Consider the following 72,089-nt stretch of genomic DNA (forward strand, 5'->3'; position numbering starts at 1 on the left):
TTTCAAAAGCATAATTGTTCTGGGCAAACCAGTATGAGTTGGTAACCATAGCCATGGGTTGGTGGAGGATCAAGAACCATGAGGGCTTGGAGCACCTGGGTAGAAGTAAGGAACTCTAAAGATGGATCAGAAAGCAGAATGAAGGACCCATTTCATTTACTTTACCATTTTGCCTGAAGACGATATAACAGTAGTGGGGCAAGATCATTTATTGGATCATTAAATATTGTAGATTATTTATTTTTCTGAATTACTAGGAGAAACACAAATAATAAGTTATACTTGTGTTCTTCTCTCCTGTTTCTGGAAGGTAGTTAGGCCATTTTATGCCTGGGGTAGGGTATAGTTTATGTTACCAAAGTTACTACAAACAAAAGACTTCTGACTTTTGAAAAGCCTCAACTTATTAATGAGACTGAGAGGTCTTGAGGTAAGATCTTTGAAAATGAATAGGAGGAAGCAGCAAGATAACAAGAGAATAAGCCTTTAAACTAGGTAGTGGATGGTGGATTAGGATACCAAGAAAACAGGGGTGCTTGGACTGTGTGTATATTGTGCATGTGTATGTGTGTGTGTGTGTGTGTGTGTGTGTGTGTGTTTGTGTGTGCATGCATGTGTGTAGAAGGCTGGGTGGTGTACCTAGGGATGCCAAATATGAGGCCCATTATTTGCTAAGATTTTTATGGCCAGTATTGTATAGAAGCTATGAGCTTCTCAACTTCAAAGGACAAATGCAAACTTATCAATGGTGACTGGTATAAATCTACAATCAAAGTCCTTCTCCAATTTTCTGTACTATGTAAGACTGTTGGGATGCCCAATTATGGAGGAGATTTAATTTACTGTTGGCCCAGTAGGATGGGAGCTCAGAAAACTTAATTAAATTTAAATGAAAAGTGACATTTCTAATACACACAAAAGTGTAGAGAAAAATTCATACCCACTACAATATTTGCTATTGAAAACCTATATAGTAGATACTTTATTATGCATGTTATTAAAGTTTACAATATGTAAGGTATGTGTGTATATAATATACAATATGTACAATATACAATATGGGATATATATATATATACACACATGCTTCATAGGTTGTACATAACATACTTAAATATAAGTATATACAAACATATACTTTATAATATATATTTGTATGTAATATACACATTTTAAAAATGAGGATCATAGTGGGGTGCTGGAGTGGCTCAGCTGGTTAAGCATCTAACTCTTGGTTTCGGCTCAGGTCATGATCTCAGGGTCCTCAGCGTGGAGTCTGCTTAAGAGTCTTTCCACTCTTCCCTCTTCTTCTCCCTCTGGTCCTTCCCCTGCTTGTGCTCTCTCTCTCTAAAATAAATAAAATAAATAAAATCTTAAAAAAATGAGGATCATAGAGGTAAAGTTGACTTATCATACAACTTGCAAAAACTGGCAGAGCTAGGAATTTTAATCTATGCCTTTCCAATTCCAAATCCTGTCCTTTCACCACTCATCATGTTTCTTTTGTTTTGGTTAGACAGAATAAAAGGAGAACAAAATATTGAAATACTTCTGTGGCTATTCATTTCCTTCATCTAAAGGAAAATGTGTAGGTACAGATTGAAGAAGCAAATGTGTTGCATGTTCTGTGGGGTTGGCCTCACTTCCATGGATGACATTTTGATGGCTTTCAAACCTAAGGATTGAATTTAATCTCTGGAATAGGCAGTTCTGTGATGAAGTCTTTTGGCACATCTGTTTTGAGGTGTGTCTGTGTATCTACCTGGAATAAGTTCGACTTTATTTCTAGACACTTTTAAATGTATTTCTTATTGCCTTTGACCACAATTCATCACCAAGTGATTTTTCTCTTGGCCAGTTTTCATTTATCATGCATCTGCTGCAAGAGAAAGGAGAGCAAATCTAGAAAGTGGCATATAGCCTGGTAATTATTTTGCTTTCTTAGTAACTGGGAGCAATTTTTAGATAAGTGGTGCCTTTTTTGGTTTCCTAAGGTTATTGCATATAATTCTGACATGGTCTGAGCAGAGAAAAAATCATGGAGACAATCCAGCTTTAGGCAAAGGTGAAACCATTAAAGATTTGAACATCAAAACAAGGATGAAAGTGGATCTGGTCATTAGTCATGTTCTTAAGGATTCTTGCCATGGTATCATGTTTATTTTACAGGAAAATATGTTGATGATAATGTCTTCAAAGTTATCATTAACACACGTTAAGGGTCAGCTAGACCTAGGTTTGATTCCAGCTCCAATACTTGCTCTAAGAATTTAGATAAGTTACATAAGCTCTTTAAGCTGTATTTTCTTCATTTTAAATGAAGATGATAATATGTAACTAATGAGGCATAAATGAATTAATGTAGGTAAAAAAAATTAGCACAGTATCTGGCATGTAGCAAGTGGTCAATAAATGTGAGCTATCATCATCATCATCATATTTATTCTGTGCTGAGCTCATCAAATTTGCTTTTTAAAGGAATTGTACTATTTCCTCTTAGGTTTTAGAAAAAATTCTTAAAAGCTGTGTCTACCCAACTCTACAATTCAGTGAAATAATTTAGTCCAACTGGTTTTTAGGCACTGTGTAAACATAGAGAAAGTGAAAATCATGTGAAAGCCTGATATTATTAGAATTAAAATATTTCCCTTAATTTATGGATAGGTTGGAGGTAACAGGACAACCTCTCCTTCTAGGTCCTTGGTTTAGCTAATCTTGCATTCTTCTCAAAACACGTCTTTGACCTTCAATTCCACATTTTTTTGGTTCAACCAGAAATATTTGTTCCTCATTTGATATGTGCCAGGGACATAATGAACTAGACAGCCTTTGCCTGAAGGGAGTTTTAAGTTTAATAACTATGCTTCTACAGTAGCAGAAGGTAGCTTTCATGTGGACTTGACTGTTTATCATCTGAACAATGTGTGAATTGTCAAGGCAAGCTTTGATCTCTCTCTCTCTCCCTCCTATTTTACTTTTTTTCTCTATGTGAACCCAATGTATGAGAGCTTTGAGTCTTTACCAGCTGGAAAGGCAATGCCAGTGGCCTTTCCTAAATTTTTAAATCATCAATGACCATTAAATGGTGGAAGAATTGAATTTCTCTTTAGTGGCTCCAAAGAGCCAAACTAGGATACATAAATGCGTATCAGGGAGGCAGATTTTGGCTGGAATACAAAAAATTGCATGTGCTTCTCAACTTCGGAAATATTTGGATAAACACTGAATTACCAGAGAGCTAGGTGATTATAGAGTTAATTCCTCTATTTAGCAAGATATTGACCTAGGTCTTTCTGGTTCCTCTTAGTTCTGAAGTTCTATGCAACATGGAGAATTCTCCAATGGGTTAGATTTCCATGCTACTTTTTAAAAATTTTTATTTAATTTTATTATGTTGCATTAGTCACCATACAATCCATTATTCGTTTTTGATGTAGTGTTCCATGCTACCAACAAGAATTGTTTTTTCAAAATTTCTCTGTCCACATTGTTGGGCAGTTTAATCCCTTAAACTTATTTTAATCTTGCTAGATATAACTTGGATAGTTTCTTATATAAAATGTATGCATGAGTCTTTGAGAATCTACTATTTTCTTATTGTCGAAAGGAAATGTATACAATGAGGCTCAGCTCACAGTAAAAAGCAGGATAGAAATCATCTGCTATGTGCAAAGCAGTTTCTCTTACCAGGGAACATATCCTCATCTTAGTTTTTGCCAAGGAAAGATATTAGCGCCCACCTCATTTCTCCTGCTTCTGCTTTCTTGAATTCTCCATTTGGCCTCATGAATTACCCACCTGCAGGCTCAACTTTGTTCCAGTTCTTAGATCCATTTAAGTTTATAATCCTGTGGCTCTTCCTGCTGGTCTGACTCAGGACACAACATCCTAGAATCTCTGGGGTCCTACATCGTTCTTAAGTACTCTGTATTAATCTGTACTGTGTAGATTAGAGGCCTATATGACCTATGATTTGCCATTGTAGTGCTGACAACTGGTTTTCTATATTGACTCTTGAGTTCCAGCTCTTCCTTTCTGGGTACCCTAATTTGTAGATTTAAGCTTTTGCTTTGGATTATGCTCTGACATTATGTTCCAATAACTGGTGTAGTATATCTTCTTTTTTCCTATGATATAATAATAGTAATACTAATAGCTACATATCTTGGTGCTGACTATGGGACAGCCTTACCATATTTTTAAAAAAAATTGAGATGGAAAACTGGAATTTTCAGAGAAGAGTAGTAAAAAAGTTTTTTTCTTTCATATGAGAACAAACCACTGTAGTGGAGATTTTTTTTAAGACAAGAAGTAAGTGGAATCCCATCTTCAATGAGTCTTATAAGGAGAAATATTTAATATTTTTTTATCATTCAGAGATTAGAAAAATAGAAAAGTGGTTAAAACAGAAGCAGTAGAAATTTCGATTGAACATAATGAAAACCTTTACGGTTATCAAAGTGTAGCAAACCCACTAAGGGCAACCAGATGCTTCTAATTAGTCTGTCCTTGATATAAAAATTGCTTTAAAGCTGTATATAGAAGTCTGTTCAATTAAAAAAATAATCTTATACAACTGGTTTTTAGGTACTGTATAGACATAGAGAAAATGAAAATTCTGTGAAAGATTAATATTTTTAGAACTAAAATGTTTTGCTGACTGACTCCAAGAAGAAACTAAATAATTGTTCCTGAAATGTTTTGCTATCCAGCTGTCTGATGGCTGGCAAATAGAACCTCTAAAGTACATTCTAATTTTTAGATTCTCATCATTCTCTGAAATTGCAATTGGAGAATGAAACTGTTTTGGATCAGGTAGGAAACATTTAGTTGTTTCTCTAGCCACCAGAATTTTAAAATGAACATTTTTCATGATTTTTGTGATGAACAGGTAATTGTTTATTTTGATTTATCTTTTTAGTGATCATAATTAAATATGATTCATCACTGTAATTTCATCAATAAATCAAAGTAGAACATTAGGCAAAGTTATCTGTCCTAAACAACGATTCATACATTGTTTTTATAGGAATAAATTATTTTAGGAAGAGGGAAAAAACTCCATTTAGATTCCAGTGTCACAGCATCTTACTCTTTAACACTATTGTAGCCATTTTCTCAATATCTACCCTGTATTAAACAGACATGAATTCAAACAGGCCTACCACCTCAGAATAAATACTTTCTGAGATACTTTCTGTTAACACTCTAACCTTAGCCAATGCAATGTTGTTTGTTCATAGTAAAGACTGGTGGATCCAATCTCATGAAGGTTGCACAAGTATCTGAAGGAGCAGACTGAGTTGGAGGAGCTCAGAGTTCAGCCAGGAAGGCAAAGCATGCTGACCAAGGGGTGGGGCAATCTGCAGGCATAGTAAAATAAACCGTGAATGTGATAGGAGAATGGCCAGTACTCCATAATAAAGCTGCATGATATCTCAATGGGTAGATAGAGTGAAAAACCAGGAAATATGGGAGAATATAGTTTAGGAAAGAGTTGACAGAAGTCTGAGACCTCCATTTTCTCACCCAGAAAATGGAGCTAAATATTACCTATGGGATAGATATTGGGAAGATTGAATGAGATGTGTATAAAACATTTTTACATTGCCTAGCACTTAAAAAGACTCAAATGGATGTTAATTCTTTAAGACTATGACTAGTAAAGACCGTGAATCCCTTGCTTAGTGTATAATTTTTCTGTATATTTCTGGGTCATCTTTGTAATATTATTGCAATACTGGCTCTTACTTAGCTTGTAGTCAGTTATGAATTCCAAGCCTCTTAAGCCATACTTACTTTTAGTGAAGTCTCCTTTGTATTTGTGGCTGTCTTTTTTTTCTTTTTCTTTTTAAGCTTGTTCCTAATATTTTTTGCTTTCCCTTGTTGACAATATTCCTGCTTCATAGAACCATTTATGAGTATATCAGTGTTCATTCTGCATGTTATTTCTGTGCCATAACCCTGCCAATTTTAATATCATGTGAATATTTGATTAACACATTTTAAGTTTTTTAATCCAAAAGCCCTGTCCCCTTGCCTTTGTCCAACAAAGGTGCTGGCTCTGCTCAAAGGTCCACAGACACCAAATAAAGGACTGTCAAAGAAGGTGGAACATATTAAATTGTTTTGTAACTTAAATTTTTATTTGAACTACTTTTGGGCTCTAGGGCACCCAATTCCAGTCTTAACTCTATGGCTGAATTAGATTGTTTATAGATGGCATCTGTTTCCCAGCCACCCAAGATTTATTAAGGGAAATTCTACTCCCAAACCATGGGGACAACAGCATTCCTTAGAATGTGACTGTTATCACAACTCAATGAAACCCTCTCATTAATGTATAATAAAATACAAATTCAAATGTGATGAAATTTAGCAATTCAGTTTCAATATTCTCATTGAAGAATTCAAGGAAATCACTTTGGGATGTTTTCTAGTTTCTGTGAAAGGTAAATATTTTTAAATAAATATTTTTTATTGTAGATTGCTTGTGTTTAACATATCTTCTGAAATACAAATTGTATTTATAGAGAAAATGGAAAGAAATTAAGAATAAATCATTGAATTTAGCTATAGCATGAGGCAGTCCAAAAGTTTATCAATTCATATTACATGAAGAAATTGGGAAACTAAATGGGTATCATTGGTTTAGCCTTTAGAGTAATTATTCTTCAGTTGATTTAGCATACTAGATAAAAATGAAAGTTAATGTCTATGCTAATTAGGAAAGTTTTTTGTTAGCTTTTTTTGAGTTTTGAAATGCACATAGATTAATTCTAAGCTTTATTATATTGCATTCAGATCACTATCACATATAAAATACATAGATCAGAATATGCTAAAATTGAGCTATAATACGAATTAATGCAAGACATATTTGATTTCTGTTAGAGAAAAGAATTTCACTGGAGAATAATAAATAATGAGGGAGATTGTTTCTGAAATATTATTTAGGATTATTAGGGGCCACAGGCAAAGAAGAGGTGGTGGCAATCTCACTTCTCCCTTGTGTTAATGAGAAAATAATTGTTTGAGGATGTCTTTGGTTCCAAGCAAAATCCCAGCTCAAAGGCTTTGAAGATTTGTTCTTCATACCCTTTGAGAGAAGAGAGTGCTAAAAAGACCTTAGAAAGATGTTAATCAAAATTGTTAAATTTCCAGTATTCTAAATCTCCTTCACCAGAGTAAAAAAAGAAAAATCAAATAAACTTCCTTCTCCATATAGATCCCTATGTTGCTTATTGAATTTTTCACTGTGGGTGGTTTGTAATATATTTAATGTAGGTCCATCTTGAATTTCCCAAGAACCTTGATTTTACTTCATCAGACAGCCAATTGACTTCTGCCTCAGAATACCAGGGTGCTCTAGTGTTGTCCTCACAACAGTATCCCTTCTACCCCAGTCCTCTCCATAGTAGAGTTGATACCTATGTAGATGTTTCAAGTTAGACATTTCTGTAATTTTCTTCTCCAGAATAAATGAAAACTTTATCTTCTTCCTCCAGGATCCTCATAGAAGATTCCAACAAATGGGAGTAATTTTCATTTGACCCATGATTTTCAAATCATTTACATTTTGTTTAGTTTGGTAACTCTTGGCTTTCTGTCTAAATGTGTTGAAAGCGAGACCAATTTAGACTGAAAGATATTTATATATTGCAGTAAAGATTCAATTCAATATCTCTAACAGGTTTGTTTGTTTTCTTGAACTTGACTTCAGGGAAAAAAATAAGACAATAAGCTCTCAGTGATTTATTCTAATAACTTCTTTGGTGTGTCTTGAAGTCAGTATAAATTTAGTTTAGAACCATATATTTTACTTATATTCCTGAACAACTAATTATAACCAGAATGCTGGCTTTGAGACTCTGCAGGTTGTCAATCAACAAACATTTGTTTCACTTACTATAAAACCACAAAGATTCAAATATTTTCCATATTCTTTATTTACTATGCTATAAAAATGGTTGAATATACATTATAATGATGTTCAACAAAAAAATGTTGAAACACAAAAGGATTTCAATAACCAGAAGACTCCATTTTCTGAGCATTTCAGTCAGGCATCCTTGAATCCAGAACCCTCACAGGTCCAATTATCCAGCTTGCTGATCCATAACTAGTTTAGATGAAGACTAACTTTTCCTGAACAAAATTTTATAATCAACATGATAACTGAGGTATAGGAACTAGACCTGGAGCCATAAGAGTTAAGTTCAAATACAAATTTTTCTATTAATCAGCTGTGTGACCTGGTTAATGAATGTCCTCAAGCCTCAGTTTTTTCACCTGTAAAATGGAGTTGACAGTACTCAAGGTACAAGACCACTTTGTAAACTATAAAATATCAGATATCATTTTATTATTCATACAACTTGTAGTTTAAAGGCTGGGGAATTGTCATATTGATTTTATACTCTCTATCAAATCACTCTGGTACTTAATCATTATTTTTTAAGCATATGAGTGCTCTCCTTTTATTTCAATCTACCCTTGACTATTAGTACCAATTTTCATGTGATTGATAAATATAAGGGGTAAAGAAAGATACAAACATACTTTGGCACTTGGTACCAATTAACAAAAAGCCCAAAAGATAATGTATTTTTATGTGGCAAAGCCTCACACTTCATAAAACTGCCCTTTTGGCCATATATCCAGATGCCACATATGATGGTTTAGTTTAGTTCCCAAATTCAGATTTCCTACATAATTTCTTTTCTTGCTTACTCCAGAATGTCAGGCTAGTCAGACTTCCTTTAATTCATATTTCTTAAATATACTATATGGACAAATGACATATAGACATTCTGTTTTTATTTGGGCTTTTTATTTGTTCATTTAGGCTTTCCTAGGGGAAACTTTTTAGGCTTCTGAGGAGCACAGAAACTCCCATTGCTCCTACCTACTCCCTCTGCACAAGAGTAAGCATTTCCATCTGAGCACCACTAAACCATTGTACTGCATTCCAAAAGAAATAGTTAAGACATTCATTGTCCAAATAATTTTAAGCTGGAGAATGTCTTGGAGGGAACAATGCTTTAACCTTGTTTTCACACCACGAAGTAAAATTGATCTTTATTATGTTTTTGAAGCATTTTTAAAAAGATTTTACTTATTTATTTGACAGAGAGAGAGCGAGAGAGCACAAGCAGGGGGAGTGGGAGAGGGAGAAGCAGGCTCCTGCAGAGCAGGGAACCTGAGGTGAGGCTGAATCCTAGGACTCCGAGATCATGACCTGAGATGGAAGTCAGTGGCTTAACCGACTGAGCCACCCAGGTGCCCCTTTATTATGTTTTTTAAAGATTTATTTAAGGGGGGGGGTGCCTGAGTGGCTCAGTCAGTTAACCATCTGCCTTTGGCTCAGGTCATGATCCCAGGGTTCTGGGATAGAGCCCAAGTCGGGTTCCCTGCTCTGCGGGGAGTCTGCTTTTCCCTATCCCTCTGCTCCTCCCCTGCCCCCACTTGTGCTCTCTCTCTCTTCCCCCTCTCTCTCTCTTCTCAAATAAATAAATAAAATCCTCAGAGAGAGAGAAAGAGAGAGAGAACATGCTGGAAGGGGGGAGAATCTGAAGTAGACTCCCTGCTGAGTGGGGAGGCCACATGGGGCTCAATTCCATGACTCATGAGATCATGACCTGAGCAGAAACCAAGAGTTGGAAGCTTAACCGACTGAGCCACACAGGCACCCCAGTAAAATGGATCTTTAAATGAGCTTTTACTTTGCTTTCTGTCTGCTGTGATTTTAAAGTTCACTTTCACACTGTTTTCATTTCTTGCAAGTAACTTAAGATATTAAATTGTCAGTTATCTGCTGGAATAGGGCTAACCTGTATAACTGAAATCCACTGATAATCACAAAGTCTTGTTTTCAGTTTATATCTCCAATCTTCTTCCTTTTAAATCCACTTGAAGTAAAAAAAGACAAAATTGGTAATAATAACAAAATTGGTAATAAAATGCAGTGCTTGTGCTTTCCTTTTTCCCTTCTCACTCTATATTGGAGACGCCTAAAAGCCAGGCAGTCAAGAAAAGTGGAAGTCACGAATAATCTGGAAAATGAATAATCAGTGCCTTAATAATGAGAAGTAACTACACTCATGTTTATGTATGATTCTTCTTTTTTTAAGATTTTATTTATTTATTTGAGATAGATAGAGAAAGAGAGAGAGAGAGTGAGCATAGAAGCCAGGGGGAGGGGCAGAGGGAGAAAAAGAAGCAGGCTCTTCGCTGAGCAGGGAGCCTGACACTGGGCTCAATTCTAGGACCCTGAGATCATGACCTGAGCTGAAGGCAGATGTTTAACTGACTGAGCAACCCAAGCGCTCCTCTATGATTCTTCTCCAGTGACACAAATATCTTCCATTTCACCTGCTACTCCAGGGATTTGATTTCTTCTTCTCCTTAGGTAAGGGAATTACTGAAGGAACTAGGGAGTTATCTAAGTTAGAGAATGCCTCTCTTCCTGTCTCAAAATCATTCATAGAACCAGAGAATGACAGAGATAGAGGGGATGTCACAGGTCATCAAGCAACTCCTTACATTTTGCAGATGAACAATTAGGATCCAGAGAGAGAGAAAAGATTCCTTTGAGGCAACATAATTGGTTAATAGCAGAGCTGGGACTAAAGGCCAGGTTTTCTGACTCTTAATTGTAGAGTTAATTCCATCACATTACACCTGTCAATCTCAATATTGAATTGCTCTGAAGTAGTCACTGGGAAGTTAGTTAAACAGATAAAATCTGTTGATTTTACCTCTTCATTTTCTCCCTGGGATGGATGGTGCTGGACATTCTCTCCTTTGACTTTCTTCAGTGTTCAGTTACCTTTTCTCCATCCTCAATGGCACTACTTCAGTTCAGGCTGTCATCATCCCTTGTACAAACTCTTGGGTTTGTCTCACAATGTGTCTTCCTGACTTCAATCTTATTCTACTCCATTAACCACATTTCTATTAGAGTGGGTGCAGGTTTATAAATAAGATCTAATTATGGTCTTATTAAAATCATTCAAAGACTCACTATTACTTATTTCACTTATTACAGCATGAAGTCTAAACAGGCCTCATCATGCTCTAATCCTTAAATACTTCTCTAGCTACACCTTTATTGCTTTTCTCAACCCTCATCAACTCTTTCTGTTGTATGACACAGCTTTAAAACAGTACTCACTATGTTCCTAAAAACCTATGTTGGTTCTTGTTTCTCAGATTTTGCACACTATTCCCTGGAGTAATCCCTTCTCCTTTACCTGGTAAAATGTTCATATTTCAAGATCCCGCCAAAGTGTTTCCTTTTGATGAAGTCTCTGTCACTCCAGCAGAGTGAATTGCACTCTTTTTGTGACAGCACTGTAACATTTACATACTTTTATTATAGCACTGTGTGACAAACATTTGTATGTATCTCCTGTATTGTAAACTTCTTGAAGGAAAGAACCTTGTCTAATTCCCACCCCCCTTCTTTCTGTGCACTGATGTGGCCATGCCAAATATACTTTATAGGTCACAGAGATAGCCAGACATTTAATTTAATAAATATTGAGGATCCATTTTTTTTTAGTTGGGCTCTGTTATTCTGGTCAATATAACCTTTATGTTCATTTTACAAAATGCCAATCAATTATACTTTTGAAAATCTTGCATAAGAGGCAGAAGATAATGAATTTATCTGGAAAGCACATTTAAAGGTAAACGCACAACAGAAAATTGTCTAACATATTACTTTTTAACAAAGTAAATATATAAGCATTAGAAAGCTGCCTTTTCAATCTTTAGTATGTAAACCTTATAATTAGATATCCAAAATGTGAAAAATTCTAGTATATTAACACTGAAAGCCTCCATACATTGTTTTTCTTGGCACATAATTGACAAACATTAAGGCAATACAGTGTTGTTTATTCATACCATGAACCAGAAAGAAACCTAATGCAACAGGATGATTTTCTATGCTAATAGCTAAACAAGATATTTAAGAACTTACCCTTGAGTATTTTTGTTTGTTTGAATTTTTGTCTGAAAGTTTACATGCCTAAAAAGTTGGTAAGTATTGAAAATGCGAGGCCATTGCATCTGGGCAGAATTTTTTGTCTGTACCATTGCTGCCTCTGCTTTTCTACATCCTTCTTCACCTACTCCATTTTCTTTTAACATCATTTGCTTTGTGAGTTCTGATAATTGCAGAGAGAACTGTGTGGTTCATGACCCTTTTAACGCTAATCTTGTATATGTAGCTGAGGTTCTGGTTTGGGCATCATTCATCATGAACCTAGGATCTTACCTCCATATGTCACAGAAGTTGCTACATCTCCGGAGGGCTTTTAGGGTTCTATATAGGAAAATCAGAAAGGAAATGATGTATTCATTTTGTCAGAGTCATAGCCAAAAGCTTATCAGTGAGGGATCAGAACCACCAAAGAAGCAAGTTTGTCTTCTATAGTTTAAAAGTAATGTGTGATCCAAGAATAACTGTTGGCCACTTAATCAACTCCTTGATGTAGTTTTTATTTTTGGTGTGGATTCCAGCTACCAACGTTTGATACCGTCCCTGGGAATTCATGTATATTCTCAAGATGTTAAAAATGAAAGATAAATGTATCTTAAATCATATATCTTAATTTTCCTCATAAATTTGTGAGGTTTTTTTTGTTTGTTTGTTTTTTGGTTTTTTTTTTTTTTTTGCCCAAGGGTAAATACAACCATTCAGCCTTGTGTTTTGGTATTTTATCAGTCAAACCATAGCTTGGAGCAATTTGAGAACAGATTAGGGAATAGCTCTAAGCTCTTGTGCAAATAAGAAGGTCTTATTCCTCTAATTCCACAAGCCTAGTTCTGGTTATTTGAGTGGCTTGAGACAGTTTACCTGGCCTTTTTTTTTTTCTAGAAATAAGTGACTTTAGAGGTGAAATAATGAATGGATGAACAAATGAACTGATAAATGATGGTAATGATAAACCTTTTATCTAGTGCCCAGGAGATAGGATAACACAGAATGTGGGGCTATTTAGCATTAAAGAGGATGAGGAATAAAGGTAATTAGATCCTTTTTGGGGAAAGAAAAGTAGCACCTAGCTGTATTTGAGGCAAGCCCTGAGCATGACAAGGAAGGTGGTACAGTTTGACTTGAATCCCTTTGACCATTTTTATGCACTATTTCCATATTTTCCTATTTCTTTTGTATCTGTCCTTAGGAAGGCTTGTGGCTCCCTGCAAGTTATGCGTGCTGACCTTCTCTAGCACACATGACTTTAATGATCTAGGTATTTCCAGATCACTTTTCATTACCTACATGCCCCAGGATTCAACTTTTTGCAGTCCTGCTCTGTGATGGGGCTACTGGGATGCTTTAACCAATTTACAGCTGAATTACTTTTGAATACCTTCAAAAGTAATATTTGCAATTAAAGATGAGAACTTCCAAGCCTTAACCTTAAGGAATGGTTATTTTTTTTAAAGATTTTATTTATTTATTCATAAGAAACAGAAAGAGAGAGAGAGGGGCAGAGGGAGAGCAGGGGGCCTGATGCAGACTCAATCCCAGGACCCTGGGATCATGACCTGAGCCGAAGGCAGAAGTTTAACCAACTGAGCCACTCAGGAGCCCTTAAGGAATGATTATAATAGCAAATATTTCAACAAACATGTAGTAAATTTCTGTGTCTTGCCACAACTCTGGATATAAAGAGATACAGAAGACATGGTCCTTACAATCCAAGTATACTGAAGGGATAGATACATAGTGTATCCTGTTGATTGACTTCTGAATATTGAACCATTCTTGCATCCCCGGAATAAATTTCATTTGAACATGGTGAATAGTCTTTTAAATGTATTGCTGAATATGGATAGCTAATATTTTGTTGAAGATTTTTGTATGTATGTTTATCAGGAATATTGGCTTGTAGTTTTCTTTTTTTGTGTCTGTCTGGTTTTGGTATGATAATGCTGGCCTCATAGAATGTATTTGGAACCTTCTCATCCTCCTTTATTTTTTGGACTAGTTTCAGGAAAATAGGCATCAACTCTTCTTTAAATGTTTGATAGAGCTCACCTGTGGATCCATCTATTCCTGGAGTTATTTTATTTTATTTTATTTTTTGATTACAGGTTCAATTTTGTTACTAGTAATTGGCCTGTTCAGATTTTCTATTTCTTCCCAATTCAGTTTGGGAACAAAAATATTAATTTGAAAGGATACATCTACCCCTATGTTTATCATAGCATTATTTACAATAGCCAAGATATGGGAGCAACGTATCAATTGATAAATAAATGGATAAAGAAGATGTGATATATATATGAATATATGAATATTATATGAATATGAATTCATATATGAATATTATGCAGCCATAAAAATGATGAGATTTGCAACAATATGCTAAGTGAAATAAGTCAGACTGGGGGAAAAATACCATATGATTTTACTCATATGTGAAATCTAAAAAAAAACAAAACAAATGAATATACAAACAACAGAATCAGACCTATAAATACAGAAAATAAACTGATGGTTGCCAGAGGGAAGGTAAGCAGGCGTGGGGGGAGGGTGGGCAAAATGGGTGAAAGGGAGTGGGAAATACAGGCTTTGAGTTATGAAATGAATAAATCAAGGAATAAAAGGTACAGAATAGGAAATATAGCCAATCATATTGTAATAGTGATATATGGTGATAGTAGATACACTTGTGACATAGTATAATGTATAGAGATGTTGAATCACTATGTTGTACACCTAAAACTAATGTAACATTATGTGTCAACTATACTCAAATAAATGTTAAAATAAAAAAAGAAACAGATATGTAAGTAGATAAATAACAGTGTGATATAATAATTGTTACAATAAAGAAATGGGCATAGAAGAAAGAAAGGCTGTCTAGAGAATTGGGATAAAGTTCATAAGGGAAGTGAAGTCTGAACTGTTATAAACAGTTATTAGTAATTTGAAGATTCAAGTTTAAAAATTACTTTGGGAACAGAGGAGCAATTGGAAGAGGCAAATACTACCAACTACTTCAGTGTTCCGGGGCGTGGGGGGGTGATAATAGTATGCACTAAGACAATGAAAAGGAAACAAAGGAGAGTTGACAATTTTCATTTTCAATTTCTTTAGATAGAATCAACAAAACCTGATTGATTTTTTTTTTTTTTTTGATATATGGAGTATAAGAAAAAGAAAACACCTAAGACAAATCCTAGGTTTCAGGTTTAGGCATCTATATGAATGGCAGTACTATTAAGTGAGATTAAAATTATAGGGGAAGGTGTAGGTTTGTGGAGTAGGGCAGTAAGACAATGAATTTTCCCTTCCTGTCCAAAAGATGAATAATTCAAGGTAGTCATTGTTAGTGGGCGCATACAGGTCAACTTTCGAGCTCTTTTCTAGCTAGGAATTTCTAGCCAAACTGGTTAATTCGGATAGCATTATCCATATTGTTCAGAGTCTTGCATTTGCATTACTGACTGTTCTAATCATGCTATATGTTTTTTTCCCATTCAATACATGCCCTCTTTAATAGCCATAACAAGGCTAACCCATTCCCCCACCCCATTCCCTCTAGAATCCTCAGGTTGTTTCTCAGAGTCCATAGTCTCTCATGGTTTGTCTCCACCTTTTACTTCCCCCCACTTCATTTTTCCCTTCCTACTACCTTTTTTTATTTTTTTAAACATATACTGTATTATTTGTTTCAGAGATACAGGTCTGTGATTCATCAGTCTTACACAATTCACAGTGTTCACTATAGCATATACCTTCCCGAATGTCTATCACCCAGTCACCCCATTGCTACTACCCCCCACCACTCCAGCAACCCTCAGTTTGTTTCCTGAGATTAAGAATTCCTCATATCAGTGAGATCATATGATACATGTCTTTCTCTGATTGACTTATTTCAATTAGCATAATACCCTCACGTTCCATCCACATCATTGCAAATGGCATGATTTTGGGTTTTTTTGATGGTTGCATAGTACTCCATTGTGTGTGTGTGTGTGTATGTGTGTGTGTGTATATATATAAATATATATATATATACATACCACCACTTCTTTATCCATTCATCTGTTGATGGACATCTCGGCTCTTTCCATAGTTTGGCTATTGTGGACATTGCTGCTATAAACACTGGGGTGCAGGTACCCCTTTGGATTACTACATTTGTATCTTTGGGGTAAATACCCAGTAGTGAAATTGCTGGGTCATATGGTAGCTCCATTTTCAACGTTTTGAGGAATCTCCATACTGTTTTCCAGAGTGGCTGCACCAGCGTGCATTTCCACCAAGATTGTAGGAAGTTTCCCCTTTCTCTGCATCCTCACCAATATCTGTCGTTTCCTGACTTGTTAATTTTAGCCATTCTGACTGGTGTGAGGTGGTATCTCATTGAGGTTTTGATTTGGATTTCCCTGGTGCCGAGCGATGTTGAGCACTTTTTCATGTGTCTGTTGGCCATTTGGATGTCTTCTTTGGAAAAATGTCTGTTCATGTCTTCTGCCCATTTCTGGATTGGATTATTTGTTCTCTGGGTGTTGAGTTTGATCAGTTCTTTATAGATTTTGGATACTAGCCCTTTATCTGATATGTCATTTGCAAATATCCTCTCCCATTCTGTCGGTTTTCTTTTGGTTTTGTTGACTGTTTCCTTTGCTATGCAAAATTTTTATCTTGATGAAGTCCCAATAGTTAATTTTTGCCCTTGCTTCCCTTGCCTTCGGCAATGTTTCTAGGAAGAAGTTGCTGCGGCTGAGGTCGAAGATGTTGCTGCCTATGTTCTTTAGGATTTTGATGGACTCCTGTCTCACATTTAGTTCTTTCAACCATTTTGAGTCTATTTTTGTGTGTGGTGTAAGGAAATGGTCCAGTTTCATTCTTCTGCATATGGCTGTCCAATTTTCCAAACACCATTTGTTGAAGAGACTGTTTTTCCATTGGACATTCTTTTCTGCTTTTTCGAAGATTAGTTGACCATAGAGTTGAGGGTCCATTTCTGGGCTCTCTATTCTGTTCCATTGATCTATGTGTCTGTTTTTGTGCTAGTACCATACTGTCTTGATGATGACAGCTTTGTAATAGAGCTTGAAGTCCGGAATTGGGATGCCACCAGCTTTGCTTTTCTTTTTCAACATTCCTCTGGCTATCCAGGGTCTTTTTTGGTTCCATACAATTTTTAGGATTATTTGTTCAATTTCTTTGAAAAAGTTGATGGTACTTTCATGAGTATTTTATAGTTTTCTGAGTACAGATTCTTTGCCTCTTTGGTTAGAATTATTCCTAGGTATCTTATGGTTTTGGGTGCAGTTGTAAATGGGATTGACTCCTTAATTTCTCTTTCTTCTGTCTTGTTGGCATATAGAAATTACAACTGATTTCTGTGCATTGATTTTATATCCTGCCACTTGACTGAATTCCTGTATGAGTTCTAGCAGTTTTGGGGTGGAGTCCTTTGGGCTTTCCACATAAAGTACCAATCATCTGCAAACAGTGAGAATTTGACTTCTTCTTTGCCAATTTGGATGCCTTTTATTTCTTTTTGTTGTCTGATTGCTGTGGCTAGGACTTCTAGTACTATGTTGAATAGCAGTGGTGATAGTGGACATCCCTGCCGTGGTCCTGACCTTAGGGGGAAAGCTTTCAGTTTTCCCCATTGAGTGTGATATTTGCTGTGGGTTTTTCCTAGATGGATGTTATGATATTTAGGTATGTACCTTCTATCCCTACACTCTGAAGAGTTTTAATCAAGAAAGGATGCTGTACTTTGTCAAATGCTTTTTCTGCATCTATTCAGAGCATCATATGGTTTTTGTTCTTTCTTTTATTAATGTATTATATCACATTGATTGATTTGCAGATGTTGAACCAACCTTGCAGCCCAGGAATAAATCCCACTTGTTCGTGGTGAACAATCCCTTTAATGTACTGTTGGATCCTATTGGCTAGTATTTTGGTGAGAATTTTTGCATCCGTGTTCATCAAGGATATTGGTCTGTAATTCTTTTTGATGTGGTCTTTGGTTTTGGGATCAAGGTAATGCTGGCCTCATAAAATGAGTTTGGAAGTTTTCATTCCATTTCTATTTTTTGGAACAGTTTCAGAAGAATAGGTATTAATTCTTTAAATGTTTGGTAGAATTCCCCTGAGAAGCCATCTGACCCTGGGCTCTTTTTTGTTAAGAGATTTTTGATTACTGCTTCAATTTCCTTAGTGGTTATAGGTCTGTTCAGTTTTCTATTTCTTCCTGGTTTAGTTTTGGTAGTTTATACATCTCTAGGAATGCAACCATTTCTTACAGATTATATAATTTGCTGTCATAGAGTTGCTCATAATATGTTCTTATAATTGTTTGTATTTCTTTGGTGTTAATTGTGATCTCTCCTCTTTCATTCATGATTTTATTTATTTGGGTCCTTTCTCTTTTCTTTTTGGTAAGTCTGGCCAGGGTTTATCAATCTTATTAACTCTTTCAAAGAACCAACTCTTAGTTTCGTTGATCTGTTCTGCTATTCTTTTGGTTTCTATTTCATTGATTTCTGCTCTGATCTTTATTATTTCTCTTCTCCTGCTGGCTTTAGGTTTTATTTGCTCTTTTTTATCCAGCTCCCTTAGGTGTAGGGTTAGGTTGTGCATTTGAGACCTATCTTGTTTCTTGAGAAAGTCTTGTGTTGCTCTATACTTTCCTCTTAGGACCACCTTTGCTGCATCCCAAAGATTTTGAACAGTTGTGTTTTCCTTTTCATTTGTTTCCATGAATTTTTTAAATTCTTCTTTAATTTCCTGGTTGACCCATTCATTCTTTAGTAGGATGCTCTTTACCCTCCATGTATTTGAGTTCTTTCCGACTTTCCTCTTGTGATTGAGCTGTAGTTTCAAAGCACTGTGGTCTGAAAATATGCAGGGAATGATCCCAATCTTTTGGTACTGGTTGAGACCTGATTTGTGACCTAGGATGTGATCAATTCTGGAGAATGTTCCATGGGCACTAGAGAAGAATGTGTATACCGTTGCTTTGGGATGGAATGTTCTGAATATATCTGTGAAGTCCATGTGTGCCAGTGTGTCATTTAAAGTCTTTATTTCCTTGCTGATCTTTTGCTTAGATGATTTGTCCATTTCATTGAGGGGGGGGTGTTAAAGTCCCCTACTATTATTGTATTGTTGTTGATGTGTTTCTTTGCTTTTGTTATTTATTGGCTTATATAATTTGCTGCTCCCATGTTAGGGGCATAGATATTTACAGTTGTTAGATCTTCTTGTTGGTTAGACCCTTTAAGTATGCTATAGTGTCCTTCCTCATCTCTTATTATAGTCTTTGGTTTAACATCTAATTTGTCTGATAAAAGGATTGCCACCCCAGCTTTCTTTTGGTGTCCATTAGGATGGTAAATTGTTTTCCACCCCCTCACTTTCAATCTTGTGGTATCTTTGGGTCTGAGTCTCTTGCAGACAGTATATCGATGGGTCTTGTTTTTGTATCCAATCTATGTCTTTTGATTGGGATATTTAACCCAATTACATTCAGGGTAACTATTGGAAGATGAATTTAATGCCATTGTATTGCCTGTAAGGTGACTGTTAGTGTATATTGTCTCTTATCCTTTCTGGTCTATGTTACTTTTAGGCTCTCTCTTTGCTTAGAGGACCCCTTTCAATATTTCTTATAGGACTGGTTTTGTGTTTGCAAATTCTTTTAGTTTTTGTTTGTCCTGGAAGCTTTTCATCTCTTCTTCTATTTTCATAGATATCCTAGCTGGATATAGTATTCTTGGCTGCATATTTTTATCATTTAGTGCTCTGAATATATCATGCCAGTCCTTTCTGGCCTGCCAGGTCTCTGTGGATAGGTCTGTTGCCAATCTGATGTTTCTACCATTGTAGGTTACAGACCTCTTGTCCCGAGCTGCTTTCAGGATTTTCTCTTTGTCTCCGAGACTTGTAAGTTTTACTATTAGATGTTGGGGTGTTGACCTCTTTTTATTGATTTTGAGGTCGGGTCTCTGTGCCTACTGGATTTTGATGCCTGTTTCCTTCCCCAAATTAAGGAAGTTCTCTGTTATAATTTGCTCCAATATACCTTCTGCCCCCTCTCTCTCTTTCTTCTTCTTCTGGGATCCCAATTATTCTAATATTATTTCTTCTTATGATATCACTTATCTCTCGAATTCTGCCCTCGTGATCCAGTAGTTGTTTATCTCTCTTTCTCTCAGCTTCTTTTTTTCCATCATTTGGTCTTCTATATCACTAATTTTCTCTTCTGCCTCACTTATCCTAGCAGTTAGAGTCTCCATTTTTTATTGCACCTGATTAATAGCCTTTTTGATTTTGACTTGGTTAGATTTTAGTTCTTTTATTTCTCCAAAAAGGGTTTCTCTAATATCTTCCATGTTTTTTTTTCAAGCCCAGCTAGTATCATTATAATTGTCATTCTGAACTCTAATTCTGACATCTTACTAATGTCTGTATTGATTAGGTCCCCGGCAGTCAGTACTGCCTCTTGTTTTTTTTTTTTTTTTTTTTTTTTTGAGGTGATTTTTTTCCGTCTTGTCATTTTGTCCAGGGGAGAATAGATGAATGAGAGAACAAAATGCTAACAGGGTAGCAATGACCCAGAAAATATACACTAAAGAAATAAGAAGAGACCTGACACCTAGGGAAAAGAAAGGGAAAGAAAGATAAAAGAAGAAAAAAAGATAAAAAAAAGAATATGATCAAATATGATTAGTCTGGTGAATAGATCAGTGCCACACACTAGATTTTGGGCATATTTTTTCTCTTAGAAGAAAGTGTCTTCCAAAATTTTAAAGAAAGAAAAACTTATATGTGTACTAAAATAAGGCTAAATACGATGAAGGGATGGAATATGACTGTAAAGATGAAAATTATAAAAGATTTTATAAAAGGAATTGATAAGATAAGTTGGTTGAAAAAAGAAAGAAGAGAAATTAAAAAAGAAAAAGGGCGGGGAGCAAATGTGATCAGGTAGGGGACTAGAACAAAGCCATACACTAGAGAATGGGGTATATTTTGGTCTGTTAGAAGCAACTCTGTCCCAAAATTTTAAAGAGAAAACAACTTCTATATATACCAAACATAAGGTTAACTACTATGAAGGGATAGAATATGACTCTAAAAATGAAAAATAAAAACGATTTTTTAAAAAAAGGATTGATAAGATGTTGGTTGAAAAAGGGAAAAAGAAAAATTAAAAAAATAGAAAAAGAAAAAAAGAAAATTAAAAAAATTAACTTTGAAAGACTAAAGAATCAGGGGAAAAAAAGCCATGAATTCTATGTGCTGTATTCTCCTAGTGCTGGAGTTCTGCATTTCTCATTTATTGGTAAACTTGGTCTTGGCTGGTGTTCTTACTGATCTTCTGGGGGAGGGGCCTGTTGCAGAGATTCTCAAATGTCTTTGTCCGAGGCGGAATTGCCCCGCCCTTGCCAGGGACTGGGCTAAGCAATCTGCTTGGGTTTGCTCTTGGTAGCTTTTGTTCCCTGCAAGCTTTCCATACAGTTTTGGAGGATGAAAGTGAAAATGTTGGCCCCCCCCCCAATCTCTGGCCCTGTAGGTGCCGAGAACTCAGGGCCCCACTCCTCAGTGTGCCCCCAGAGAAAAGCCGTTAATCACTCCTCTCTCCCCGGTCTCCAGCTGCACAACGTGCTCAAGTGGCCTGTGACTAAGCGTTTCTATCTCTGGCACACGACCCCATTTGGAGTTTCCAAACCCAGCAGATTCCTGTGGTGTGCACCCGCACCACTCCTCCTGGGGGAGGAAGGAGAATCTTCCTGGATCTGCCACTTTTTGGGTCCCTGCTGGAGGAGTAGTGGCCCGACTGTGCCACGGATCACAGTTTATGGCAACCCTGAGCTGAGAGTCCACTCCTCAGCTCCGTCTCTGCAGCTGGCTTCCCTGCTCTGATACCTGGGTATCAGGAATCAGGTACACTCAGGCACCCCTGGTCTTTCTGTGTCCCCGAGGGTCCTGAGACCACACTGTCCCAGCAACTGTTCCACCCCCCGTTTAGCCACTGGAGTGACATCCCTCAGCAGAGCCAACTCCCAAAAGTTCCGATTTTGTGCTTCGCTGCTCTATCACTTGCCAGTAGCAGCTGACAGAGGCTCCCTCCCTCCGCAATCTATCTTCCCATATATTGCCTCGGATTCACTTCTCTGCACGTCCTACCTTCCAGAAAGTGGTTGCTTTTCTGTGCAGTGAGTTGCTGATATTCCTTTCTTTGATCTGCGGTTGAGTTCGTAGGTGTTCAGAATCATTTGATAGTTATCTAGCTGACTTCCAGGGACCAGATGAAATTTAGGTCTCCATGCCTCCGCCATTTTGCTCCTCCCCATCATGCTATATGTTTGAAAACAGTATACTCAAGGCTAATCTTCATTTGTGTGGAATTGGTAAAAAACAAAATGGAACAAACTTCTTCACCAAAAAGGACTTTGTTCACTGTTCTATCACAGTGCATGAAATCCTCTGTCATTTACTGTAATGGTTTAGGCTTAAGATTCTGTAGTATTTGGTAACAAGTTAGACCAAATTTGTTTATTTCTGTAAATGAATACTACTATCCTGAGGGGTTAGTTTTGAGATGTGAGAAAAAGATATTTGAGAACAAAGGATGGTTAGGTATAGGGAGAGGATCTGTGGTAGGAAGACATGAGCTATATGGGAGTATCATGTAAGCTACTTGTGTCTGCCAGAGGAGGGGCATATTAAGATCTTTGTCCATTTTTCAGTTTTGCCTGGGGCCAGGCCTCTCTGAATGTTTATTTTATTAGAAAGCTAACTACAAGAACATTATGAGATTTAGTTAATGGTTGCCAAATGCTTACCAAGATAATGTCATGTGTAATTGATTTATAATTGCAGCAGAAAGCAACTAAGACTCTGTTAAAGGGTGTACCCTGAATTATTATTTTCTGCTAGAACATGGGAACAGATATTATGAATATAAGTGAGGAGCAGAGGTGTGGATATGATTTATAAAAACTTACACATTATATGAGACTGATAAATTATTGAACACTACATCTAAAACTAGTGGTGTACTATAAGTTGGCTAATTGAATTAAAAAATAATTAACTAGCCAGAGTCAAGAGATCTCCTTGAGTATCTAGGGTATTCAGTGAAAACTCCAGAATGTTCATGCCTCAATAATTGGGTTTAGTTCTGGAAAATGTCTCCAGGAAAACACTGAGGCATAATAGACTCACCTCAATTGCTTCCCTTCTTCTGTAGGAAAATAACAGTTTCATATATCTTATCTACTTTTCTAGGTTTATGGTGGAAGAAATAACTGGTAAAAGTTATACCAACATTGCCAGAACTTGAAGTGACATTTTGTTTTTAAACTGTTCTTTTTCATATAAGCATTTAGTTATAAACTTGCTTTTCCCTGGTTAACTCTGTAGATAAATTTTGATATGTTGTAATACCATTCAAATTTGCAGGAAATGTCTACTGTGACTTATTCTTTGACCTTTGGTTATTTGGAAGTAATTTTTTTGAATTTCTAAAAATTTGAGAGTTAAAAATATCTTATTGTTACTGATTTCTAATTGAATTTACCTGGGGTCTGAAAACATGTTTTGCATCATTTCAGTCTTCTAAAATTTGTTGTTATGCATTAGTATATACTGAACATGGTCTGTCTTGGTGAAAATTCCATGTGCAGTTGAAAAGAATGCACATTCTGAAGTTGTTGTATTTAGTTTTCTGTCAATTAGATAAAAATTATCTGATGGTGATACAAAAAAATAATAAACTTACACATCTCTGGTTGGAGGGTAAATTCTTTGTTAAGAAAATGTTGAGGAGTAGTAAAGGAAGGCTTGCTCCTATTTACTAACCTCACATTGGCTCATTCTCTCAGACAAATTAGAAGCGTTTCATTTCTTTCTTTTTTAATGTCTTTATTTTCCATAATCAATTCCTATAAGTCATGCATTCAACATCCAGATTGTCCCTATTATCTGTTCCTGTTTTCCAATTCTTCTCCATCCTTTCTTAGGACCTCAGAATGTTTTTTCTGTAAATATTTTTTTCTTTGAAGTATAGTTGACACACAATTTCATTAGTTTCAGGTATACAATATAGTGATTCAACAAATTTATATGTTTTGGTGTGCTTACCTCAGAATATTTTGATGATATATTGTAATATTCTAACTGATTTCTCCACCATTCCTTTTTCCACTCTTTTAACTAATCAATTAATTAATGTTTTTATTTAGATATTAGTTAGTTAACATACAGTGTATTATTAGTTTCAAGTGTACAATATAGTGATTAAACACTTCCGTACAACACCTGGTGCTCATCACAAGTGTATTCCTTAATCTCCATCCCTATTGAACTCATCCCCCCACCCAACTCCCTTTATCACATTGTGGAGAATCTTATTAAGTATTACATAAAATGAAGTGGGGTAGAGGGAACATTCCTCAACATAGTAAAGGCCATATTTGAAAAACCATAGATAACATCATGGTGAAATGATGAAAAACTGAGAACTTTTCCCCTAAGATCAGGAACAAGACAAGGATGTTCACTCTCGTGACTTTTATTCAACATAGTACTGGAAGTCCTAGCCACAACAATTGTTCAAGAAAAAGAAATAAGAGGCATCCATACTGGTAAAGAAGTTAAACTGTCACTATTTGCAGATGACATGATACTATACACAGAAAATCCTAAAGACCTGACCAGAAAATTACTAGAAGTAATAAATGAATTCAGTACAGTTGAAAAATATAAAATTAATACCCAGAAATCAGTAGCATTTCTATATGCTAATAACAAAATAGCAGAAAGGGAATTTTTAAAAAATAACACTATTTACAATTGTACCAAAAAGAATAAAATATCTAGGAATAAACTAAACCGAAGAGGCAAAAGACCTGTACTCTCAAAACTATAAACCTTGATGAAAGAAATTGAAGATGATACAACCAAATGGAAAGTATTCTATGATCATGGATTGAAAGAATTAGTATTGTTAAAATGTCCATATTACCCAAAACAATCTACAGATTCAATGCAATCCCTATCAAAATACCAATAGCATTTTTCACAGAACTAGAAAAAATAATCCTAAAATTTCTATGGAACCACAAAGACCCTGAATAGCTAAAGCAATCTTGAGAAAGAAAAACAAAGTTGGAGCCATCACAATTCCACATTTAAAATATATTACAAAGCTGTAGTAATCAAAACAGTATGGCAATGGCACAAAAATAGGCACACAATTCAATAGAACAGAATAGAAACCCCAAAAAGAAATCTAGGATTATATGGTCAGCTACAAGTAAAAGAATGAAACTGGACAACTTCTTAAATATCATACACAAAAAATAAACTTAAAATGGATTAAATATTTAAATGCAAAGACATGAAACCATAAAATTCCTAGGAGAGAATACAGGTAGCAATTTTGACATTGGCTATAGCAACATTTTTCTAGATGTCTCCTAAGGCAAGGGAAACAAAAGCAAAAGTAAATGATTGGGACTACATCAAAATAAAAGCTTTTGCACAGCAAAGAAAACTATCAACAAAACACAAAGGCAATCTACTAAATAGGAGAAGATATTTGCAAATGATATATCTGATAAGGGATTTATAGCCAAAATATATAAAGAACTTATATAACTGAACACCAAAACAAAAACAAAAACAAAAACAAAAAATCCCCCAGACAATCCAATTAGACAATGGGCAGAGGACCTAAATAGACATTTTTCCAAAGAAGACATACAAATGGCCAACAGACACATGAAAAAATACTCAAAATCATTAATTATCAGGGAAATACAAATTAAACCACAATGAAATATCACCTTACACCTTTCAGAATGATTAAAATAAAAAAGACAAGAAATAACAAGTGTTGACGAAGATGTGGAGAGAAAGAAACATTTGTATATTGTCGGTGGGAATGCAAATTGGCATAGCCACTGTGGAGAACAGTGTGAAGAATCCTCAAAAAATTAAAAATAGAAATACCATATAATCCAATACTTTCACTATTGGGTATTTACCCAAAGAAAACAAAAACACAAATTCAAAAAGATATATGCACCCTTATGTTCTTGCATCATTATTTACAATAGCCAAGATATGGAAGCAACCTAAGAGTTCATTGATAGATGAATGGATAAAGAATAAGTATTAAAGGGGTGCCTGGGTGGCTCAGTTGGTTAAGTGTGTGTCTTCAGCTCAGGTAATGATCCCAGGGTCTTGGGATGGAGTCCTGCGTTGGGCTCCCTGCTCAGTGGGGAGTCTGCTTCTCCCTCTGCCTCTGCCCCTCCCCCTGCTTGTGCTCTCTCTCCCCCTGCTTGTGCTCTCTCTCTCAATCACTCTCTCTCTCAAATAAATAAAATCTTAAAAAAAGAATAAGAATTAAATATACAGTGAAATATTACTCCATCATAAAAAAAGGATGAGATTGTGCCATTTGAGACAACATGGATGGACCTGGGGGTATTATACTAAGTGAAGAAAGTCAGACTGAGAAAGACAAATACCATATGATTTTGTTCATATGTGGAATCTAAAGAAATGAATAAACAAAAAGCAGAATACAGGAAACAAACTGATGGTTGCCAGAGGGGAGGGAGTAAGGGGATGGGCAAAATGGGTAAAGTGGAGTGGGAAATACAAGCTTCCAGTTAATAAATAAGTCACAGGAATAAAAGGCACAGCATAAGGAATATAGACAATGATATTGTAATAGCATTGTGTGGAAACAGATGGTAGCTGTACTTGGGGTGAACATAGCATAATGTATAAAGTTGTCAAATCACACTGAAACTAATGTAACATCGTATGTCAACTATACACAAATATAAAAAATTAAAAAGTATTACAAAAATTGTCTTTGACTTTTCACTGAGGAATAGGCTATGGATTAAAAGTATGAGCTCAAAATAAACCTTTAATATTGGTATTTATACAGACCCTTACCTTAATACTACCTTGGGAGTTGATAGGAATAGTATTTTGATTATTAAGATAATAATATCCAGTAGGTACAAAACAAAGCTTCATAAAATGGTTTAATATCACTTTATACTATTATTCCCTTATAAGGAATAGAAAGGTAAATTATCCAATATGAAAATGCATAGCTTTGAGTGGCTATCCTGGATATACTCCATTTCTCCCTGTAGTTGTATCTTCCTCCCATCTACATCCTCTATTGTGTCTTAGATATTGGGTCTCTTTGGACCATAATAACAGCCTCCTTTCTGTTCTGGCTTTTTGTCCAGTATAGCCAATGAGATATACCTTCAGAAGATCAGAAGGCTGGAGAAAAGAGAGATGAGGTGACAAACCATCTGTAGCAGGTGACAAACCATCTGTAGTTTTCTTTCTTTCTATCTGTTTTTTTGCCAGGACTCTGACTGATAGAGTGACTTTTCTAGACACTGGCCTATTTACTGCCAGAAAGAAGGAATTTACAGAATACTCCAAAACCAAAACTATGTTTTTGTTTTTTTTTATGGTAGATGTTACCCAACATTTACTGACATGGGTAAGGATCCTATAGAGTAGGTCAACACCTTCAGTGACTTCAGAATACATTTTGTAACCAGTTTATCTAAGAGTTCAAGAGGGAGATATACTTTATATGGATGCTGTATTAATTATGACAAGCTAAGCTTATGCTGCAGTAACAAATCTCGGGATTAGTACAACAAAATCTTTTCCTTAGTTTAAGTCTGCTGGGGTTCTGGATAATTCCTCAGGGTTGTGTGTCTTCCATGAAGTGACTCAACAATTCAGTGATCTTGTAATTCTATGATTCCAACCTAAGGTCTTCTCGATAGCATTGTAATAGAAGAGGTTGATGGAAAAATTGTCCAGGGACTTTTCACTACCTCAGTCTATAAAGGACACAATCACATTTAATTGATGAGTGCCAATCATGTATAGTCCTGTGAAACTTCAAGGGGCTGGGAAGAGATTTTCTATACTCAGGATAGAAGGTAATAGGCCTAAGAAATGAGATTTGGTAAACACATCTGCTGCAGGTGCTTTAAAATTAGTTTTATAGTTGAGGTGGGTATTTGGTTACACATACTTAATTTTTTTCCAGGTTAAAATTATTGTAGCTTTGATCTTCTGTTTGTCTCTTAGGGTAAACCCAATTTTCTTTCTATGGAGCAGAGCTTTTGTCTTGCCCTGAGTACCCTCTTATGCTCCCAGATTAAGGTTGTCTTCTTCTATTAAGGTGGGTATCCTTGTAGGATATCTACCATGTACCTCTAAAGTTAAAACCGCAGAATAGAATAGTTCCATAGTCCCATTCTAGCTAATCTTCAGAAGGTATAGCTTTGAAGTCTTTGCAATAGGGATCTTATAAGAAACTATCCTTTGAAACTGGCTGTTGTATTTCATGTAAGGTTGCTGTTAAGGTATTGTTTAAGACATTTCATAACATCCTCCCCATGAGGACCCATAGGCAAATTCTTCTATTGATAACAGGAAAAGTGATTTTTTTTCTGAATGGCTTAAAATAATCTCAAAGACAATGCAAATTGTGTATATAGCCATGTTTCCCTTTCTTGTTGTCTGCTAATTCATTAGAAACCAAATTTACTGTTTCTTTCTAATAAGCATACCTTGCTTCACAATATGCATTTGGATTTGGCTCTTATTTCATCTTATTTTTACTGTAATTATTTTCCTTTGTCCTGATTTTAACACAATTTTATTTCCATTTTATTGTGCTATATTGTTTACATGTCTTTTTGCTGTCTTATGAAATAGCATATAACTACATATAAAACCCAATTCTGGTACATGTATGAGTCCTTAAATACTAAACTTTGTCACTAGCTAGTGTGGTTTCAGCCTCTGGAAGATTTCTTTCTTCATTGGAAATATAGTATTTTGTGACAAAAGTACAACATAGAATTTCCAGATTTTTTTAAGCCTAAATAAGCAAATTCACTGTAAAAATCAAGACAGTATTTCATGACAGGTTGTCAGAAATAGCATCTCCAAATATACCCCATTGTCTAACATATAATGATTAAATAGACCCATTATTAATTAAGATGAAAATGTTGCAAAATACATGAAAACATGCTCTTATTTACTTTGGGCTTGAGAATGATCTCAATAGTGAATCATTTTACTCAGGTATTGAAACCTGAGGTATAAACAGCAATCAGTGTTTTGAGGTTCATGGCTGGCTAAATAATTTATCTGGCTCTTAAATCTCTGATTCAGCATCTGGGCAAATATTTGTAGTGGTTTTGGACATTTACTTAGACATTGAAAGAAGCCTGCTTTTCTTTGCTGCTATTACTCTGAGGAGTATATAAAAGATATAAAAATCTATCCATATAAATATCTCTGTACATATGCATGTATGTATGTATCTTCTATCTACCATCAACTATCTACAATCTATCTCCAGCTTTCTTTTTCTTTGTTATTTCATTCCTATTCTCTAAGCTTGGTGTCTCCCCTTCCCCCCATTCTGTCTCACTGATATCTTTTTCCCATCTCCTCTGTTCAAAATCTCTTTTATTTTATCTTGTTTCTTTCCTTGTCTGATAATTATTTCATTATTTTCCCTTTCAGTTCATTGGCCTTATTTCCATCTTCTCTCCCAAACTTCAGAGAATCGACTGCAAGTAGCTTGGCTTCTACCCTCCTCCTGTTTCTCTTTGCCTTCTCATTCTGCTTGCTGCCCATGTGAACTGGTTACTGCAATAGTGTTTTAAAAGGCAGAGCTATTTGATGCATAAAGCTAGTGGATTGTGGGAAAGGAAAGGAAATAGTGTCACTGTTCTTATTTCATTTTTTAAGGGAACGTCCTGTCTACTATTAGCTTTCCTATACTGGGTAACATTTACCTTATGTATTTTTCTTCTGAGAACAATTTAAAAGAGGCTATTAACAGGGGGGCAGAGCAAGATGGCAGAGGAGTAGGAGACCTGGATTTCATCTAGTCCCAGGAATTCAGCTGGATAAGGATCAAACCATTCTGAACACCTACAAACTCAACAGGAGATCAAAGAAAAGAATAGCAACAACTCTCTGAACAGAAAAGCGACCACTTTCTGGAAGGTAGGACGTGTGGAGAAGTGAATCCGAGGTGATATTCTGGAGGATAGATGGTGGGGGAGGGGGCCTCCGTCGGCCGCTTCTGGCAAGTGATAGAGCCACAGAGCACAAAATCAGAACTTTTAGAAGTTGGCTCTGCTGAGGGACGTTGCTCCAGTGGCTAAGCGGGGGGTGGAACCCTCGTGGGACAGTGTGGTCTCAGGACCCTCGGGGTCACAGAAAGAACAGGGGTGCCTGAGTGCGGCAGAGCTCCCAGGTATCGGAACAGGGAAGCCAGCTGCAGAGACGGAGTCGAGGCACAGGCTCTCAGCTTGGGGTTGCCATAAACCGTGATCCGCGGGACAGTCGGGCCACTGCTCTTCCAGCAGGGACCCAACAAGTGGCAGATCCAGGGAAACTCCCCTTCCTCCTCAGGGAGGAGTGGCGCAGGAGCACACCACAGGGATCTGCTGGGTTTGGGGACTCCACACCTGATCGTGCGCCAGAGATAGAAACACTCGGTCACAGGCTGGGTAAGCACGGAGTGCGGTTGGAGACCAGAGAGATGGGAGTGATTGACTGCTTTTCTTTGGGGGCACACTGAAGAGTGGGGCCCCAAGTTCTCGGCTCCTCTGGGGTGGAGATTGGGAGGCTTCCATTTTCACTCTCGTCCTCCAAAGCTGTACGGAAAGCTTGTAGGGCACAAAAGCTCCCAAGAGAAAACCCAAGCAGATTACTTAGCCCAGACCGGCAAGAGCAGGGCAACTCCACCTCAGGCAAAGACGTTTGGGAACCAAGGCAACAGGGCCCTCCCCCAGAAGATCAGCAAGAACCACCAGCCAAGACCAAGTTTACCGATTAATGAGAATGGCAGAACTCCAGCGCTAGGGTAATACTGCACATAGAATTCATGACTTTTTCACCATGATTCTTTAGCCTTTCAAATTTAATTTTTTTAACTGTCTTTTTTTTTAATTTTTATTTTTCCCTTTTTCAACCAATATCTTATCAATCCATTTAAAAAAAACAATTATTTTCATTTTTAGAGTCATATTCTTTTTTTCTGAAGATTTTATTTATTTATTTGACAGAGACAGAGATAACGAGAGCAGGAACACAAGCAGTGGGAGTGTGAGAGGGAGAGCAGCCTTCCTGTCGAGGAGGGAGCCAATGTGGGACTCAATCCCAGGACCCTGGGATCATGACCTGAGCCGAAGGCAGATGCTTAATGACTGAGCCACCCAGGTGCCCTAGAGTCATATTCTATCCCTTCATATTAGTTACCCTTATTTTTGGCATATATATATATAAGTTGTTCTCTCTTTAAAATTTTGAGATAGTTTCTTCTAACAGATCAAAATATACCCTAAATCTCTAGTGTATGGCTTTGTTCTAGTCTACTGCCTGATCACATTCTCTCCCTTTTTTTCCTTTTTTAAAAAAATCTGCTTCTTTCTTTTTTCAAACAACTTCTTATCAATTCCTTTTATAAAATCTATTATTTTCATCTTTACAGTCATATTCCATCCCTTCATCATATTAACCCTTATTTTTGTACATATATAAGTTTTTCTTTCTCCAAAATTTTGGGAGACATTTTCTTCTAAGAGACCAAAATACATCCAAAATCTAGTGTATGGCACTGATCTATGCACCAGCTTGATCATATTTGATCATATTCTGGTTTTTTTTTTTTTTTATTCTGTTTTTATCTTTTTCTTTCTTTCCCTTTCTTTCCCCCTGGTTTCAGGTTTTTTTCTGATTTGTTTAGAGTATATTTTCTGGGGACGTTGCTACCCTGTTAGCATTTTGTTCCCTCATTCATCTATTCTCCTCTGGACAAAATGACAAGATGGAAAAAATCACCTCAACAAAAAGAACAAGAGGCAGTACCAACTGCCAGGGACCTAATCAATAGAGACATTAGTACGATGTTGAAACTAGAGTTCAGAATGATGATTTTAAAGATACTAGCTGGGCTTGAAAAAAACATGGAAGTTATTAGAGAAACCCTTTCTGGAGAAATAAAAGAACGAAAATCTAACCAAGTCGAAATCAAAAAGGCTATTAAAGAGGTGCAATAAAAAATGGGGGCTCTAACTGCTAGGATAAATGAGGCAGAAGAGAATTAGCGATATAGAAGACCAAATGATGGAAAATAAAGAGGCTGAGAAAAAGAGAGATAAACAACTACTGGATCACGAGGGCAGAATTGGAGAGATAAGCGATACCATAAGATGAAACAACATTAGAATAATTGGGATCCCAGAAGAAGAAGAAAGAGAGAGAGGGGCAGAAGGTATATTAGAGCAAATTATAGCAGAGAACTTCCCTAATTGGGGAAGGAAACAGGCATCAAAAACCAGAAGGCAGAGAGAACTCCTCTCAAAATCAATAAAAATAAGTCAACACCCCAACATCTAATAGTAAAACTTATGAGTCTCAGGACAAAGAGAAGTCCTGAAAGCAGCTTGGGAGAGGAGATCTGTAATTTACAATGGTAGAAACCTTAGATTGGCAATAGACCTATCCAGAGAGACCTGGCAGGCCAGAAAGGACTGGCATGATATATTCAGAACACTAAATGAGAAAAATATGCAGCCAAGAATACTATATCCAGCTAGGCTGTTGTTGAAAATAGGAGAGATGAAAAGCTTCCAGGACAAACAAAAACTAAAAGAATTTGCAAACACGCAACCAGCCCTACAAGAAATATTGAAAGGGGTCCTCTAAGCAAAGAGAGAGCCTAAAAGCAACATAGACCAGAAAGGATAAGAGACAATATACAGTAACAGTAACCTTAAAAGGCAATACAATGGCACTAAATTCATATCTTTCAATAGTTACCCTGAATGTAAATGGGCTAAATGCCCCAATCAAAAGACACACGCTATCAGATTGGGTAAAAAGACAAGACCCATCGATGTGCTGTTTGCAAGAGATCCATTTTAGACACAAAGTCACCCCCAGATTGAAAGTGAGGGGTGGAAAACCATTTACCATGGTAATGGACACCAAAAGAAAGCTGGGGTGGCAATCCTTTTATCAGACAAATTAGATTTTAAACCAAAGAGTGTGATAAGAGATGAGGAAGAACACTATATCCTACTTAAAGGGTCTATCCAAAAAGAAGATCTAACAATTGCAAATATCTATGCCCCTAACATGGGAGCAGCCAATTATATAAGCCAATTAATAACAAAAGCAAAGAAACACATCGACAACAATACAATAATAGGGACTTTAACATAACCCTCACTGAAATGGACAAATCATCTAAGCAAAAGATCAACAAGGAAATAAAGACTTTAAATGACACACGACCAAATGGACTTCACAGATATATTCAGAACATTCCATCCTAAAGCAACAGAATACACATTCTTCTCTAGTGCCCATGGAACATTCTCCAGAATAGATCACAGTCTAGGTCACAAATAAGGTCTCAACCAGTACCAAAAGATTGAGATCATTCCTTGCATATTTTCAGACCACAGTGCTTTGAAACTGGAACTCAATCACAAGAGGAAGTCAGAAAGAACTCATTAACATGGAGGCTAAAGAGCAGTCTACTAAAAATGAATGGGTAAACCAGGAAATTAAAGAAGAATTTAAAAAATTCATGGAAACAAATGAAAAGGAAAAGACAACTGTTCAAAATCTTTGGGATATAGCAAAGGCAGTCCTAAGAGGAAAGTATATAGCAATACAAGCCTTTCTCAAGAAACAAGAAAGGTCTCAAATACACAACCTAACTCTACACCTAAAGGAGCTGGAGAAAAAACAGCAAATAAAGCCTAAACCCAGTAGGAGAAGAGAAATAATAAAGATCAGAGCAGAAATCAATGAAATAGAAACCAAAAGAACAGTAGAACAGATCAACAAAACAAGGAGCTGGTTCTTTCAAAGAATTAACAAGATTGATAAACCGCTGGCCAGACTTATCAAAAAGAAAAGAGTAATGACCCAAATAAATGAAAGCATGAATGAAAGAGGAGAGATCACAACCAACACCAAAGAAATACAAACAATTATAACAACATATCATGAGCAACTATATGCCAGTAAATTAGAAAATCTGGAAGAAATGGATGCATTCCTAGAGCTGTATCAACCTACCAAAACTGAACCAGGAAGAAATAGAAAAACTGAACAGACCTATAAACACCAAGGAAATTGAAGCAGTCATCAAAAATCTCCCAAGAAACAAAAGCCCAGGGCCAGATGGCTTCCCAGGGGAATTCTATCAGACATTTAAAGAAGAATTAATACCTATTCTCCTGAAACTGTTCCAAAAAATAGAAATGGAAGGAAAACTTCCAAACTCGTTTTATGAGGCCACCATTACCTTGATCCCCAAACCAGACAAAGACCCCATCAAAAAGGAGAATTACAGACCAATATCCTTGATGAGCACAGATGCAAAAATTCTCACCGAAATACTAGCCAATAGGATCCAACAGTACATTAAAAGGATTGTTCACCACGAACAAGTGGGATTTATCCCTGGGCTGCAAGGTTGGTTCAACATCTGCAAATCAATCAATGTGATACAATACATTAATAAAAGAAAGAACAAGAACCATATGATCCTCTCAGTAGATGCAGAGAAAGCATTTGACAAAGTATAGCATCCTTTCTTGATCAAAACTCTTCAGAGTATAGGGATAGAGGGTACATACCTCAATATCATAAGAGCCATCTATGAAAACTCACAGCAAATATAATTTTCAATGGGGAAAAACTGAGAGCTTTCCCCCTAAGGTCAGGATCATGGCAGGGATGTCCACTATCACCACTGCTATTCAACATAGTAGTAGAAGTCCTAGCCACAGCAATCAGATAACAAAAAGAAATAAAAGGCATCCAAATTGGCAAAGAAGAAGTCAAACTCTCACTGTTTGCAGATGATATGATACTTTATGTGGAGAACCCAAAAGACTCCACCCCAAAACTGCTAGAACTCATACAGGAATTCAATAAAGTGGCAGGATATAAAATCAATGCACAGAAATCAGTGGCATTCCTATACACCAATAACAAGACAGAAGAAAGAGAAATTAAGGAGTCATTCCCATTTGCAATTGCACCCAAAACCATAAGATACCTAAGAATAAATCTAAGCAAAGAGGCAATGGATCTGTACTCAGAAAACTATAAAATAGTCATGAAAGAAATTGAGGAAGACACAAAGAAATGGAAAAATGTTCCATGCTCATGGATTGGGAGAACAAATATTGTGAAGATGTCAATGCTACCTAGAGCAATCCACACATTCAGTGCAATCCCCATCAAAATACCATCAAGTTTTTTCAAAGAAATAGAAGAAATAATCCTAAAATTTGTATGGAACCAGTAAAGACCCCGAATAGCCAGAGGAATGTTGAAAAAGAAAAGCAAAGCTGGTGGCATCACAATTCCGGACTTCAAGCTCTATTACAAAGCTGTCATTATCAAGACAGTATGGTACTGGCACAAAAACAGGCACATTGATCAATCGAACTGAATAGAGAGCCCAGAAATGGACCCTCAACTCTATGGTCAACTTATCTTTGACAAAGCAGGAAGGAATGTCCAGTGGAAAAAAGTCTCTTCAACAAATGGTGTTTGGAAAATTGGACAGCCATATGCAGAAGAATGAAACTGGACCATTTCCTTACACCACACACATAGACTCAAAATGGTTGAAAGACCTAAATGTGAGGCAGGAGTCCATCAAAATCCTAAAGGAGAACACAGGCAGCCACCTCTTCCACTTCAGCTGCAGCAGCTTCTTCCTAGAAACATCCCCAAAGGCAAGGGAAGCAAGGGCAAAAATTAACTATTGGGACTTCATCAAGATAAAAAGCTTTTGCACAGCAAAAGAAACAGTCAACAAAACCAAAAGACAACCGACAGAATGGGAGAAGATATTTGCAAATGACATATCAGATAAAGGGCTAGTATCCAAAATCTATAAAGAACTTCTTAAACTCAACACCCAAAGAACAAATGATCCAATCCAGAAATGGGCAGAAGACATGAACAAACATTTTTCCAAAGAAGACATCCAAATGGCCACCAGACACATGAAAAAGTGCTCAACATTGCTTGGCATCAAGGGAAATCCAAATCAAAACTTCAATGAGATACCCCCTCACAGCAGTCAGAATGGCTAAAATTAACAAGTCAGGAAATGACAGATTTTGGCGGGGATGCGGAGAAAGGGAACCCTCCTACACTCTTGGTGGGAATGCAAGCTGGTGTAGCCACTCTCGAAAACAGTATGGAGGTTCTTCCAAAAGTTGAAAATAGAGCTACCATACGACCCAGCAATTGTACTACTGGGTTTTACCCCAAAGATACAAATGTAGGGATCTGAAGGGGTATGTGCACCCCGATGTTTATAGCAGCAGTGTCCACAATAACCAAACTGTGGAAAGAGCCAAAATGTCTATCGACAGATGAATGCATAAAGAAGAAGTGGTATATATATACAATGGAATATTATGCAGCCATCAAATATAATGAAATCTTGCCATTTGCAATGACGTGGATAGAAATGGAGGGTATGCTGATCGAAGTAAGTCAATTAGGGAAAGGCCTGTATCATATGACCTCACTGATATGTGGAATTCTTAATCTCAGGAAAGAAACTGAGGCTTGCTGCAGTAGTGTGGGGTGGGAGGAATGGGGTGGCTGTGTGACAGACACTGGGGAGGGTATGTGCTATGGTGAGCACCGTGAAGTGTGCAAGACTGTTGTATCACAGATCTGTACCTCTGAAGCAAAAAATACATTATGTTAAAAAAAAGAGGAAGAAGAAGAAGATAGCAGGAGGGGAAGAATGAAGGGGGCGGAATCGGAGGGGGAGACGAACCATGAGAGACTATGGACTCTGAAAAACAAACTGAGAGTTCTAGAGGGGAGGGGGATGGGAGGATGGGTTAGCCTGGTGTTTGGTATTAAAGAGGGCACGTTCTGCTGGAGCACTGGGTGTAATATGCAATCAATGAATCATGGAACACTACATTAAAAACTAATGATGTATGGTGATTAACATAACATAATAAAAATTTTTTAAAAAAGAGGTTATTAACATTGTTTTCTTTTTACCATGGAAACACCTAGATCAATTAAGAGAATTCATGCTCCCCTTCTCCATGTAGTAGGTGCTTTTTACATTCATCTGACCTCCTTCTACCTCCTGCTATTTCTTCATGTGAAAGGCTCCACATTTACAATAGTCCTCTAATTTTTGGCTTTGAGGGAAATAGTATGTCCATCATAAATGAAAAATATATTCTTTTGTTGGATTTAGTATCTTGGGAAACTGTCCAAATTTCAGTTTGTTGCCTAAAAATGACTCAGTTGTGTTCTTCCTCACCTCTTGTTAAATCTGCTGATCCATGTGACATCCTGGTGATCTGCCTGCCATACTGATTTTTAAATATGGCTGAATTCCTGGGGAGGGTGAAATAAGGGAAGTTGATTCATCTTACAAAACACTTGTTACCCAATTCAATGGAATAGTGGATTGCCTCCATCAAATCTTGAGAGCTATTTATAATTTTATTTGCCTGCAAGAATATTAAGAATATTAGTTCATTTATGAATCATTTACTTTATCACTAACAATATGCCAGGTACTTGCCTGAATGAGGCAGAGACACTATCCTCCCAGAGCTTACAGGTTAAGGGTTCTCAATCTAGGCCACATACTGGAATCACCTGGAGAGGTAAATGTATTTAAGTCTGAGTCTCACCCTTAGCAATTATGATTTAATTTGTCTAGTTGTGGGCTGTACATGTAAGTTTTTAAAAGCTCTGCAGATCATTCTAATGTTTAGCCAAGGTTGAGATCCACTGATCTAAGGCAGTGATTCTTAGTGGTCCTAGACTGGCAGCATCAACATTAGTATCACCTGTGAACTTACTAGAAATGTGTATTATGGGGGGGCGGAGCAAGATGGCGGAGAGTAGGAGACCTAGATTTCGTCTGGTCTCAGGAATTCAGCTGAATAGGGATCAAACCATTCTGAACACCTACGAACTCAACAGGAGATCGAAGAGGAGAGTAGCAACAACTCTCTGAACAGAGAAGCGACCACTTACTGGAAGGTAGGACGTGCGGAGAAGTGAATCCGAGGCGATATGCGGGAGGATAGACGGCGGGGGAGGGGCCTCCGCCGGCCGCTTCTGGCAAGTGCTAGAGCCGCGGAGCACAAAATCGGAACTTTTAGAAGTCGGCTCCGCTGAGGGACCGTCGCTCCAATGGCTAAGCGGGGGGTGGAATCCTCGCGGGACAGTGTGGTCTCAGGACCCTCAGGGTCACAGAAAGACCGGGGGTGCCTGAGTGCAGCAGAGCTCCCAGGTATCGGAGCAGGGAAGCTGGCTTCAGAGACGGAGCTGAGGCGCGGGCTCTCGGCTCGGGGTGGCCATAAACTCTGATCGGTGACATAGTCGGGCCACTGCTCCTCTGGCAGGGACCCAACAAGCGGCAGAGCCGGGGAGACTCCCCTTCCTTCCCGGGGAGGAGTGGCGCGGGAACGCACCGCAGGGATCTGCTGGGTTTGGAGACTCCACACGGGGTCGGGTGCCAGAGATAGCAACGCTCGGTCACAGGCTGGGTGAGCACGGAGTGCGGCCGGAGACCGGGGACACGGGAGTGACTGCTTTTCTCTGGGGGCGCACTGAGGAGCGGGGCCCCGAGTTCTCAGCTCCTCCGGGTGGAGATTGGGAGGCCACCATTTTCACCCTGGTCCTCCAAGGCTGTACCGAGAGCTTGCAGGGAACAAAAGCTCCTGAGATCAAACCCGAGCAGCTTGCTTAGCCCGGACCGACAAGGGCGGGGCAATTCAGCCTCCGGCAAAGACATTTGGAAACCACAACAACAGGACCCTCCCCCAGAAGATCAGCAGGAACAGCCAGCAAGCCAAGACCAAGTTTATCGATCAAGGAGAATGGGAGAACTCCAGCGCTAGGGGAATACTGCACATAGAATTCATGGCTTTTTTTTACCATGATTCATTGGTTCCTCAAAGTTAATTTTTGTTAACTGTTTTTTTTTTATTTTTCTTTTTCCCTTTTTCAACCAACATCTTATCAATCCTTTAAAAAAATTATTTTTTATTTTTAGAGTCATATTTTATCCCTTCATAGTAGTTACCCTTATTTTTGGCATATATATATAAGTTGTTCTCTCTTTAAAATTTTGAGATACAGTTTCTTCTAACAGATCAAAATATACCCTAAATCACTAGTGTATGGCTTTGTTCTAGTCTCCTGCCTGATCACATTCTCTCCCTTTTTCCTATTTTTTTTCTTAAATTTTCTTTCTTTTTTCAAACAACTTCTTATCAAGTCCTTTTATAAAATCTTTTATAATTTTCATCTTTACAGTCATCTTCCATCCCTTCATTGTATCAACCCTTATTTTGTACATATATGTCTTCCTTTAAAATTTTAGGAGGCACTTTTTTCTAACAGACCAAAATACGCCCCAAATCTAGTGTGTGGCACTGATCTATGCACTAGCCTGATCATATTTGATCATATTCTGCTTTTTTTGTATTGTTTTGTTTTTGTTTTTATCTTTTTTTTCTTTTTTTTTTCTCTTTCTTTTTTCTATCTTTCCCTTTCTTTTCCCCTGGTTTCAGGTCTTTTCTGATTTGTATACAGTATATTTGCTGGGGACGTTGTAAACCTGTTAGCATTTTGTTCTCTCATTCATCTATTCTCCTCTGGACAAAATGACAAGACGAAAAAAATCACCTCAGCAAAAAGAACAAGAGGTAGTACCATCAGCCAGGGACCTACTCAATACGGACATTAGTACGATGTCGGACCTAGAGTTCAGAATCATGACTTTAAAGATACCAGCTGGGCTTGAAAAAAGCGTGGAAGTTATTAGAGAAACCCTTTCTGGAGAAATAAAAGAACTAAAATCTAACCAAGTCGAAATAAAAAAGGCTATTAATGAAGTGCAATCAAAAATGGGGGCACTAAATGCTAGGATAAATGAGGCAGAAGAGAGAATCAGTGATATAGAAGACCAAATGATGGAAAATAAAGAGGCTGAGAAAAAGAGAGATAAACAACTACAGGATCACGAGGGCAGAATTGGAGAGATAAGTGATTCGATAAGATGAAACAACATTAGAATAATTGGGATCCCAGAAGAAGAGAGAGAGAAGGGGCAGAAGGTATATTGGAGCAAATAATAGCAGAGAACTTCCCTAATGTGAGGAAGGAAACTGGCATCAAAATCCAGGAGGCACAGAGAACCCCTCTCAAAATCAATAATAATAGGTCAACACCCCGACATCTAATAGTAAAACTTACGAGTCTCAGAGACAAAGAGAAAATCCTGAAAGTAGCTCGGGAGAAGAGATATGTAACCTACAATGGTAGAAACAGATTGGCAACAGACCTATCCACAGAGACCTGGCAGGCCAGAAAGGACTGGCAAGATATCTTCAGAGCACTAAACGAGAAAAATATGCAGCCAAGAATACTATATCCAGCTAGGCTGTCATTGAAAATAGAAGGAGAGATAAAAAGCTTCCAGAACAAACAAAAACTAAAGGAATTTGCAAACACGAAACCAGCCCTCCAAGAAATATTGAAAGGGGTCCTCTAAGCAAAGAGAGAGCCTAAAAGCAGCAAAGATCAGAAAGGAACACAGAAAACATACAGTTAACAGTCACCTTACAGGCAATACAATGGCACTAAATTCATACCTTTCAATAGTTACCCTGAATGTAAATGGGCTCAATGCCCCAATCAAAAGACACAGGCTATCAGATTGGATTAAAAAACAAGACCCATCAATATGCTGTCTGTAAGAGACTCATTTTAGACCCAAAGACACCCCCAGATTGAAAGTGAGGGGGTGGAAAACTATTTACCATGCTAATGGACACCAAAAGAAAGCTGGGGTGGCAATCCTTATATCAGACAAACTAGATTTTAAAACAAAGACTGTAATAAGAGATGAGGAAGGACACTATATCCTACTTAAAGGGTCTATCCAACAAGAAGATCTAACAATTGTAAATATCTATGCCCCGAACATGGGAGCAGCCAATTATATAAGGCAATTAATAACAAAAGAAAAGAAACACATTGACAACAATACAGTAATAGTGGGGGACTTTAACACCCCCCTGACTGAAATGGACAGATCATCTAAGCAAAAGATCAACAAGGAAATAAAGACTTTAAATGACACACTGGACCAAATGGACTTCACAGACATATTCACAACATTCCACCCCAAAGCAACAGAATACACATTCTTCTCTAGTGCCCATGGAACATTCTCCAGAATTGATCACATCCTAGGTCACAAATCAGGTCTCAACCGGTACCAAAAGATTGGGATCATTCCCTGCATATTTTCAGACCACAATGCTTTGAAACTAGAAGTCAATCACAAGAGGAAAGTCGGAAAGAACTCAAATACATGGAGGCTAAAGAGCATCCTACTAAAGAATGAATGCTTCAACCAGGAAATTAAAGAAGAATTAAAAAAATTCATGGAAACCAATGAAAATGGAAACACAACTGTTCAAAATCTTTGGGATACAGCAAAGGCAGTCCTGAGAGGAAAGTATATAGCAATACAAGCCTTTCTCAAGAAACAAGAAAGGTCTCAAATACACAACCTAACCCTACACCTAAAGGAGCTGGAGAAAGAACAGCAAATAAAGCCTAAACCCAGCAGGAGAAGAGAAATCATAAAGATCAGAGCAGAAATCAATGAACTAGAAACCAAAAGAACAGTAGAACAGATCAACGAAACTAGGAGCTGGTTCTTTGAAAGAATTAACAAGATTGATAAACCCCTGGCCAGACTGATCAAAAAGAAAAGAGAAATGACCCAAATCAACAAAATCATGAATGAAAGAGGAGAGATCACAACCAATACCCAAGAAATACAAACAATTATAAGAACATATTATGAGCAACTCTATGCCAGCAAATTAGATAACCTGGAAGAAATGGGTGCATTCCTAGAGATGTATCAACTACCAAAATTGAACCAGGAAGAAATAGAAAACCTGAATAGACCTATAACCACTAAGGAAATTGAAGCAGTCATCAAAAATCTCCCAAGAAACAAAAGCCCAGGGCCAGATGGCTTCCCAGGGAAATTCTATCAGATATTTCAAGAAGAATTAATACCTATTCTCCTGAAACTGTTCCAAAAAATAGAAATGGAAGGAAAACTTCCGAACTCATTTTATGAGGCCACCATTACCTTGATCCCAAAACCAGACAAAGACCCCATCAAAAAGGAGAATTACAGACCAATATCCTTGATGAACATGGATGCAAAAATTCTCACCAAAATACTAGCCAATAGGATCCAACAGTACATTAAAAGGATTATTCACCACGACCAAGTGGGTTTTATCCCTGGGCTGCAAGGCTGGTTCAACATCCGCAAATCAATCAACGTGATACAATACATTAACAAAAGAAAGAACAAGAACCATATGATCCTCTCAATAGATGCAGAAAAAGCATTTGAGAAAGTACAACATCCTTTCTTGGTCAAAACTCTTCAGAGTATAGGGATAGAGGGTACATACCTCAATATCATAAAAGGCATCTATGAAAAACTTACAGTGAATATCATTCTCAATGGGGAAAGGCTGAGAGCTTTTCCCCTAAGGTCAGGAACGCGGCAGGGATGTCCACTCTCACCACTGGTATTCAACATACTATTAGAAGTCCTAGCCACAGCAATCAGACAACAAAAAGAAATCAAAGGCATCCAAATCGGCAAAGAGGAAGTCAAACTCTCACTCTTTGCAGATGATATGATACTGTATGTGGAAAACCCAAAAGACTCCACCCCAAAACTGCTAGAACTCATACAGGAATTCAGTCAAGTAGCAGGCTATAAAATCAATGCACAGAAATCAGTGGCATTCCTATACACCAACAACAAGACAGAAGAGAGACCAATCAAGGAGACGATCCCATTCACAATTGCACCCAAAACCATAAGATACCTAGGAATAAATTTAACCAAAGAGGCAAAGGATCTGTACTCAGAAAAGTATAAAATACTCATGAAAGAAATTGAAGAAGACACAAAGAAATGGAAAAACGTTCCATGCTCATGGATTGGGAGAACCAACATTGTGAAGTTGTCAATGCTACCTAGAGCAATCTACACATTCAGTGCAATCCCCATCAAAATACCATCCACTTTTTTCAAAGAAATGGAACAAATAATCCTAAAATTTGTATGGAACCAGAAGAGACCCCGAATAGCCAGAGGAATATTGAAAAAGAAAAGCAAAGCTGGCGGCATCACAATTCCGGACTTCCAGCTCTATTACAAAGCTGTCATCATCAAGACAGTATGGTACTGGCACAAAAACAGACACATAGATCAATGGAACAGAATCGAGAGCCCAGAAATGGACCCTCAACTCTATGGTCAACTTATCTTTGACAAAGCAGGAAAGAATGTCCAATGGAAAAAAGACAGTCTCTTCAACAAATGGTGTTGGGAAAATTGGACAGCCACATGCAGAAGAATGAAACTGGACCATTTCCTTACACCACACACAAAAATAGACTCCAAATGGTTGAAAGACCTAAACGTGAGACAGGAGTCCATCAAAATCCTAAAGGAGAACACAGGTAGCAATCTTTTCGACCTCATCCGCAGCAACTTCTTCCTAGAAACATCACCAAAGGCACGGGAAGCCAGGGCAAAAATGAACTATTGAGATTTCATCAAGATAAAAAGCTTTTGCACAGCAAAAGAAACAGTCCACAAAACCAAAAGACAACCGACAGAATGGGAGAAAATATTTGCAAATGACTTATCAGATAAAGGGCTAGTATCCAAAATCTATAAAGAACTTATCAAACTCAACACCCAAAGAACAAATAATCTAATCAAGAAATGGGCAGAAGACATGAACAGACATTTCATCCAAATGGCCAACAGGCACATGAAAAATTGCTCAACTTCGCTCAGCATCAGGGAAATCCAAATCAAAACCTCAATGAGATACCACCTCACACCCGTCAGAATGGCTAAAATTAACAAGTCAGGGAATGACAGATGTTGGCGGGGATGTGGAGAAATGGGAACCCTCCTACACTCTTGGTGGGAATGCAAGCTGGTGCAACCACTCTGGAAAACAGTATGGAGTTTCCTCAAACAGTTGAAATTAGAGCTACCATTCTATCCAGCAATTGCACTACTGGGTATTTACCACAAAGATACAAATGTAGGGATCCGAAGGGGTACGTGCACCCCAATGTTTATAGCAGCAATGTCCACAATAGCCAAACTGTGGAAAGAGCCAAGATGTCCATCGACAGATGAATGGATAAAGACGAGGTGGTATATATACACAATGGAATATGATGCAGCCATCAAAAGGAATGAGATCTTGCCATTTGCAATGACGTGGATGGAACTGGAGGGTGTTATGCTGAGTGAAATAAGTCAATCCGAGAAAGACATGTATCATATGACCTCACTGATATGAGGAATTCTTAATCTCAGGAAACAAAGTGAGTATTACTGGAGTGGTTGGGGGTGGGAGGGATGGGGTGGCTGGGTGATAGACATTGGGGAGGGTATGTGCTACAGTGAGCACTGTGAATTGTGCAAGACTGTTGAATCACAGAGCTGTACTTCTGAAACATTAACACAACATATTTTAAGAAAAGAAAAAAAAGATCACAGGAGAGGAAGAATGAAGGGGAGTAAGTCAGAGGGGGAGAGGAACCATGAGAGATGATGGACTCTGAAAAACAAACTGAGGGTTCTAGAGGGGAGGAGGTTAGGAGGATGGGTTAGCCTGGTGATGGGTATTAAAGAGGGCACATTCTGCATGGAGCACTGGGTGTTATGAACAAACAATGAATCATGGAACACTACATCAAAAAAAAAATGTGTATTATGGAGACGTACTCTTGGCTTACTATTTCAAAAACTCTAGGAGTGAGGCCCAGCAAGTTTTAACAAGCCCTATAGGTCAGTGACATGCAAACCTTTTTCTGTTAAAAGCCATATAGTACATATTTTAGGCTTTGTGGATCATAGGTCCCTGTCAAAACAACTCAGCTCTGCTGTTATAGCACTGAAGTAGCTATACACAATATATAACAAAATGACTGTGGCTATGCTTCAGTAAAACTTTATTTGTAGAACAGGGAACTGGCTAGATTTGGTTCTTGAACAGTGATTTGTTGACCTCTACTCTAGGTGATTCTGATATATGCTAATATTTGAGCACTGCTAGTCCAGGTGGAATGACAAATGAATAGTCAGAAAAAAATGCTATCAGGTATGATAAATTATTTGCTAGGGAAGAAAAAGATGTTATGACAGTGCAATAAAAGACACCTAAACCAGATTTATTGGGTTAGAGAATTCTAACAGAAAGTATCAGCTAGCAAGAGATAAAAAGACAAGGAAGAACATTTTTGGCAGGAGGAGTTTTTATGCCACTTTTCCTGAATATATACCCTCTACTCCATTCAGACTTGCCTCATTACTGCCTTATTCAACAGTCAAGACCCTGCTTCCATGATTTTGTTTATACTACTTCCCCTTCCTGGAATGCCCTTTCTCTTCTTCCTTATCCCTCTTAGGTCTACCTATGCTTCAAAGCCCAGTTCAGATTGCAAAGGGAGTTTAGAATGCCCTTTCTGTCACAATACATGATAGATGCCAGTATGTTTGAAAGATTGTAGCTGTTTATGAGAAGGCAGATACATAACCTTTGGGTTAAGGAGCCAGAGATCTTCCAAAATCAACTGCAAATTTGCATGTCATATTGGAAGGAGGCACAGCCTTTGGGTGAAATTGATGGATAAATATTAAGTATTTGAAGATTGTAAGCAAATGATAAGAAATTTCCATCATTTGTAATTAGAATTTGGAACAAAAGTGATTTTCCAAACAAATTTTATGGGATGAGATTAATGTTGGACACACAAAGAGAACCAGGCTAGACTAAACTAGTCTAATAACCAATTTAAACCATTTATAAAGATTATTAGCTCTCCCTTAGTGAGGAACACTGAAGGCTAATATCCAAACCCACTCTTTATCCTTTCTGGATGTTGATATTTGTCCATTTAGAGTAAATCATTTTTACTTTTTATTATAGACAGTGAATTGACATTTTCAGTAAATACTTTCATTACTCAAAGTTCTATGCTGAAATATATTTCTAGGTACTTTGAAATCAATATGCTTACACTAGGCAGACTCTACCTGACTATTAAGGACTTGGTTTCTTAGATTGGACAAAATCAGATAAACAACCTCTCTTAGAGAATTCTGTCTCAATGTAGCTTACTTTACTTTGGGTTTGCTACAAGTTATACAAAGGCCTGAAAAGGACAGAGAAAGAGAGTTAAGTGTGAGAAAGAAAGACAGGAATATATAGAAGGTTAATTCAACACAACTTTAATATAAGGCATAGGAAAATGATGGGAGTTATGTTGTGGCTAAAGAGGTAGGCAGGAACTAGAAAATCTAGGACTTCAAATCCTATGCTAAATTGTTTGGACTTTATTATAACAGACATGAACCATTTATATTTAAGCATTTAAGAAAAGTGACAAAATTTATTTTGTATTAAAAAAAGACACTCTAAAAATTCTGTGGAGGAATAAACTGGAGAGAGATAATCCTGGGCAGGAAGAAAACAGTGAATTCCATTTGGGGTATGTCATATTGAGGTACCTCTGGAAATTACCTAAGTTCTCCCTCACCATCCCATAACTTCCTACATCAGTTTATTGACTGAAGCTCTCTGTTCAAACTTAAGTTCTTCCTGCATTCAATAACTTACCTAATGAACTGAAATTTAACTCTTAATAATCACATATACATATAGAAAAAATAGATGTTAAAATAAAATTAGAGAAATCAAATAGCCCAGCCTCCTTATTTTACAAATAAATGTTATAACTAAAAATTTTATGTAAGCCTCATGGTAATCACAAAGAAAAAACTTGTAGTACATGCACAAAAACTAAATAGAAAGGAATCAAAGCATGCCACTTTAAAAAAATCATTAAATCACAAAGGAAGACAGCAAGAGAGAAAGAAAAGAACAACAGCAACAAAAAAACCCCCCACAAAATAGTCTGAAAACAATTAACAAAATGATAATAGTAAATCCTTGCCTACAGGTAATTATTTTAAATGTAGATGGGTTGAATTCTCCAATCAAAAGAATAGAACGGCCGAATGAATTAAAAAAAAACATGATCTAACTAATTTATGCCCACAAGAAACCTATATTAGCATTAAGGACACACATACGCTGAAAGTGAAGATATGGAAAAAGATATTCCACACAATAGTGATCAAAATAGAGCAGGGGTAGCTATACCTAAATCAGACAAAATAAACTAAGTAAAAAATTGTCACAAGAGACAAAGAAGATCATATATAATGGTAAAGGAGTCCATTCATAAAGAGGATATAACAATTGTAAATATATATAGATAATCTGTATTTATATCTATCATCTATCTATTATCTATCATCTATCTATCATCTATATATCATTTATATATAGAGAGAGCTCCAATGTCAGAAAACCTAAATATATAAAGCAAATATTAACAGAACTGAAAGGAGAAATAGCAATACAGTAATAGTTGGGGACTTCAATATACCACTTTTCTCAATGGATAGATCATCTAGAGATAAAATCAATAAGGAAACAACAGACTTGAGCAACGTTGTAGACAAAATGGATATAAAAAATATACAGGACATTCTTTTCAACAGTAGCAGAATAGAAACTTTTCTCAAGTGTACAAGGAATATTCTCCAGGACAGATCACATATTAGGTCACAAAATAAGCCTTACAAATTTAAGAAGATTGAAATAATGTAAACTATCTTTTCAGACCACAAGGGAAGGAAACTAGAAATCAATAACTGGAAGAAAATTAGAAAATTTACAAATGTGTGGAAATTAAACAACAAACTCCTGAAAACCAATGAGTCAAGAAATTAAAAAAAAAAAAAAAAAGAGGAGAGGGGGAGTAAGAAGATGGCATAGTAAGAGGACCCTAGGCTTGCCTCATTCCTCAAACACAGTTAGATACCTATCCTTCTGAATACTCAAGAAATTGACCTCAGGACTGATAGAATAAACTGAACAACTAGAGGGAGAAAAGAGGCCACTTCAAGGAGAATAGGAAGTGCGGGGACATGGTTTGGGGGAGAAACAGATCGTGGGTGCTGTAGAGGGGAGGGAGCCCTGGTCATGGAGAGAGACAAGAGATGGAGGAGTGCAGAGGGGATCCCACAAGAAAAACACTTCCTCAAATCCATTAGCTGGGAAAGCTGGAAGGACTGATTTTCATGAGTTTTTGCAACTAGTGGGGCTCAAAGACTGGAGTTTTAGAGGTCCACAGTGTGGCTGATATAGAGCCATGAGGGTGCTGCCCTACTCCTTGAGAGAAGGCAGGCAGGTAACCCAGGGGCAGGTGTGACCTGAGGATTGCCTAAGATGCAGGAGAGAGACTGTTCCCTCTTCTTGGAGCACATCTGTTAGAGATGGCATTGCCTCTCCAGGTACAAAAGAGCTGGCAGGTGCCATTTAACATACCTGCCCCTCAGCATAGGCACAGAGACCCAGCTGAGGGCAGCTAAGCTGGACAATGGCTGTTTAGCCTTCTTTGCTCCAAATCCCATGCCCCTGTGCTCTGGCACAACTGCCTTCTGGGTCAAACCTGCATCAGTCCCAGCACAGAGAGATCCTTTCCCAGAGGAAGAGTGCAGGTCCTTGCCATACCAGGTCCCAGAGGTTTGGAATTTTAAAAGTCAGCAGGCCTGGCTAGTATAGAGCCCAAAGTGTACTGCTATGCTCCAAGCAGGCAAGTGACCCAGAGACAGAGTGTGAAATCAGTGATTTGAAAAATGCTTGTGACACATGAGAAGAAGTTATTTGCTCCTCTGAAAGTGCTTCCCTGACAGCAGCAAGCATGGACTCCCCTCCCCAGGAACAAAGAGCAGGCTAGTGCCATTTCCCTCCCCTGCCCCTCAGCATAAACAAACTTCAGGAAACAGCACAGCACCAACACAGGCTGCTTAACCTGTTTATACCAAGTCCAGACCCCTTGTGCTCTGTTGGTACTGCTTTTGTCAGGCAAACTTGCCTTAGGAATAGCTCAGTGGGCTCCTCCCACAGAAGACCAGCACAAACCTCCACACGCACCACATCTACTATCCATAGACTTTTACAAATCTTCAGTTCTGGTGGAAATAGTATCAGGTCTCTTTTAAAAAGCAGATCAGAGCATACGTAGGTAAACCTTGCTACACTTCAGCCAAGGCCCAAACACTGCACTACAGTCAAGGAAAAACTCTGCAGAGGATTGACCTGACAGAGCAGCCAAAACACAGTGCACACAGAGATACTTCCTGAAGTACCAGCCCCTGGACAATGTATGACCTCTTCTTTATAAAGCCATTACTCTCAGGAGCAGGAAACATAACAGACTTTCCTAACACAGAGAAGACAGAGATGTAGACAAAATGCCAAGATGGAGGAATTTATCCCAAGAGAAAGAAGAAGAAAAGGTCCTGGCTAGGGATCTAATCAAAACAGATATAAATAATATGCTTAATTCAGAATTTTATGCAACAATCATAAGGATACTAACTGGGCTTGAAAAAAGCATAGAAGACATCAGGGAGATCCTTACCACAGAGATAAGAGAGATAAAAACCAATCAGGCTGAAATGAAAGATGCAATAACTGAGATTTGAAACCAACTTCATAGAGTGATCATAAGAATGGAAGAAAAAGAGGACCAAGTAAGTGATATAGAAGATAGAATTATGGAAAATAATGAAACTGAACAAAAGAAGAAAAGAAAACCTTGGATCACGAAAGTAGACTTAGGGAACTCAGTGACTCCATGAAATGCAATAGCATTTGTATCATAGGAATCCCAGGAGAAGAGAGATAAGAGGAAGAAAATTTATTTCAAGAAATAATAGCCTAAAACTTCCCTAATCTGGGGAAAGAAACAGACATCCATATCCAGGAGGCACAGAGAACTCCCATCAAAATCAACAAAAGCAGGCCAACACCAAGACATGTTGTAGTTAACATTGCAAAATATTGTAATAAAGAAAAAACTGTAAAAGCACCAAGACAAAAGAAGTCCATAACATACAAGGGAAGACCAATATGGTTAGCAGCAGATCTCTCCACAGAAATCTGACAAGTCAGAAAAGAGTGGCATGATATATTCAACGTGCTTAATGAGAAAAATGTGTAGCCAAAATTATTCTATTCAGCAAGGCTAACATTTAGAATAGAAGGTGAGATAAAATTTCCCAGACAAACAAAAACTAAAGGAGATTGTAACCACTAAATGAGCCCTGCAAGAAATATAGTAGGGACACTTTGAGTGGGAAAGACCAAAAGTGACAAAGACTAGAAAGGATATCTACAAAAACAATGATAAAACAAGTAATAAAATGGCACTAAATACTTGCATATCAATAATGACTGTCAATGTAAATGGACTAAATGCTTCAAACAAAGGACATACTTTGTCAAAATTAATAAAAAACCAAGACCCACTATATGCTGCCATAAGAGACTCATTTTAGACCTAAAGACACCTGCAGGTTGAAAGTGAGGGCATGGAGAAACATTTATCATGCAAATGGACATCAAAAGAAAGCCAGAGTAGCAACACTTACATCAGACAAACTAGATTTTAAAAGAAAGACTGTGACAAGAGATGAAGAAAGACACTATATCAAATTAAAGGGGACTATCCAACAAGAAGATCTAACAATTATAAATATATATGCCTCCAACTTGGGAGCTCCCAAATCTAAAAAAACAATTAATAACAAACATAATGAAACTCACTGATAATAATACAATAATAATAGGGGTCATTAACACCCCACTTACATCAATGGACAGATCATCTAAGCAGAAAATCAACAAGGAAATGATGGCTTTGAATGATACATTGGACCAGATGACCTTAACAGATGTATTCAGAACATTTCATCCTAAAGCAGCATAATACACATTCTTTTTGAGTGCACATGGGACATTCTCCAAAGGTCACACACTAGGTCACAAATCAGGCCTCAACAAGTACAAAAGGATTAAGATCATACCATGAATATTTTCTGACCACAACACAATGAAACTTGAAGTCAACCTCAAGAAAAAAAATTGGAAAGACAAAAAATACACAGAGGTTAAAGAACATCCTACTAAAGAATGAATGGGTGAACCAGGAAATTTAAGAAGAAATAAAAAAATGCATGAAAATAAATGAAAATGAAAACACGATGGTCTAAAACTTTGGGATGCAGCAAAAGCAGTCCTAAGAGAGAAGTAGTATATAGCAATATAGGCCTACCTCAAGAAGGAAGAAAACTGTCAGATAAACAACTTATCCTTACACCTTAAAGGAACTAGAAAAATAACAACAAATGAAGCCTGAAGCCAGCAGAAAAAAAAAAGAAATAATAAATATTAGAGCAGAAATAAATGATATAGAAATAAAAAAATAGAACAGATTAATGACACCAGGAGCTGGTTCTTTCAAAAAAATAATAAAATTGATAAACCCTTAGCCAAACTTATTAAAAAGAAAAGAGAAAGGACCCAAATAAATAAAATCAAAAATGAAAGAGGAGAGATCACAACCAGCACCACAGAAATACAAACAATTAGAACATTATGAAAAATTTTATGTGAAAAAATTGAACAATCTGGAAGAAATGGATAAATTCCTAGAAACATATAAGCCACCAAACTGAAACAGGAAGAAGTAGAAACCTCAAACAGACCAATAACCAGCAACAAACAAAGGTCCCAACAAACAAAGGTCCAGGGTCAGATGGTTTCACAGGTGAATTCTACCAAACATTTAATGAAGAGTTAGTACCTGTTCTTCTCAAACTTTTTATTTTTTTAAAAAGATTTTATTTATTTTTTTGACACAGAGAGAGACAGCGAGAGAGGGAACACAAGCAAGGGGAGTGGGAGAGGGAGAAGCAGTCTTCCTGCCGAGCAGGGAGCCCAATGCGGGGCTCAATCCCAGGACCCCGGGATCATGACCTGAGCTGAAGGCAGATGCTTAATGACTGAGCCACCCAGGCGCCTCTCTTCTCAAACTTTAAAAAAAATAAAAATGGAAGGAAAACTTCCATACTTATTCTATGAAGCCAGTATTACCCTGATTTAAAAAAAAAAAAAAGACTCCACTAAAAAAGAGAAATACAGGACAATATCACTGATAAACGTGGATGCAAAAATTCTCAACAAATACTAGCAAATAAAATCCAACAGTACATTAAAAGAATAATTCACTACAATCAAGTCAGATTTATTCCTGTGCTGCAAGGGTGGTTCAATATTCTCAAATCAATCAACATAATACACCACATTAATAAAAGAAAGGATAAGAACCATATGATCCTCTCAATAGATGCAGAAAAAATAATAGGCAAAGTATAACATCCATTCATGATAAAAACCATCAACAAAGTAGGTTTAAAAGGAACATACCTTAACATCATAGAGGTCATATATGAAAAACCCACAGCTAATATAATCCTCAATGGGAAAAACAAAAACAAAAACTGAGTACTTTTCCCCTATGGTCAGGAATAAGACAGAGATGTCCACTGTCACCACTTTTATTCAACATAGTACTGGAAGTCCTAGCCTCAGCAATCAGACAACCAAAAGACATTAAAATGTATCCAAATCAGCAAGGAAGAAGTCCAACTTTCACTATTTGCAGATGGCATTATATTCTATGTAGAAAACCCAAAAGACTCGACCAACAAATTGCTAGAACTGATACACAAGTTCAGTAAAGTTGCAGGATACAAAATCAATGTACAGAAATCTGTTGCATTCCTTTTTTATTTAAATTCAATTAGGCAACATATAGAACATCATTAGTTTCAGATGTGGAGTTCAGTAATTCATCAGTTGCATATAACACCCAGTGCTCATCACATCACATCCCTTCCTTAATACCCATCACCCAGTTACCCCATCCCCACCACCTCCCCTCCAGCAACCCTCAGTTTCTTTTCCATAGTTGAGAGTCTCATGGTTTGTCTCCCTCTCTGATTTCTTCCCATTCTGTCTTACCCTCCCTTCCCCTATGATCCTCTGCGCTCTTATATTTCTCAGATGAGTGAAACCATATGATAATTGTCTTTCTCTGATTGACTTATTTTGCTCAGCATAATACCCTCCAGTTCCATCCATTTCTATACATCAATAATGAAGTACCAGAAAGGGAAATCAAGGAATTGATCTCATTTCCAATCGCACCAAAAGCCATAAGATACCTAGAAAGAAACCTAACCAAAGATCTGTATTCTGAAAACTATAGAACACTTATGAAAGAAATTGAATATGACACAAAGAAATAGAAAGCCATATTCCATGCTCATGGAATGGAAGAAAAAATATTGTTAAAATGTTGAAACTACCCAAAGCAAACTACACATTTAATGCAATTCCTACCAAAATACCACAGAGCTAGAACAAACAATCCTAAATTTTGTATGGAACCACAAAGAACTCCAAATAGCTAAAGCAATCTTGAAATAGAAAAGCAATGCTGGAGACATCACAATTCTGGACTTCAAGCTCTGTACAAAGCTGTAGTAATCAAGAGAGTATGGTGGTACTGACACAAAAACAGACACATAGATCAATGGAACAGAATAGTAAACCCAGAAATGGACCCTCAACTATATGGTCAACTAATCTTTGACAAAGCAGGAAAGAATATCCAATGGGAGAAAGGTAGTCTCTTCAACAAATGGTGTTGGGAAAACTGGCAGCAACATACAAAAGAATGAAACTGGACCACTTTCTTACACCATACACAAAAATCAATTCAAGATGGCTGAAATAACTAAATGTGAGACAGGAAACCTTGGAAATCCTAGATTAGAAAACAGGCTGCAGTCCATTTGACATTGACTGTAGCAACTTCTTACTGTACACATCTCCTGAGGCAAGGGAAACAAAAGGAAAAATAAACTATTTGGACTTCATCAAGATAAAATACTTCTTTACAGAAAAGGAAACAATCAATAAAATTAAAAGGCAACCCTCAGAATGGGAGAAGTTATTTGCAAATGACATAGCTGATAAAGGGTTAGTATCTAAAATCTATAAAGACCATATAAAACTCAATACCCAAAAAATAAATAATCCAGTTTAAAAATGGGCAGAAGACATGAATAGACACTTCTCCAAAGAAGCCATACACATGGCTAACAGACACATGAAAAGATGTTCAACGTCACTCATCATCGGGGAAATACAAATCAAAACTACAATGAGATATCACCTCACATCTACCAGAATGGCTAAAACTAATAACACAAGAAACAACAGGTGTCAGGAAGGATAGGGAGAAAGGGGAACCCTCTTATGCTGTTGTTGGCGCAGCCACTCTGGCAAACAGTATGGAGGTTCCTCAACAACTTAAAAATAGAACTACTGTATGATCCAGCAATTGCACTACTGGGTATTTATCCAAAAGATAAAAATTATTGTTTTGAAGGGATACATGCACCTTGATGATAGTAGCATTATCAACAATAGTCCAATTAAGGAAAGAGCCCAAATGTCCATTGCCTGATGAATGGATAAAGAGGCAGTATATATATTTACAATGGAATATTCCTCAGCCATAAATAAAGGAATGAAATCTTGCCATTTGCAATGATGTGGATGGAGCTAGAGAGTATTATGTTAAACGAAACAAGTCAGAGAAAGACAAATACCATATGATTTCACTCATATGTAAAATTTAAGAAACAAACCTGATGAACATTGAGGAAAAAAGAAAGGCAAAACATAAAACAGATTCTTAACTGTAGAGAACAAACTGATGGTTACCCAAGTGGAGGTGGACCAGGGGACAGGTTAAATGGGTGGTTGGTATTAAGGGGGCACTTGTAATGAGCACTGGGTGTTGTATGTAAGTGATGAATTGCTAGATTCTACACCTGAATGTAATGTTGCACTGTATGTTAACTAAGTGGGTTTAAAGACAGATTTGAAAAATAATTTAAAAAATAAACAATAAGTAAAAATAGAAATCAATAGTATCTTGAGACAAATGCAAATGGAAGCACAAGATATCAAAACATGGGATGCAGCAAAAGTAGTTCTAAGGAAATTTTATAGCAATTAACACCTATATTAAGAAAAAAGAAAGATCTTACATAAACACCTAACTTTATATCTCAAGGAACTAGAGAAAGAAGAATAAAGTAAGCACAAATTAACAGAAGGAAAGAATAATAAAGATCAGAGCATAAATAAATGAAACAGAAACTAGAAAAACAGTAAAAGATCAACAAAACTAAAAGTTGGTCTTTTAAAAAGATTAACAAAATTGACAAACTGTTAGCTGGACTAACAAAAAAAAAAAAGAGAAAAGTCTCGAGTAAATAAAATTATAAATGAAAGAGACATCACAACAAAAATAAAAAGAATTGTAAAAGACTCCTATGAACAATTATATGCCAGCAAAGAAATCAATAAATTCCTAGAAATAAACAACCTACCAAGACTGAATCATGAAGAAATAGAAACTGAACAGACCAATAATGAGAAAAGTGATTGAGTCAGTAATCAAAAACCTCTGATTAAAGAAAACACTAATTGAAAGGGACCCATGCACCCCAATGTTTATAGCAGCATTATTTACAATAACCAAGATATGGAAGCAGTCCAAGTGTCCATGGATTGATGAATAGATAAAGAAGTGGTTTATATATACAATGGAATATTATTTAGCAATAAAAAATAAGGAAACCTTGCCATTTGAAACATGGATGGAGCTAGAGGGCAGAAGACTAAGTGAAATACATCAGAGAAAGATAAATACCATATGATTTCACTCATATGTGGAATTTAAGAAACAAACAACAACAACAACAGAAACAAGCAAAAGGGAAAAGAATAAGAGAGACACACAAATCAAGAAACAGACTCTTAATTTTAGAGCACAAATAGATGGTTACCAGAGAGGAGAGGGGTGAAAAATGGTTTAAATAGGTAATGGGGATTAAGGAGTGCACCTGTGATGCGCACAGGGCAATGTATAGAAATTTTAAATTACTACATTGTACACCTGAAACTTTATAACACTGCTTGTTAACAAACAGGATTTAAAATAAAAAAAATAATAAAAATTTTTTAAATTTACAAAAGCATAGGAATTGATGATTTCACTGGCAAATTCTACCAAACCTTTAAAGAATTAATACCAATCCCTCCTAAACCCTTCCAAAAAATTGAAAAGTAGGTAACATTCCCAACTTATTTTCTAAAGCCAGAAGTACCCTGATATCTAAGCTACCATGATATCTTACAGAACACTGTAAGAAAAGAAAATAACAGGCCAATATATCACATGAACAAAGATGTAAAAATTCTCAACAAAATACTAGCAAACCAAATTCAACAGCAAATTGAAAAGATGATAGAATATGATCAAAAAGGATTTATCCCTAGGATGCAAGTTTGGTTCAACATATGGAAATCAATAAATGTGATACATCATATTAACAGAATGAAAGATAAAAAATCACATGGTTATCTTAGTAGATGCAGCAAAATCAGCTGACAAAATTCAACATCTGTGCATGATAAAACCTCTTAACAAATTGGTTACAGAAAAAATGTACCTCAATATAATAAAGGGCATATATGATAAGACCATGCCCTTATTCAGTGAAAAATGAAAGCTTTTACTCTAAGATCAGGAACAAAACAAAGATGTCCACTCTACTTCTATTCAACATAGTACTGGACATTCTAGCATGAGCAATTAAACAAGAAAAGGAAGTAAAAGACATTTAAATATGAAGGAAGAAGCAAAATTGTCTTTGTTTGCAGTTGACATGATCTTTACATACAGAAAACCCTAAAGACTACCAAAAAAGTGTTTGTACTAACAAATGATTCAACAAAATTGCAGAATACAAAACCAACATAAAAGTTGCATTTTTACACACTAACAACAAACTATCTGAAAATATAAGAAAACAATTCCATTTACAATAACATAAAAAATAATAATACACTGAAGAATAAATTTAACCAAGGAGGTGGAAGATCTGTACACTGAAAACTATAAAACATTGGTGAAAGAAATAAAGAAGATACAAACAAATGGAAAGATGTCCTATATTCATGCGTTGGAAGAATTATTATTATTAAAATGTCCATACAACACAAAGTGATCTACAGATTCAATACATCTCTACCAAAATTCCAATTGCATTTTTCACAGAAATAAAAAAAATAAATCTTAAAAATTCATATGGAAGCACAAAGATCCTAAATAGCCAAAGCAAACTTGGGCAAGAGGAACAAAGCTGGAAGCATTACACCTACTGATTTCAAATATATTACAAAGCTATAGTAACCAAACTTTATGGTATTGATAAAAAAAAAAATCCAGGCATGTAAACCAATGGAACAGAATAAGGAACCCAGAAACAAACCCGTAAATATGGTCAACTATTCTTCCACAAGGGTGCCAAGAATACAAAATGAGGAAAGATTTGTCTGAATAAAATTTGACCCATATTTTATACTATACATAAACTTAAAATGGATTAAATATTTAAATGTAAAACCTGCAATTGTAGAACTCCCAGAAAAAAAAAAAGCTCTTTTACATTGGTCTTGTCAATGATCCTTTTGGATATAACACCAAAAGCAAATACAATGCAAGCAAAAATAAACAAGTTGATTTACATCAAACTGAAAACTTCTACACAGCAAAGGAAGTGAGAGAAATGAAAATGGAAGAAAATATTTGCACACTATATATCTGATAAATGGATAATATCCAAAATATATAAGGAACCCCTACAACTCAATAGCAAAATCCCCCCCCCAAATAACCCTATTAAAAATGGGCAGAGGACCTGAATAGATATTTCTAAAAAGAAGGCAAACAAATGGCTAAGAGATATATAAAAAGTGCTCAACATTACTAATCATTAGGTAAATATAACTCCAAATTATGATGAGATATCACATCACACCCATTAGGATGAATATTATCAAAAAGGCCAAAGATAACAAGGATTGACAAAAATGTAGGAAAGGGAACCCTTGTACACTGTTGGTGGGAATGCAAATTGGTATAGCTATTGTGGAAAACAGTACGGAGGTTCTCCAAAAATTAAAAATAAAAGTACCATATGATCCATTAACCTTACTTCTGGGTATTTTTCCGAAGGAATTGAAATCAAGATCTCAAAGAAATGCTTGAATTGCCATATTTGTTGCAGTACTATGGGAACAAATTAAATGTCCCTCAGTGGTTGAACTGATAAAGAAAATGTGGTATATACATGCAATGGAATATTATTCAGACTTAATAAGGAAGAAAATTCTGCCTTTTGTGACAGCATGGATGGACCTAGAAGAAAGATTATGCTAGGTGAAATAAGCCAGACACAGAAAGACAAATACTGTATGATTCCATGATTTATATGTGGAATCTAAAATACTCAAACTCAAAAAAGCAGAAAGTAGAATAGTGGTTGCCAGAAAGTGGTAGAAGGGGGAAATGGTAAGGTACAAAGTTTCAGTTATAGGAAATCTACTATACAGCATAGTATCCATAGCTAACAATAATGTATACTTAAATAACACTAAGATTGTAGATTTCATGTGTATCATTCTAATAAAAAACTAATAATAACAAATAATATAGACCGTAGGAGTAAGATTTGGGAATGATGGATATGTCTATGCCCTTGATGGTAGTGATGATTTCATGGATGTATACTTATTTCAAACTCATTGAGTTCTACACATTAAATATGTACAGCTTTTTACATATCAATAATTCCTCAATAAAGTGGTTTTCAAAAAATAAAGAATCTGAGTATCAGGGAGATTCCATGATTTCCCTAAGGTTACATAACTAATGGGGTGAAATTTGATTTGAGAAATCCTATTTGTCCTTCTATTTGAGTGTATCTTTTTAATTATATCACCTTTCTTTTTAAATTTTTAGAATTATTTATTGGTTTGTTTTATTATTTTAATTCCAGTATAGTTAAAATATGGTGTTATATTAGTTTCAGGTGTACAATATAGTGATTCAGCAATTCCATACATCACCCAGTGTTCATCACGACCAGTGCACTCCTTAATCCCCATCACCTATTTACCTATTTAACCCAGTCCCCCATTCTCCCTTCTGGTAACCATCAGTTTGTTCTCTATAGTTAAGAGTCTGCTTCTTGGTTTGTATCTCTCTTCTTTTTTCATTTGCTCATTTTTTTTTTTTCAAATTCCACATATGAGTGAAATCATAGTGTATTTGTTTTTCTCTGATATTTTGTTAGCACTACACTTTCTAGTTCCATCCATGTGGCTGCAAATGGCAAGGGTTAATTCTTTATTATGGCTGAATAATAATATTCCATTATGTATATATGCCAAATCTTCTCTATCCATTCATCTATCAGTGGATACTTGGGCTGCTTCCATATCTTGTCTATTGTAAATAATGCTGCTATAAGCATTGGGGTGCATGTATTCCTTTGAATTATTGTTTTTGCATTTTGGGGATAAAGACCCAGGAATAAGATTATTGGATGGTAGGGTAATTCTATTTTTAATTTTTTTAGCAACCTTCATACTGTTCCATAGTGGCTGCATCAGTTTGCCTTATTACCAACTGTGCAAGAGGGTTCCCTCTGTCCACATCCTCACCAACACCTGTTGTTTCTTGTATTGTTGATTTTAGTCATTCTGACAGTTGTAAGGTGATATCTCATTGAAATTTGATTTGCATTTCCCTGAAGGTAAGTGATGATGAACATATTTTCATGTTGGTTAGCTAGTTAGAACAAATTTTCATGCTTCTTCTTTGGAGAAATGTCTGTTCATGTCTTCTGCCCATTTTTATAATTGGATTATTTGTGTTTTGAGTGTTGAGTTGTATAATTTCCTTATATATTTTGGATAGTAAACCTTTATTTAGATATGTCATTTGTAAATATCTTCTCCCATTCTGGAAGTTGCCTTTAGTTTCATTGTTTCCTTTGTTATGCAGAAGCTTTTTATTCTGATGTAGTTGAATAGTTTATTTCTGTTTTTTATTTCCCTTGCCTCAGGAGACATATCTAGAAAGAAGTTGCTACTGCTTATGTTAAATACATAACTTCCTGTGCTCTCTTCTAGGATTTTTATGGTTTCAGGTCCCACATTTAGATTGTTAGTCCATTTTGAATTGATGTTTATGTATGGTATAAGAGAGTGGTCCAGTTTCATTCTTTTGCATGTTGCTGTCCAGTTTTCCCAACACCATTTGTTGAACACACTATTCTTTTTACAATGGATATTCTTTCCTGTTTTGTCAAAGATTAATTGAGCATATAGTTGTGCGATTATTCCTGGATGTTTTACTCTGTTCTATTGATCTATGTGTCTATTTTTGTTCCAGTAACATACTGTTTTGATTGCTATAGCTTTGTATTATAACTTGAAGTTCAGAATTGTGATTCCTCCAGCTTTGAGTTTCTTTTTCAACATTCTACTGGCTATTCAGGGTCTTTTGTGGTTCCATACAAGTTTTATAATTGTTTTTTCTAGTACTGTGAAAAATGCTGTTGACATCTTCACAGGGATTGCAGATTACTTGGGGCAGTATAGATATTTTAACAATATTTTTCTTCCAGTCCATGAGCATGGAATGTCTTTCCATTTTTTTATGTCATCTTCAATTTCTTTCATCACTGTTCTATATTCAGAGTGGAGGTCTTGCACCTCTTTGGTTAAGTTTATTCCTAGATATCCTATTATTTTTGGTACAATTGTAAATGTGATTGTTCTCCTAATTTTTCTTTCTGCTGCTCCATTATTAGTGTATAGAAATGCAACAGGGCTCTGCACGTTGATTTTGTATCCTGTGAATTTTGTGAATTTATTTATTAGTTCTACTAGTATTTTGGTAGATTTTCTATATGTAGTATCATGTCATCTTCAAATAGTGAAAATTTTACTTCTTCCTTACCAATTTGGATGCTTTTTATTTCTTTTTGTTGTCTGATCACTGTGGCTAAGACTTCCAGTACTATGTTGAATAAAAGTGGTTAGAGTGGACATCCTTGTCTTATTCCTGACCTTAGAGGAAAAGCTCTCAGTTTTTACCTATTTAGTATGATATTAGCTGTGGGTTTTTCATATATGGCCCTTATTACGTTGAGGTGTGTTCCCTCTAAACTTACTTCGTGGAGGGTTTTTATCATGAATTAATTTGTACTTCATCAAATGCTTTTCCTGCATTTATTGAGATGATCATATGGTTTTTATCCTTTCTCTTATTGATGTGATGTATCACATTGATTGATTTGAGAATATTGAACCACATTTGCATCCCAGGAATAAATCCCACTTGATTGTGGTAAATGACTTTTTAAATGTATTGTTGAATTCAGTTTGCTAATATTTTGTTGAGGATTATTGCATCAATGTTCATCAGAGATATTTGTCTGTAGTTCTTTTTTTGTGGTGTCTTTATCTGGTTTTGTTATCAGGGTGATATTCACTTCATACAATGAATTTGAAAGTTTTCCTTCCTTATCTATTATTTTGGGGAATAATTTGAGTGGAGTAGGTATTAATTCTCCTTTAGCTATTTGGTAGAATTTGCCTTTGAAGACATCTGGTCCTGGACTTTTGTTTTTAGGGAGTTTTCATTTTAATTACTGATTCAGTCTGCTTGCTGGTAATTGGTCTGTTCAAATTTTTTATTTATTCCTTCTTCAGTTTTGGTAGTTTATGTTTCTAGGAATTTAACCATTTCTTCTAGGTTGTCTAATTTGTTCGCATATAGTTTTTCATAATATTCTCTTCTAATTGTTTGTATTTCTGTGGTGTTGGTTATTATTTCTCCTTTTTCATTGGTGATTTTGTTTATTTGATTTCATTCTCTCTCTTTCTCTCTCTCTCTATATATATCTTTGATAAGTCTGGCTTGAAACTCATCAATTTTGTTCATCATTTCAAAGAAGGAGCTCCTGATTTCATTAATCTTTTCTATTTTTTTAGTTTCTCTATAATTTATTTCCACTCTAATCTTTATTATTTATTATTTTATGTTTTGTTTTGTTTTTTGTTCTTTTTCTACCTCCTTTAGGTGTAAAGTTAGGTTGTTTATTTGAAATTTTTCTTGCTTCTTGAGGTAGGTCTCTATTGCCTTAATGTTCCCGCTTAGAACTGCTTTTGCAGTTTGAGTTTGGATTGTTTTGTTTTTATTTTCATTTGTTTTTCACATAATTTTTGATTTCTTCTTTGACTTCTTGGTTGACCCATTCATTGTTTAATAGCGTGTTATTTAACCTCCATGTATTTGTGGTATTTCCAGATTTTTTTCTTGTGGTTGATTTCTAATTTCATAGCATTTTTCTTAGAAAAGATGCATGGTATCACTTTGATTTTCTTTAATTTTTTCAGGCTTGTTTTGTGGGCAAATATGTGATCTCTTTTGGAGAATGTTTCATGTGCACTTGAAAAGAATATATATTCTGCTATTTTAGGAAATAAAGTTCTGAATATTTCTGTTAAATATATCTGTTCCTGTGTGTCATTCACAGTCACTGTTTTCTTGTTGATTTTCTGTTTGCATGATCTGTCCACCACTATAAGTAGTGTGTTAAAGTCCCCTTCTATAATTGTATACTATCAATTATTTCCTTTATATTTGTTATTAACTGTTTTATGTATTTGGGTTCTCCCATGTTGGGTGCATATATATTTACAGTTGTATCTACTTGTTGGATTGTCCTCTTTATTATTATAGTGTCTTCTTTATCTCTTTTTATAGACTTTGTTTGAAAGTCTATTTTGTCTGATAGAAGTATTTCTACTTTGGCTTTCCTTTGGCATTCATTTGCACTATAAATCTTCCTCCATCCCCTTACTTTCAATCTACAGGTGTCTTTAGGTCTGAAACTAGTCTCTTGTAAGCAGCATATAGATGGATCTAGTTTATTTGATTTTATCCACCTGTCACCCTATGTCTTTTCTTATTTTAAATTTTTATTGTTATGTTAATCACCATACATTACATCATTAGTTTTTGATGTAGTGTTCCATGATTCATTGTTTGTGCATAACATCCAGTGCTCCACGCAGAATGTGCCCTCTTTAATACCCATCACCAGGCTAACCCATCCCCCCACCCCCTCCCCTCTAGAACCCTCAGTTTGTTTTTCAGAGTCCATCATCTCTTATGGTTCGTCTCCCCCTCCAATTTACTCCTCTTCATTCTTCCCCTCCTGCTATCTTCTTCTTCTTCTTTTTTCTTAACATATATTGCATTATTTGTTTCAGAAGTACAGATCTGTGATTCAACAGTCTTGCACAATTCACAGCGTTCACCATAGCACATACCTTCCCCAATGTCTATCACCCAGACACACCCTATGTCTTGACTGCAGCATTTAGTTCATTTGCATTCAAGGTAATTATTGATATATATGTATTTATTGTCATTTTCTTACTTGTTTTGTGGTTCTTTTGTAGTTTTCTCTGATCCTTTTTTTCACGTTTTGCTAGTTTTCTTTAGTGATATACTTGAATTCCTTACTCTTATTTTTTGCATATTTATTACTTTTTTAATTTGTAGTTCCCATTCTGCTTATATATAATTTCTTCTGCATAAAGCAGTCTATATTAAGCTGATGATTGCTTAATTTTGAACTTATTGCTTACTCCTTTCTCCTCCACATTTAAGATATTTGGTATCATATTTTACATCTTTTTATTTTGTTCTTTTCTTAACTGATTTTTACAGATATATTATTTATTTATTTATTTAGCTTTTGTGCTCCCTATTTTTTATTGCTTTTACTTATGGTTTTGTTTTCCACTGAGGGTCCCCATTAACATTTCTTGTAGGGCTGATTTAGTGGCCATAAATTCTTTTAATTTTTGTTTGTCTGGGAAACTCTTTATCTCTCCTCCTAATCTGAATGATTGTCTTGCTGGATAAAGTATTCTTGGCTGCAGATTCTTCCCTTTTAGCACTCTGAACACATCATGCCTCTCTCTTCTGGCCTGCAAAGTTTCTGCTGAAAAATCAGCTGATAGCCTTATGGGGTTTCCTTTGTATGTAACTCTCTTTTCTCTTGAAACCTTTAAAATTCTTTATCATTACTTATTTTATTTGCCATTCTTTGATTGCTATGTTCCTTGGTGTGGACCTCTTTGAGTTGAATTTGTTGGGGGATCCCTGTGACTTCTGAATCTGGATCTCTGTTTTCTTTCCCAGATTTGGGAAGTTTTCTGCTATTATTTCTTCAAATACATTTTCTACCCTCTTTCCTCTGTCTTCTTCTTCTGGCATCTCTATAACGTGAATGTTATCATGTTTGGCAAAAATCACTGAGTTCTCTAAGTCTAGTCTCATTATGCTGTATTTGTTTGTCTCTTACCTGTTCAGCTTGATTGTTTTCTATTATTCTATCCTCTGGGTCAGTGATACATTCCTCTGCTTCCTGTAGCCTAGTATTTATCCCATGTATTGTATTTTTCATTTCATTTTTTTGAGCTCTTCATCTTTTGTATGTTATTTTTTATCTCTTTATCAGAGGTCTCACTGATGTCCTCCACCCTTTTCTGAAGTCCACTGAGTATCTTTATGATCATTACTTTAAATTCTATTTCAGTTGTGTTACTTATTTCACTTTTGCTTTTGTTTCCTGCTGTGATTTTTCTCCTGTTCTTTCATTTGAGACATATTTCTGTGTCTCCTCATTTTGTCTACCTCTCCATGTCTGTTTCTGTGTGTTTGGACATCTTTTGCTTTTGAAAGTAGTGGTTGTATGAAGAAGAGGTCCTGTAGTATCCTGCAGTGCAGTGTTCCCTGTTCACCAGAACCTGGCACTTTAAGGGAATCTTCTCTGTGTGTTGCCTGTGTCTTGCTATTGTGTCTGAGTCACTTTTCCTTTCACCCAGGTGTCTGCACTAACTTTTTGCCTATTTTGGGCTGTGCTTGCTCTCTGTGATGTTAGTGAGACCCAGAGAGGAAGGCTCTGAGGGGGCTTGACCACAGAAGGGCTGAAGGGTGGGATAGTGGCATTAGCAAAATTTGCAATGAGCTGCTAGTCCTAGGCAGGATCCTCCATAGTTCAGTGGTCCCAGGAGGTGGGCATGAAGCAGTGGTGGCAGCGGCTGGGGGTGCACAGTGTTTGTGTGCATGGTGGCTGGGCAGGATGTGTGTGTGTGTATGTGCGGCTTTATCAAAATTTACACCAAGCCACTAGTTCTAGGATTGATACCCTCAAGTGTGGTGGCCACCAGGGGACAGGGGGTGTGGGGCAGCAGCTGGGCAGGATACATGGGGGATTCACAGAATTTTTATTAAGCCCAGTACCAAGACCAACAGGCTTGGAGAGGGTGTGTCTTTAGGAGAACTCATGGGTGGGGTGCACTGCTAGAAGGTTAGGTCACAAGTATCTGTGTGGAGCCACTTCCTGCCAGTGGCTCTTTATTTATGGTGGGGAGTGGGGGAGGAAAATGGTGACTGCCAGATCCTTTGTTCCCAAAGAAGTCCCCCAGTATGCTCCAAAATCAGTATAAACAGATTTCCCTCCTGTAGTGCAAGCTGTTGCTTCTATATTGCCTCTCCTTAGGCTGTTTAAAGGTGGAGACCCTCTATGTTGTCTCTCCTTTAGCTCTTTAAAGGTGGGGACCCAGCTCTCACTTGTGCTCCCAGCTAGCCCAGTGCTGAGTCAGCTGACTTTTAAAGCTCTAGGCTCCAGGTCCTGCTAATTAAACAAACTCATGGAATTTAGCCACTCTAATTTTCAAAGCTGTGTATTATGGGGATTTGTTTTCCCCATGTGGGCACCCTGATGTTTTCCCTTCTCCATTACCACAGCTCCCTCCTTCCTGTAGGTAGCTCCTTACCACTGTTTCTGTCCTTTCTAACCTCTCAGATGTGACTTCTTCTTTACATTTAGCTGTGGAGTTTGTTCTTCCAGTCTTCAGATTGCTCTCCAGCTTATTTACTTGGATGTGAGTGATATCTGCTTGTAAACATGGGACAAGGTGAGCTCAGAGTCCTCCTACTCTGCCATCTTCCAAGCCTTCTATATCACCCTACTTTTAATGTGTATGTCTGTGTGTATATATGTGACTGTGTATCAAAAGATATACAGATATACATACAAATACATATTTTATACAGAAAACATAGGAAATATTCAGTCAAGGTTAAATTTTAACAATAGCTGGATGGCTATCTTACATTTAATAGAAACTGAACCAATGGGGGAAAAAACATCTCTAGAGTATTTTTATGATTTTCCTTTTCATGATTGAGCCAATAAATTTTTACATCAAAGAGAAATATTTATTACATGAGTTTCAGATTACACTGAATATTAACCAGTGTCTGGGTAACATTAACCATTAATCAATTGTTGAACACTGGCTGAAATAAAGTACTTGTTTACACATATTCATTACATAGATAGATTTATAAACATTTGGAACATTTGAAAATTTCTGATTATATGTGTCTCCCAATTTTAATCAAACAATGAAAAATTTTTGTCAAAATTAACCTTACTTCATATAGACAAGTAAGTCTACAGAATTAGAAGGACTTAGTTTGGAATTGTTCAAGTTATTTTTAGATGCGTGTGTGTCTACAACTGAACACATTTTTATAATTGGACATTATATATATGATTTGTCTATGCAAAAATCATCATTTGGAGAAAGAACTTTTGTAGTCAATGTGGAAAGAATGAAGTCCCAAACACTTATGATATGTGTAAGGGAAGGAATTGTGAAAAACAATAGAAGAAAATTAAGACATTTGTGTAGGTGTTCCTGAAATGAATAAACATTGCCCATGGTGATATTTTCTGAGTGTATCTTATTTAACTTAAAGTTTTTCCATTCTTTTCGGGAGGCCTTAGAATATTTGAACTGTGTGGATGTTAATTCTGGGGAAGTGACATGTTCTTTCTATAATTATTCTTTTCCTCAAAGGCTTATTTTAAACAGCACTTTTTAAAGCCATATTAAGAATTCTAAATGACACCAACAAAATTTAAAAAATAAGTATACAATTGGAATATCAATGCCAGTGGAATTTATAATATGCAACACATTATTAGATATTTATCTATACATAAGTAATGTCAGAAGTTATGTATAGAGATTAATTTTTATCCTTGAAATTATCAGATGTTTTACTTTTCAATTTTTATAGCCATAATAAAGATGTCCAGCCACTAAAATTAAGGATAAGCCATATTACTATTACTTGGATTCTCTTTGCAGTTTATCTGTCAGTGTGTACTGAGTTGCAAATACCTTTGCTTTTCACTGCCATTTCTCTTAATTCCGAAAACCATTATTTCTTTGTATTAATCCTTCATCTTATGGCAGAAGATATTTTCCCTGAGGCTCAGTTGGTTCCTCTTTATTTGCTTGCTTTCCTGCCTCACTAAGTTCAATTTTTCTCCCTCCAATATGGCTATTTTCTTAACGTTACATCCTCCTTTGCAATTTCAGTTAGTTACTATAAGTACCTAAGCATGAAAATCCTTTCTCCTTAAGACAAAACACTATTCATAATTTTGGCCAGTCTTCCAGAAAGAAGGTTTCAATGAAAGCATGATTATTCTTTTTTCTCAACCTTTCTGGCTTTCATTAGTTTACAGCATGCCATTTGAAACACATGTTGTGTTTTATGCATCTCTTGTTCATCATGTAGTTTCAAAGAGGAAATGAAAAAGTCATCTTAAACCTACCTTATTTAGTTTAAGAAAAGCATATAAAAAGACATAAAATTTTCAGAAGTTTCCTTCCCTTTGTCCTTAAAAAAGTCTCTAGTTTTTTCTATGGTTCCTAGCAGAGGAATACCTTGTCAGCTTTATTTCTTGGCCTGGAACACAAGGTGTCAAGTAAAAATCCCTTTTTGATTCAGGTCTGTTTTATCTACAGGAAGACTGAAGGGAAAAAATCTATTTTCTTTTAAATAATTTTAAAATGTGCCTTCACGACTTCTTTAACCAAGGAATACTAATTGTGTCCATCTGAAACTGAGATAAGAACAGGTCTGACTTCCTTTTTGTTTTTACTTTTTATGGTTAAGACGAGTGAAATTAAATTTATAGGATTTATCAAGATACTTGGCATAAATCAAAGCTCATTTTGGCTTTTATATAATGTGGAAATTAGTCAATTTTGTTAACACCCATACAGGAATTGTCTAAGGAAAATATTTTTAAAATGGAGAATATTTTCTCCCCTAAAAAATCTTCATTTCATAACCATGGATGTTAAATTTCACAAAGAAAGCTTGAATTTTCCATAAAGAGATGTAACTTTCACAGTAAAAACAGTCTTTTTTAAGAGAGCTATTTTTAAGAAAGTATCCTGATGAGTTTTTGGTTCTCTTCTATTAATCTATATTGATTATACCTTGATAGGTTTGTTTAATAGGCACACCTCTTGAAGGAAGTCAGGATAACTAGTAATCCATGACTCAGTGTTTATGGCAATAAATCTAAGTTATACCATTTTTTAAAACCACAAATTATTAATCATCTAACCTTTCAAAAATATCTATACTTTTAGGAGGTTAAAAAAATGTTTGACAAATATATTCAGAAAATATTGTTACCAATATGTGAAAATCTAAGATTTTTCTCTTACCAGTTTTCACATTTATATCATTTTAATAGTTTGGCTGATATGAGTCTGTGTTAGTTGCCTGCTCAGTTTTAACTTGTTTCTCGTGCATTTGTCTTGTGAGAGATGAAGTTTTATTAAGTAATCAAAATTCTCCCATAAAGGATTTTTGTTTAATTTACCTCTGATCCTTGTCTTTGTTTATCAATTGTGAATTAGGCCAAGAGTATGTTATTTTGTATTTCTAGTCTTTCTTGCTTTCCCTTCAAGGCCTTTTTTTATACTACTTTTAGGCAAAGTAGTGCTTCAGTTGATTATGTTAAGGCTAACACTGGGAGTCTTACACTTTTATAATGGAGTTGACAGAGATGGGGATAAAGTGGAAGAAACATGAAGGTACTGGGCTTATGAGGAGTTGGATAGGTCTAGAACAGGGGTTATTGGAGGAAAGGGAAAAAGTAATGGTAGACAAGATCTTGGTTTGCAATACTATTCCCTAATAAAAGGAGTTAGGGTTCCTTGGAGAAATGGCTAATCTTAGGGCTAGGGCATGGGATATATAAGGTGAGCCCAGCACATTTTGTAGTGCCATAAATTAAGGAAGTAGTCAAAAAAGAAAAGTAGAGGTATGTCAAAGGGACACAGGAGTTAACCTGAAAGTGTTCTCAATGGCCAAAGTCAGAGTACCCTGTTCAACAAAATAGTGTAGTATTGGATTATAACTGAAGCATAAAATAAGTATACATGAGTCCAAACTAATATAAATAAATTATTGAATAAACACAGATGAATAAATAAAGAATAGACAAATCTCCCATGCATAATTTATGCATATAACTTTCCTTCCAGAAAGCAAAACTTAATTCTACCTCCTTGAGTGAAGGCTTAGCTTAATTATTCATTTCCAAAATATAGTATATAGAAAAAAGGGTTAAAAAATATATAATGGAGAAACATGGCACACATTCCTATTTAAGCCAGGTGATCAAGGCTAACATTACCAGTGGCAAGACATGTTGATCATATGTACCTCATATATGATGGGATGAAAATGGCACTTAATCTCTATGGTCTTATTCCCCAAACAAATAACCTCAATTTAATCATGGAAAAAAAAGTCAGATAAACCAAATTGATGGTCATCTGCAAAACACTAGACATGTATTCCACAAAACTGTTAAGGTCATGAAGAAAAGCAAACAAAGAGTAAAAACTATCACTGACCAATGGAAACTAAAGACATGATTACTAAATGTGATGTGGGATCCTCAAGTAGAAAAAGAACATTATTGAAAAACTAGTAAAATCTGAATAAAGTCTCAAATTTGGTTAGTTGTAATGTACCAGTGTTATTTTCTTAGTTGTGACAAAGCAAACATGGTTATGTAAGATGCTAACAACAGGGGAAACTGGGTGAAGACTAAGGGGTAATTCTCTGCACTATCTTTGCAACTTTTCTATAGATCAAAAATTATTCCAAAATAAAAAGTTTGTTTAAAAAGTAAATGGTAAGGTGGTCTTCCAAAAATAGACATAGACGTGAATTTTGTACATGTCATAGTTGTCATTTTGAGCCAATTTTAAGTCAGTTTGTTTATATGTAATAGAGAGTTGATTAATGGTAAATATTCTCAAGCAAATACCTAGAGAGGATGATGAAATTTCTAGCTAATGAATGTTGTTGAGATGGTGGTGTGTATTTCTAGTGCTTGTAGCATGTGGGAGTTAAAAAGAGAGTCTCAAATGGAATGAGGCCCTGGATAAACTAGATGACCATTTATAGACTTACATTCAAGGATAGGATCTATTGGAGACAGAGGGAGAGAAGGAGAGAGAGAAGGGAGGAAGAAGGGGCAGAGGGAGGAAAGGAAGAAGGGAGGGAGAGAGAATGAAAATGGTTTCCCTTAGGAATAGGGCATTGTGATATGTTTGTAAAAAATTGGAGACAGAAAAAGCTAGAGTCAGGGTCAGTTGTGGCAGGGAGGATATTGGGAAAAAGGAACACAATTTTAAAAGGCATATATGGGAGGGAGGAGCAAGATGGCAGAGGATTAGGAGACCTAAATTTTGTCTGGTCCCAGGAATTCAGCTAGATAGTTATCAAACCATGCAGAACACCTACAAACTCAACAGGAGATTGAAGAAAAGAATAGCAGCAACTCTCTGAACAGAAAAGCAGCCACTTTCTGGAAGGTAGGATGTGCAGAGAAGTGAATCTGTGGCAATATTCGGGAAGATAGATGGCAGGGGGGAGGGGGCCTCTGTCAGCTGGCTACTGGCAAGTGATAGAGCAGTGGAGCACAAAATTGGAACTTTTAGAAGTCTGCTCTGCTGAGGGACGTCACTCCAGTGGCTAAGTGGGGGGTGGAACCCTCACTGGGACAGTGTGGTCCCAGGACCCTTGGGGTCACAGAAAGACTGGGGGTGCCTGAGTGTGGCAGAGCTCCCTGGTATCAGAGCAGGGAAGCTGGCTACATAGACAGAACTGAGGAGTGGGCTCTCAGCTCAGGGTTGCCATAAACCATGATCTGTGGCAGAGTCAGGCCACTACTCTTTGAGTAGGGACCCAACAAGAGGCAGATCCAGGGAGATTGCCCTTCATCCCCCAGGAGGAGCAGTGTGGGAGCCCACTACTGGAATCCACTGGGTTTGGAGACTCCAAATGGGGTTGTGTGCCAGAGATAGAAACGTTCAGTCACAGGCCAGGTGAGCATTGAGTGTTGCCAGAGACCAGGGAGAGAGGAGTGACTGCTTTTCTCTGAGGGTGCACTGAGGAGTGGGGCCCTGAGTTCTCAGCTCCTCCAGGGCCAGAGATTGGAAGGCTGCCATTTTCATTCTCGTCCTCCAAAGCTGTATGGAAAGCTTGCAGGGAACAAAAGCTACTGAGAGCAAACCCGAGCAGAGTACTTAGCCTGGCCCCTGGGAAGGGCCGGGCAATTCCAACTGGGGCAAAGGCATTTGAGAATCACTGCAACCGGCCCCTCCCCCAGAAGATCAGCAAGAACATCAAGCCAAGACCAAGATTACACAACAATGAGAACTGCAGAACTCCAGTGCTAGGAGAATACAGCACATAGAACTCATGGCTTTTTTCCCATGATGCCTTAGTCTTTCAAAGTTAATCTTTTTAATTTTCTTTTTTTCTTTTTCTATTTTTTTGTTGAAATTTTCTTCTTTCCTTTTTCAAACAACATCTTATCAATTCCTTTTTAAAAATCTTCTTTAAATTTTCACTTTTACAGTCATGTTCTATCTCTTCATTGTATTTAACCTTATTTTTTGTATAT

The sequence above is a fragment of the Zalophus californianus genome, chromosome X, assembly GCF_009762305.2.
Source record: "Zalophus californianus isolate mZalCal1 chromosome X, mZalCal1.pri.v2, whole genome shotgun sequence".
Classification (NCBI taxonomy): domain Eukaryota; kingdom Metazoa; phylum Chordata; class Mammalia; order Carnivora; family Otariidae; genus Zalophus; species Zalophus californianus.